Source organism: Amblyomma maculatum, chromosome 10, assembly GCF_055883805.1.
Source record: "Amblyomma maculatum isolate TAMU_Amacu chromosome 10, ASM5588380v1, whole genome shotgun sequence".
Taxonomy (NCBI): domain Eukaryota; kingdom Metazoa; phylum Arthropoda; class Arachnida; order Ixodida; family Ixodidae; genus Amblyomma; species Amblyomma maculatum.
In genome coordinates this window covers 166,714,813-166,786,901 of record NC_139353.1, presented here as the reverse complement: position 1 = coordinate 166,786,901, position 72,089 = coordinate 166,714,813, and the positions used below count along the sequence as shown (strand labels likewise).

Sequence of the window (72,089 nt, the reverse complement as noted above, 5' to 3'; positions counted from 1 at the left end):
CCTCAGTTCCGCCGTCTTATCGTAGAGGCGTATATCAGCCTGGATAAGCGCGAACGGGCAGAACGTGCTCTACAATCTCGAAAACAGATGCCAAACGAGTCCGTCATGATGTATGTTGAGGACATGACGAAACTATTTCGACGTGCGGATCCCAACATGTCTGAAGAGAGAAAGCTGCGCCACCTCATGCATGGGGTTAAAGAACAGCTTTTTGCTGGTCTTGTACGTAGCCCACCAACTACAGTTACCTCATTTTTAACAGAGGCGGTCACCATGGAAAAGATCCTACACCAGCGCCGCTCGGCGGTCTACGACAGCCCAATCCTCGCTACGACTGCTGCCGAGCCTCTTACAGCTGTTGTAAGAAATACTGAACAGCTCCGAGATCTTATTCGTGCGATTGTACGCGAGGAACTGCAGAAGGTTTGTGGCACGTTCCAACCCAGGGGTGATTCTCTCGCACATATGATCCGTGAAGAGATTCAGCAAGTCACGCAGCCATCTCTACATGTTGCTGAAGCTCAAAGTACCCCTGTTCCTGATTATTCTCGTCCGACTTACGCTGACATTCTCCGACGCCCAGTTCCCGTCCAAGCTCCGTTGTCTACGTTACCACCAACCCAGTGCATGCCCGTCCAGCAGCCAATGCAATACATTCCTGTACAGCAGCCTACGCGGTACGTGCGGCCACCGCGATCAAACTTTCGACGAACGGACGTCTGGCAGGCCCCTCGGAGCCGCCGCCTTTGCTACCACTGTGGGGAACCTGGTCACATTTTCCGGTGGTGCCCTTATCGGGAACTCGGACCGGATGGTTTTTACACCAACGCACCTAGACGCACGTTCGGACAACTACCTCGTGACATTGGAGACAACCTCGCACAAGAGAGCCTCCGGATGGCGCGCCGACAATCCAGGTCTCCATCCCCACGTCGGCAAACCGCTTCAACAACTGGTAACTTCCCGCGAGCACCGCCTGGTCGCTCGCCAAGCCCCCACCGGGAAAACTGAGTAGAGCGACCTCCGGGGGCGGGGCCGCTAAAGGTCAGCACAAAGAAGTCCCCCCAATGAGAACAGATATAGATTTTGGAGCAGAAACGACAGCATTTGGTTCACGAGACCGGCTATCGCTGGACATCCCTGTGTGCATCGATGGTCATAATGTCAGCGCTTTAGTGGATACCGGAGCAGACTTTTCGATTTTGAGTGGGAAACTGGCAGCGACCCTTAGGAAGGTTATGACACCATGGTGTAGCACGCAAATACGCACGGCTGGGGGGCATGTAATTACTCCTATTGGACAGTGCACGGCTAGAATCCAGATTCGTACGTCAACGTTTGTTGTCAGCTGCGTCGTTCTCCGGGAATGTTCTCGTGATTTGATTCTCGGTGTGGATTTCCTGCGGGAATATGGCGCCATCATCGATCTCCGACAGCGAACGGTCTCGTTCTCAACGGTGAAAGCGGCTGCCAGCCCCACCGATGGCCAACGTACGTGCGCCCTACGGGTTTCAGCCGAGTGTGTTTCAGTGCCTCCCCGCTCCAGCGTGTTTGTGAGTGTTGTGTGCGACGGGCTTCGTGACGGGCCGATAATAGCTGAAAGCAACCGTTCTCTTTTATTTTCTCATGGCATCTGTGCAGCTCGAAGCTTAATTATTCTCAATAATGGTCACTCTGAGCTTCTCGTCACGAACTTCACGAATGAATCTCGCCACCTCTATCGCTCTACTGCCATCGCTTTCGGCGAACTGTTAAAGGAAGTTTCTGAATGTTTTGCGTTTGACGTTATTGATACTCCCAGTGTTCTAGACCGCATCGATGTTAGCAGTGACCTTTCTTTCTGTCAACAACGCGCCCTGCGTGCCTTACTGCTGGAGTACGCCCCATGCTTTGCCCCATCATCGAAACTCCGGCAAACTTCTATCGCCAAGCATCGCATCATAACGTCTGACGATGCCCGACCTATTCGACAGCAGCCGTACCGTATTTCGGCCAAAGAACGTGAGGCAATTCGGACACAAGTCCAGGAAATGCTTAATGATGATGTTATTCAGCCGTCTAAAAGTCCGTGGTCGTCGCCCATCGTGTTGGTTAAGAAAAAGGATGGCACGCTGCGTTTTTGCGTTGATTACAGGAAACTGAATGACATCACAAAAAAAGATGTATATCCGTTGCCCCGTATCGACGATTCACTCGATCGACTTCGCAACGCCAAGTTCTTTTCCTCCATTGATTTAAAAAGTGGTTATTGGCAGATAGAAGTGGATGAGCGCGATCGGGAAAAGACTGCCTTTGTGACACCCGATGGCTTATATGAATTTAAAGTATTGCCTTTCGGTCTGTGTTCAGCGCCAGCGACGTTCCAGAGAATGATGGACACCGTACTTGCTGGTCTTAAATGGGAAACCTGTTTGGTTTATTTGGACGACGTCATCGTGTTTTCAGAAACGTTTGACCAACATCTTAAGCGGCTGCGAACGGTATTGGATGCTCTTCGCTCGGCCGATTTGACACTCAAACCGGAAAAATGTCACTTTGGATATCAGCAGCTAAAATTTCTCGGTCATGTGGTTAGCGCTGACGGTGTCCGGCCTGACCCTGAGAAAACAGCCGCTGTAGCCAATTTTCCCATCCCTACCACGAAGAAAGCAGTCCGACGTTTCTTGGGCCTGTGCGCGTACTATCGCCGTTTCATTGCCGATTTTGCCAAGATTGCAGAACCTTTGACGCGCCTGACACGTGATGACGTCCCGTATGTCTGGTCTTCCGAGCAGCAGGAGGCATTCACCGAGCTGCGCCAACGGCTGCACAACCCTCCCGTTCTTGCACACTTCGATGAGGACGCTGCCACCGAAATTCACACCGACGCCAGCAACGTCGGTCTGGGTGCTGTTCTGGTCCAGCACCAGCAAGGCGAGGAAAAAGTGATCGCTTATGCCAGCCGCACCCTTTCTCGGGCAGAATCAAACTATTCAACTTCTGAAAAGGAGTGTCTCGCCGTCGTTTGGGCCACAATGAAATTCCGACCTTACCTCTACGGCCGTAAATTTAAAGTTGTGACAGACCATCATGCTTTGTGTTGGCTAGCTAGTCTTCGAGATCCATCAGGACGTCTTGCACGGTGGAGCCTTCGTATGCAGGAGTTTGATTACTCTATCGTTTATAAATCCGGACGTAATGAAGATGCTGACACACTGTCTCGATCACCCGTGGAGTTGGCCCATGACAGTACGGATGAAGACGCCCATTTTCTTGGCATTATCAGTTCCTCTGATTTAAAGGCCCGGCAACGGGCTGACCCAGACCTCAAAACTGTGATCGATCATCTGGAGGGTTTCGATTCTACAGTATCTCGACTGTTTGCTAAGAACTTGTCATCCTTCTGTACGCGCGACGGAATCCTCAAGAAAAGCGCCGGCAACAGTGACCGAGCCTATCTTCTAGTCATCCCTGCAGATCTCCGCGATGAAATCCTTCATGCTTGCCATGATGAACCCACCGCTGGACACTTGGGCTTTGCACGCACTCTTACCAGAGTGCGCCAGGCCTACTACTGGCCCAAACTTGCCGCCACCGTTCATCGATATGTTAGAGGTTGCCGCGAGTGCCAGCGACGCAAGACACCGCCATGGAAGCCAGCGGGTTTCCTGCAGCCTATTCCCCCACCGCTAGTACCATTCGACCAAATTGGTATGGAGTTTCTCGGCCCTGTTCCTCTATCGTCAGCTGGAAATAAGTGGATTATTGTGGCTACAGATTATCTGACACGTTACGCGGAAACTATGGCGGTGCCACGTGCAACATCCTCCGAAGTGGCGCAATTTTTCATGACGCAGATTGCCTTCCACCATGGTGCCCCTTCATACGTCATTACTGATCGTGGCAAGGCATTTACAGCGCGTCTTCTTGAAGAAGTTTTCCAACTAAGCCAGACACATCACCGAAAGACTACTGCTTACCATCCTCAGTCTAATGGCCTTACTGAGCGACTAAACAAAACAATAGCGGACATGCTCGCCATGTATGTGGATGTCCGGCATAAAACATGGGACGAGATATTGCCTTATGTCACATTTGCATATAACACGGCCGTCCAAGAAACAACTCGATTCACTCCGTTTCGCCTAGTATACGGACGCGATGTACAGACCATGCTCGACGCTATGCTGCCATATGCGGCTGACGACCAGCTGCTTACCGCTGACGCAGAAGAATTCACCAACTACGCTGAGGAAGCTCGCCAACTCTCCCGTAATCACATTACAAAACAGCAAGCAACAGATGCACGCCGATATAACGACCGCCATCGCTATGTCGTGTTCCAGCCTGGTGACAAAGTGTGGGTGTGGACACCTGTCCGGCGCCCAGGCCTGTCAGAAAAACTTCTCAATCGTTACTTCGGACCCTACAGAGTGTTGCGTCGCCTCTCAGAAGTTACGTACGAAGTTATTCCAGACGGAACTGTACCGAGTTCTAGTCGTCAGTACTCGTCTGACCTGGTGCATGTGCTTCGCATGAAGCCGTATTTTACCCGCTGAAAGTCATATTTGCCATCCGGAGCAGTTTTTTTTTTTCTGTGAGCTCGCGGTTTTTTTTTTTCGAGGGGGGGGGGGGGGGGAATAATGCCACCTGACGGTTCGAGGTAGCGCTTGAACGACAAAGAAGTTGGAGACTCTCGCGCGCTTCGGCTAGTTAACCCCTGTGGACTCTTGAGCTTGTGTCTTCGTGCTACTGTTGCCGGTACCCATAAATCCCTGTCTTCGTGACAATATTAAACTCGCGGGCTGTAGAAATAGTTGAGCAGTTTAAATGCCTCGGGGTTATATTTTCTGCTAGTATGTCATGGGATTATCATGTTAATTATATCTTGAAAAAAAAAAAAAATAGCTCAAATCATTGGTATTATAGGCCGTCTAAAATACATACTTCCCACAAAAACTAAGATGCTGGTATATAATTCATAATTCAACTCGCATTTAAACTATTGCCAGTTAGTGTGGGGCACTACAACATTCACTAACTTTGAACGTATTCATTTAATGCAAAAACGATATCTCCGAAATACATATAATTTACCGTTCCGACATCCAAGTGCCGCTCTCTTTTGTCATTCCAGAGTTATTAAAGCACATAATCTTTATAAATATCGCCTCAGTGTTACTTTTAAAACAGAAATCAGGAATACTGTAACAAATCTTAAGAATTTAGCAGAACTAAAGAAAAAAGAATCAGTCTATCCAACAGGACGTGGCGAAGAATGGACAGTGCCAACACCTCGACTAAATCTTGGTAGAGAATGCCTTCAGTACACTCTTCCATCTCTTTTAAATAGGTATATCCACATTAACCTCGATTTGTTTTCTTTTCCACGTCGTGCACTACATAATTTGTTTTTGAATAACATGTTTTAAGTTTCATTATGTATACATATTGCTGTTTCGTGTATTTTCTCGTGTTTCCTTGATGAGCTTGTTTTTAAAACTATATAAACTCTTGTGTTGCCTCCATGCCAATAATTAGGATTGTAGACTCGTCAAGCTGCCCAAGGGCAGCCTTTTTCTACGATTCCTCCATCTGTAGTTTTAGATGGGAAATAAACTTTGACTTTGATATTGTCACGTAGTGGTGACGAGGTCGACGACACAAATGTAGGGTCGATGATTGCACTAAAGAAACTCTTTATTTGGGCTGACTTGCGCCCAGAAAAGAACTAAGCAACTCGGCGGCGGCGATAGAAACAAACGTGCTCGTCGATCGTCGAACAAAGAATGCCCGTCACACTCGTCAACGCTCAATTTAAAGGCTGTACAGAACAATCTAGATAACGTCCAAACAGCTACCAGCACGGGCTGGAACATTGTGGAAAGACACCGAGTGGCCGGAATTTTCGAGACAGATCTCGGTGCATCTTGCGCTACAACAAAACTGATAAAGGTATGACTCGCGACATCGAGCATTAACAAAGATTACGGAACTGATACGCGGCCCAGAATCAGAGTGATAAGCCTGTATGCCGGCGGCTGTTAAAAAACAGCAAATACAGTTTTGAAGGTTTCGCGGCAATATCATAGGGCTTAGTGAGGTTAGGAGGCCGAATGAGGCATATACTGTACTGAAGGATGGGCATGTACTGTGTTATCGAGGTTTACCAGAGAGGCGACAACTAGGAGTGGGTTTCCTTGTCATTAAGTATATAGTGGGTAATATAGATGAATTCTATAGTATTAATGAGAGGGTGGCAGGCATCGTTATTAGGCTTAATAATCGATATAAACTGAATGTTGTACAGGCCTATGCACCTACATGTAGTTATGATGACCAGGCAGTTGAAAGCTTCTACGAAGATGTAGTATCGGCAATGCGAAAAGTAAAGATGCAGTATACTGTACTAGTGGGCGACTTCAATGCCAAGGTAGGGAAAAAGCAGGCAGGAGACCAGGCAGTAGGTGAATATGGCATTGGTTCTCGGAATAGCAGAGGGGAGTTAACTAGTTGAGTTTGCAGAGCGCAATAACTTAAGAATCATGAATACCTTCTTCAGCAAACGGAAGAACCGGAAATGGACATGGAAAAGTCCCAACGGGGAGAATAAAAGTGAAATTGACTTCATAATGTGTTCAACCCCCGCCATTATGCAAGTTGTAGAGGTAATCAGGAAAGTGCGATACAGTGACCACAGGATGGTGATGTCCCGAATTAGCCTAAATCTGAAGACGGAAGGCAACATATTAGTAGGAAAAAACCCATCAACGAATTAGCGGTGAGGGGGAGGGCAGAAGAGTTCAGGATCTCGCTACAGAATAGATTCAGCTCTGAACGAGAATGGCGAATTACCCTAGAAGCAATGAACAATAATTTCAGAGATATCATTACTGAATGTACGGTAGAAGTAGGCGGTATGATAGGTAGCGAGGATACCGGTAAGCTGTCTAAGGAGACGGAAGATTTGATTAAGAAACGCCAGAGTATGAAAGCTTCCAATCCAACAGACCAGATTGAATTGGCCGAGATATCAAAGCTAATCAATAAGCGCAAGGTGGCCGATATAAGGAAGTATAACATGGAGAAAATTGAGCATGCTGTAAAGAACGGGGGAAGCCTTAAAGCAGTAAAGAAGAAATTGGGCATAGGCAAAAACCAAATGTATGCAATAAGGGACAAGGAGGGCAACGTCATCACGAATATGGACAAGATAGTCAAAGTAGCCGAGGAGTTCTATACAGATCTCTACCGTGGCCAAAGTAGTCAGGACCGTAAGGACATAGACGGTAGCGAAAAAGAGTCAGAGGGTCCACCAGTTACGAAGGATGAGGTCAAGAAGGCATTAGAAACTATGAAAAGGGGGAAGTCAGCTGGAGAGGATCAGCTAACTACAGATTTGCTGAATGACGGGGGGGATGTTGTGTTAGAAAAGTTGGCCACCCTGTATACGCAGTGCCTGGTGTCATCGACGGTACCGGAATCATGGAAGAATGCAAACATTATCCTCATTCATAAGAAAGGGGACTCTAAGGACCTTAAAATTTACAGACCAATCAGCTTACTGTCTGTTACGTATAAGATATTTACTAAGGTAATCGCTAATAGAATCACGATAACCTTAGACTGCAATCAAGCAAAGGATCAAGCAGGTTTTCGGAAACTGTACTCTACTATCGATCATATCCATACCATCAATCAGGTGATAGAAAAATACTTGGAATATAACCAGCCTTTATACATAGCATTCATTGATTACGAAAAAGCATTTGACTCAGTTGAAACCTCAGCGGTGATGCAGGCATTGCGAAATCAGGGGGTAGACGAGCCGTACGTGAAAGTGCTGGAAGCTATATATAGTGGCTGCACAGCAACCATAGTTCTGCATAAAGAAAGTAACAAAATTCCCATAAAGAAAGGTGTTAGGCAAGGAGACACAATCTCCCCAGTACTATTTACAGCTTGCTTAGAGGAAGTATTCAGAGACTTGGAAAGGGAGCAGTTATGGATAAGGGTAGATGGATAATACCTCAGCAATCTGCGATTTGCTGATGACATTGCCTTGCTAAGTAACTCGGGGGATGAACTGCAAATAATAATTGCTGACCTAGACAGGAAAAGTAGAAAGGTAGGCTTCAAAATCAATATGCAGAAGACTAAGGTAACGTTCAACAGTCTCGGAAAGGAACAGCAGTTTACATTAGGTAGCGAAGTACTGGTAGTAGTAGGCGAATACATCTACTTAGGACAGGTAGTAACCGCAGATCCGGACCATGAAAAGGAAATAACAAGAAGAATAAGATTGGGATGGAGCGAATTTGGCAAGCACTCACAGATTATGACTAGCAGCTTGCCGGTATCGCTAAAGAGGAAAGAATATGACAGTTGCGTCTTACCTGTACTCACCTATGGGGCTGAAACGTGGAGGCTAACCAAGAGAGTTCTACTTAAGTTGAGGACAACCCAGTGGGCTATTGAACGAAAAATGGTAGGGATAACATTAAGAGATAGGAAGCGTGCAGAGTGGGTCAGAGAAATAACTCAGGTTACCGAGATTCTAGTGGAAATTAAATTAAGAAGAAGTGGGCATGGTCAGGACATGTAGTGCGAAGAGAGGATAACCGATGACCGCTTAGGGTAACAAACTGGATTCCAAGGGAAGGAAAGCGTCGCAGGCGGCGGCAGAAAGTTAGGTGGGCGCATGAGGTTAAGAAGTTCGCAGGGGTCAAGTGGATGCAGCTAGCACAGAACGGGGTTGAGTGGAGAAATATGGGAGAGGCCTTCGGCCTGCAGTGGGTATAGTCAGGCTGATGATGGTGATGATGATGACTGCTCAATTATTAGTGATAAATAAATCTTCAGCCTTTAGAATTCCTTGCCAGAACATGACAGCGCCCATGCGCAGCTTATGTTGTCTTCGAAGCGACTGATCCGTTGCTTGTACTGTAAAGTTACAGAAAATAATTGCTGATTATCGTAAATTTTTCAAGTGTGTAAAAGTTCTCTCCCACAGTGAAATTTATTGCCATTGCAAAGAATAACATATACACTAATAATCCCAGTTGAAAAAAACTACAGAACTGTGTCGAAAATACGACAAAATATCCTGTAGTTCTGTCGTAACCATCAGATGTTTCTGTAGTTCTGTAGTACTTTTCTGTAGTTCTGTAGTCTTTCTGTACTATATTTCTGTTGTCTATAGTTCTGTAGCACGTTCTGTTGTAACTACAGAAATTTCTGATATGTTACTAAAATGTTTTGTTGTCACAACTGGTTTCCCGTCTAAAACCGCAGATAAATTCTGTCGTAACATCAGAAAAGTTTCTGTAGTTTTTTCCGACTGGGATTTACCACTTATCAACATCACACACATCAGGAATCCCTTATACTTCCCTTGGTTTCAGGAAATCTTTTGGAGTCATTGGTGAATTCTATGATAGTGGCTGCAAGAAGCATGCGCGTCTTTGTGAGCTCGGCAAATTAAATCCACTCAGCACTGTACATGTGAACAGTCGGATTTCCTGTGCAGTGTCGACGTAATCTTATTTTTGGGGAATACTTTTGCGTGGTTGTCAAGCCAGAGTTGATGTCCACTCTGTCTACGGCAACCCGCAGGGCAGTACGCTGTCAGTGCCACATTTAACCAGCTTAATCCTCGAATCAAACACGATATAATGTTTCCTCGATTAATTCTAAAGTACTGCAGATCAGAGCACGAACCTTGTATCCACGTCAGCTTGACACTAAAGTTGCCCGTCTTACTCGTATAAGACATGCGCACACTGTTTAAAAGTCGACAAGAAAAACAAAGCTGTCATTAGGCAAGTATACGGCGTGTGTGTGCGGTGCAGCGCAAGAAGCGTGCGAAGGAAATCTAGGAGACTGGTGGTTGCGTGCCTTGTTTTCCTAAAATCCTCGCTTCTTTTGTTGCATTGGCGAAATCCATGAATTTCTTTCTGTAATATTGCAGAAACACTGCAGAAGGCACGTTTTCATCGCCAACAAACCCGCCGTAAACTCGGAAGCAGACCTACGCCGCGTGCGTTTCTGCGAGCGCCGCCGGCTGCCGATCCACACTACCGGAGCGACGTTGGCGCCACCTCTAGGTCGACCTTGAGAGGAATATCGCTCGCGAAGCGCTCGGCCACGCGCGCACTTTCGGGCGAATTTAGTCAGGCCCGCCTATTTGCCAATTACCGCTCTGTGCCTCACGTGCCGTATACATGAAGTGCATGTCATAGCCTTCGCAGAAATGTTGAAACCGAAGCGGAGCCTACCAAGATATAAAATTCTGTTATAAACTATTTAGCGCCCTAGGTGAATACCAAAATATTATTTGGGAGTAGAAAATACCAACTGAAATCAGATGTGAGTGGTCATTTAATAAAAAATATGCATAAATAGGCGGTTGAATAGTTACAGTAATGGTGTGTTGTGTCAGAATTCTTTACGGCCGTGACTTCAATAAATATTACTGATATTGCTCTGAGTTTTAAGCTCTAGCATTGGCAACCCTATCCAAAAAACTGACTAGCAGTGACAAGTTGTTTACAGCTGTTGATGAAAAGGCAGGCCATCATCATATCAATGCAGGAATATTTGCTTCTTTTTGTACCTCTGTTTCTTGCAAGCAAAACTTAATTTTGTTCCCTATTCCTAAAGACGTAGACCTCTTGCCACACCCCCTGTTCAGCCGCTTTCAGTCACGGTGCAAAAGGGGGAAATGTGCATGCATTTATAGGACAGCCTGTCTTTCCATTAACAGTAGCAAATAATATGCCGCTGCTGCTCGGTTCCTTGGATGTGGAATTGTCAATTGGGGTATCCGAGATGCCGAGCAATTGCCGTGATATTTATATCAACCACCGCATTTAAAAAAAAAAATAACGCTGCACTACTGTAAATGCTGCATGCAGCTCATAATCGGCCTTAATTTTATTGCCTATTTATATAGATGCTGAAACTCTTGCTACTGGTTTTGTTAAGCAACCGACTTTAATTGCTTCAATTCCTATCTCTCCACCACTTTCTTCTCGCTCTGAGTGTGATAATTTCATTTAATTATCCAAATATTCTTATTATCGCTGTGAATGGTTTGGTTTGGTTTGTGGGGTTTAACGTCCCAAAGCGACTGAGGCTATGAGAGACGCCGTACTGGAGGACTCCGGAAATTTCGACCACCTGGGGATCTTTAACGTGCGCTGACATCGCACAGCACACGGACGTCTCTTCGTTTCGCCTCCATCGAAACGCAGCCGCCGAGGTCGGGTTCGAACCCTCCTAAAAATACATGTGTTTTTTTTTCTTTTAGATGCACATCTGGAGTGGTTTTCACGTATAAATGGATAGATTGAGTGCGGTGGCTGCAGGCTGTTTATACCTGCCTCCGAATTCCAAAAATGCTTTTCCCGATTGTTGTGATTATATGCTAAAGCACAGGTTTCATGACTGTAAATTGATCCTTGTTGGTGATTTCAATACACCTTGTATTGACTGGAATACATTATCTCCAAACAGTCGTGGCAGGCCCGTTTGTGACGGCCATATTGACATGGCCTTGTCTCTAGATTTGACCTAGGTTGTTAGCAGCGCTACCCGTGAGAACTCAATTCTCGACCTCATTTTTGATCATCAAAAGTTTTTTGCAAAATGGTTACAACTGTTACAAATGGAGGGCCTGTTCGATCACAAGGGTGTCCTGCTGAAGTTTGGTTTCATTTGTAATAAATTTTGCTCGCGCTGATGACAGTTATATTTTTAATGTTTTAGCGTCCTTCTATGATGCGTTTAAAAGATATCAATTGCGGTGTTGATGGATTGTTTGACAACTTTTGCAACATTATTGAAGAATGCATCACACAATTTCTTCCCCAAAAGTGTATAAAGCGCTACCTAAAGCGCCTGTGGTACAACAGGGATAAGGCGCATAAAAAGACTCCGAAAACGCAGAATCATAAGCCAGAGTAGCCGCTGCTCTTTAGTGCACATTTTCAACGTGAACTAAAAAATAAATGCGCGAAGCCAGAAACTTTTATTTCAATAGACCCTTATCAACATTCATGACAGAAAACCCACCAAAGTTCTGGAAAAAGGTACTTCTTGCTGCTCATGAAACTTATTTCATTATTAACTTACCCTGAAATTATTTCAGAAGCCTTCAATAGCTATTTCCAGTTTGTATTTTGTCTGGATGGCGGTAATAACCCCTTCGATTATGTTAGTGCCATCATGACAGAACTTCCTTCCCTTGTTATAACGCGCTGGAGTTCAAAACCTATCTTTATCAACTGATACGACTTAAGTTTCTGGAGCAGACAGAGTGCGAAGCATATTTGTAAAGCCCATTACTTGACAATAATATTCAATAAGTCCCCCGATACGTCGACCATTGCGCAATTTTGGAAACATGCTAACGTCATTCCTGTCTTCAAATCTGGCGGCAAACATCTAATCACTAACGACAAATCTATATCACTGTTGTCCACTTGTTGCAAACTTCTCTAGCACGTCATTTTAAGCCCATAATTCAGTATTTATCGTCTAATAACTTTTTGTCACCGCAATAGGGTGAGTTTCGAGAAAGATTTTCTACAATACCGCAATTAATAGAATTCTCGTATGATATAGCCTCAACACTAAACGACCATCGTCAGCTTGATGTCATCTTCACCGACTAATCAAAAGCACTCGACACGCTCAGCAATAAAAAATTATTCCTAAAACTGGCAAAATTTTCACAGTAATAAAATAATTGACTGGATATCCGATTACCCGCTATTAAGATTTCAATCCGTCGCTTTTAACCGTAAAACATCTACAGCTCATGTAATGTCGGTGGTGCCGCAAGGCTCCGAGCTAGGGCTGCCCCTAATATATATATATATGACGTCATTCAAGTAACCAGAGACGCACCAATGAAAATGCGCCTATATGCAGATGACTGTGTTCTTTACTCTAACATTTGTACTTGACGTGATCGAGAAATGCTCAATAACGTCTTTTAATCGTTTTCAGCAACGGCAGGTCGTCTTCTTTCGCCCGGCTTCCAGAGCCTATTCCAGGCCCTGTTGCGATGTTCTGGGCACCTCCTGAGCTACGTTCTTCGGTCAAGGTCATCCTCACGACCACCGCGGGGTCCGGACCCGGTTTTTACCCGTTTTATTTTCCACCGCCGATCTTTGTTCGCGGCCAACACCTGCGACCATTGCCTGCTTCCGTCGCCACCGGGCCGGGCTCTCGGATCCGACCTCCCAAACGCAGGTAAGCGTTACTCCTGCGGACTCCCGGAAGGGTTTCTGCCGCCTGCTGCCGGTTTTTCGCCGGATTTGGGAGCTGCGGAATCTAGGAACCGCGGGGCGCGGCGGCCTTGCCTACGTCTTTCGAGTCATGATGAGGGTTTGAGCTGAATGGTTTGAGGTGCGACCTGAGGCCGGTGAACACCTCCGGCAACGACACTCCCTCAGCAGAACAGGAGTTGGCCACCCTGGTGCAGTAAATGGCCACAACTTTACATCATTAGTCCTATAAAACCCCGGCCCTCAGTCATCAACGGCGTACAGACCTGTGACGCAGCGGGAGGGGCTAAGAATTCCTGGCTCCGATGGACAAGTCGCCATTGGAAACTGACCCTGGCAACATTTAACGCTAGAACCCTAGCTAGTGAAGTTAGTTTAGCAGTACTGTTAGAGGAACTAGAGGGTATGAAATGGGATGTCATAGGGCTTAGTGAGGTCAGGAGGCCGAATGAGGCATATACTGTACTGAAGAATGGGCATGTACTCTGTTATCGAGGCTTACCAGAGAGGCGACAACTAGGAGTAGGTTTCCTTGTCAATAAGTATATAGCGGGTAATATAGATGAATTCTATAGTAATTATGAGCGGGTGGCAGGCATCGTATTTAGGCTTAATAAGCGGTATAAACAGAAGTTGTACAGGCCTATGCATGTAGTTATGATAACCAGGCACTTGAAAGCTTCTACGATGATTTAGAATCGGCAATACGAAAAGTAAAGACACAGTATACTGCACTAATAGGTGACTTCAATGCCAAGGTAGGGGAACAGCAGGCAGGAGACCAGGCAGTAGGTGACTATGGCGTTGGCGCTAGGAATAGCAGGGGGGGGGGGGGGTTACTAGTCGAGTTTGCAGAGCGAAATAACTTAAGAATCATAAATACCTTCTTCAGCAAACGGAAGAACCGGAAATGGACATAAATGAAATTGACTTCATACTGTGCTCAACCCCCGCCATTATGCAAGATGTAGAGGTAATCGGGAAAGTGCGATGCAGTGACCACAGGATGGTGAGGCCCCAAATTAGTCTAAATCTGAAGAAGGAACGCAACAGATTAGTAAAAAAGGAAGTCCATCAACGAATTAAGGGTGAGGGCCGGGCAGGGCAGAAGAGTTCCGAATTTCGCTAAAGAATAGATATTCAGCTCTAACTGAGGATGGCGACATTACCATAGAAGCAATAAACAATAATTTCAGAGATATCGTTACTGAGTGCGCTGTAGAAGTAGGCGGTTGGATAGTTAGAGAGAAGACCGGTAAGCTTTCTAAGAAGCCGAAACACTTGGTTAAGAAACGCCAGAGTATGAAAGCTTCCAATTCAACAGACCAGATAGAATTGGCAGAGATATCAAAGGTAATCAATAAGCGCAAGGTGGCCGATATAAGGAAGTATAACACTGAGAAAATTAAGTATGCTGTAAAGAGCGAGGGAAGCCTTAAAGCGATGAAGAAGAAATTGGACATAGGCTAATTTCAGATGTATGCGCTAACGTACAAAGCGGGCAATGTCATCACGAGTATGGACAAGATAGTCAAAGAAGCCGAGGAGTTTTATACTGATCTTTACAGCAGCCAACGAAGTCACGACAGTAATGAGATTGGCGGTAGGGAAATGCCGTCAGTCGTTCGGCTAGTGACGAAGGACGAAGTTAAGAAAGAGCATTAGAAACTATAAAAAGGGGGAAATCATCAGGAGGGGATCAGGTAACTATAGATTAGCTGAAGGACAGGGAGAGGGGGGGGGGGGTATCGTGCTGGAAAAAGTGGCCAACTTGTACACGCAATGTCTGGTGTCATCGACGTCTGGTGTCTGGGGACGCTAAGGACTTGACAAATTACAGACCAATTAGCTTATTGTCTGGTGTATATAAGGTATTTTCCAAAGTAATCTCTAATAGAATCAGGGCAACATTAGACTGCAACCAAGCAATAGACCAAGCAGGTTTTCGGAAAGCATACTGTACTATGGATCATATCCATACCATCAACCAGGTCATAGAAAAAACTCAGTGGCTTAGCTGTAGTTAAGCCTAGGAGATTGCGAAAGCAAGAGAGGCGAAGTGTCTCCAATGGAAGACGACATCACCTTTTAGGGTGCCTCAATGCGCGCGCCCTCGCGCAGGGGGCGCGCGCATCGAGGCACCGTATACCATGGACGGATGAATGGAATATAGGAGCGTCCCCTTTGTAACGGGGTGGTAGCTGTTACTATCATGCTCATTTTTTTCCTATATCTTAATTATTGATTTAGATTTGTTAACTTGCCATCGTTCTATTTATTGAATTTTTATTTCTACATTGCTAACATTATGTCACTTTTCTGATTTTAAGCCACCAATCTTCCAGTCGTTTTTTCCTAGCTTCCACCGCCGGTTTATTCACCCGGTAACTGGTATCTCTAAATCCCAGAGCTTCAGGAAGAGTGACTGCGCCTGCATCAACTTCCGGATGAATACCATTACATTCGAGTATAATATGGTCAATTGTTTCACTGGAGTTACCACATACAGCACATGCGTCATCTTCATTGTTAAATTTATTTTTGTGCCTGCGTGTTCTAAGGCACCCTGATCTAGCTTCAAAAAGTAGGACACTGCCTCTGGAGTTATCAAAGTAAGCTTCCTTCCTGATCTGCATTTTCCAATTTCGGTATAATTCCACACTCTGTTTCATCTCCATCGAATTTATCCAATTTTTACCTTCTGTGTTTTTCACCTGTTGCCTAATGCTCTTTATGTCTCCGTCGTTGTAACTAGTATACTTACTAGTTAGTTTCCTAGTTCTTTTCCTCCATTGTGAGTCAACGCTTTTAAGTACAGGTATTTAAATACTTTAGCTGTACATCTGTTAATGTCCAATTTCTTCAGGCGTTACTCATATAATATTTTACTCTGAGCTTCCCGTACTTCGAAAGATGCCCAGTCCATATCTCCCTGTACCGCCTCATTTGTGGTTTCGCCGTGGGCACCTAGTGCTAATCGTCCAACGGCCCACTGATTTATTTCTAATGTCGACTTTACCTCTGATTTTAGGCACAAAACCGCATTTCCGAAAGTAAGTCCGGGCACCATAATTCCTTTCCAAATGCAAACCTCATACCTGTTGTATCCCCACAATGCCATATGCTTTATTATCCCGGCATTCCTTCGCCCTTTGGCCTTAAGTGATTGTTTATGCTTTCCAATGTATGTCAATCCTTCGTTTACCCATACCCCCAGATATTTTTATTCTGCTATTCTGGGTATTTCATGGCCGTGTATTTTAAGACCCTGATCAGTTGAGCAGTTGAAAATCATCAGACCCGACGTAACTGCGCTAAAACGGAAGCCTAGAGCGTCCCCTTCGTCTCCGCAATACTTAACTAGAGTTTGCAATTCTTCCAGACTCTCAGCTAGCAGCACAATATCGTCTGCATACATCAAACCGTTGAAGCGCTGCTCTACCGCCTTTCCGCCTCATCTAATTGACAGGCTAAAACCTAGGTTACTGTCTTGTATCCTCCGTTGCAGGTTTATCATATAAAGCATGAACAGCAGCGGTGATAGAGGACAGCCTTGTCTTAATCCTTTGCATACTTTGACATTATCCGTACTTCTTATCCCTTCACACGTAATTTCTACTTTGTTATCCCGGTATATTTCCTGTAGGAACTCTATTATCTCATAACCGATACCTTTTTCTTTTAATATCTTCCACAGGAGTTCCCTGCTTACGTTGTCGTACGCCCCGTTTATGTCCAGGAAGGCCGAATACAAAGGTCTATTTCCCCTCTAGATATTTCGATGCATTGGGTAAGCGCGAACAGGCGATCATCTAAGCGCCTACCATTTCTAAAGCCGTTCTGAAGTTCCCCGAGTATCTTGTTACTTTCTACCCATGATTGCACCTTTAATTTCACCGCCTGCATGGGTAACCTGTACATAACAGATGTTATGGTAATCGGCCTGTAGGATTTTATGTGCATCCTGTCTCCTTTCCCTTTATAAATCAAATTAATTTTACTCTGCCGCCAGCTGTCTGGACTTTGCTTATTCGTTATGACTATTTCCAGAGCTTTTAACAACGTTTTCTTACTTTTTGGACCGAGGTCATTAATCAGCTTGATCGGAATTCCATCTATTCCTGTAGATGTGTTCTTAGGTATACTTTTTTCTGCCTTTTTCCAGTTTAGGTTGGTCAGTTCTAAGCTGCTTTGTATTCTGCTACCTTGTGTTGCTTCCTGATTTGCGGAGATTACCCTATCGTCGCTCTCAAATGACTCGGCTATAACTGATCCCAGTCGAAAAAAACTACAGAACTGTGTCAAAACTACGACAAAATATCCTGTAGTTCTATCGTAACCATCAGACTTTTCTGTAGTTCTGTTGTGTTTCCGTAGTATATTTATGTTGTCTGTAGTTCTGTAGCACTTTTCTGTTGTAACTACAGAAATTTCTGATGTTACGACAGAATGTTCTGTGGTCACAACAGGTTTCCCGTCAAAAACCGCCCAGAAATTCTGTCGTAACATCAGAAAATTTTCTGTAGTTTTTTCCGACTGGGATGTAATGTAGTTCACTGCGTTGTCTCCCTTTAAACAATTTCCCTCGTTACCTTGAAACCGATCCTGCGTTCTTTGATCCTTCTTCCCTAGCCAGCTTATATGGTTCCAGAATTTTCTTGCTCAACCTCGTGAGACATCGTGTATGTCAGCCATCCAGCGATCAGTAGACTGCCTTATTTTATTTTGGACGAGGGCCTGCACCTGAAGTTTCTTCCCAGTCGAAAAAAACTACAGAACTGTGTCAAAAATACGACAAAATATCCTCTAGTTCTGTCGTAACCATCAGATTTTTCTTTAGTTTTGTAGTACTTTTCTGTAGTTCTGTAGTTTTTCTGTAGTATATTTCTGTTATCTGTAGTTCTGTAGCACTTTTCTGTTGTAACTACAGAAATTTCTGATGTTATTACAGAATGTTCTGTTGTCACAACAGGTTTCCCGTCAAAAACCGCACAGAAACTCTGTCGTACCATCAGAAAAGTTTCTGTAGTTTTTTCCGACTGGGTTTTGTCGATATGATTCTCTTTTTTGGTCGATTTCCTCCTGAGATACCTGTGCCTTCTTTGCAATTCGGTGTTCCCTTGAAGCAGCCCGTCGTTGTTCAATAGCTACCCTGATTTCCTTATTCCACCAGTTCCCTGGCTTCCTCTTTCCATTCCAGCGGTTTGCTAGTTTAACCTCCTGAATTTTCCTCCTTATGAGTAGGAAAATTCAGTAGGAAACCTGTTCATAATCCCAGTCTTCCATGGGGCGTTTCTGTATTGCTTCCTCTATGTCTGCTGCTACCTGCGCTATTTGATCGTCGTTTAATTTTGCGTTTACGTTTTGTCGAAGTTCCATTTCGCTTTCCATCAAGGGCCCCATCTGCAGACTAATACGTTTATGATCACTTCCCAGACTACACTCCCCGTCTTCGTCTACTTCCATTTTTGTGACCTTGCTATACATTTCTTGCGACATTAGACAATAGTCAATGGTCGTCTGCCTGTTGCGGAATTCCCACGTGATTTAGCCTTCACATTTTGTTTCTCTATTTACTATAACTAGATCGTGTCGCTCGCAGAAATCTAGCATTAGCTTCCCGTTACAATCCGTGTATCCATCCAGATCGTCGATGTGGCCGTTCATGTCCCCCAGCAGAATAATATTGGCCCCGCTTCCAAACTGGCTGATATAGTCACTGAGACATTCGACAAGATCCCTCTTTTCTTGCCTGCATTGATGTCTTGTTCCTAAATAAACTACCCCTAGCCATGTCCTTATGCCGGCAATGGTTCCTGAAAGCCAGATATGTTCTTTACAAAATGATTTATTTCTTTGCCAATCTGTTCCCTGGTGTATCAACATACCTACCCCTCCACCCTTTCTTTCCGTTCTCGTTCTGTTGCACCCTTCCCAGACGTAGCCTTCTATAAACGGCGGATCTTCTAGATCCCTGAGATGAGTTTCGCAAAGAGCGTACACACCAATTTTATCATCCTTCAACTGCTGTTCTATCTCTAGCCATTTCGCTCTTTTTCTACCTCCTTGCATGTTTATGTAGCTGATCCTAGTGTTAAATTTCTTTTTTGTACTTTTCTTTCTCGACCTACTTTATGCCATTTTTGGGGGCTCAGCCTCCATTATTACACTTTCTTCTGCTTCACTTCTAACTACCTCTGTGCACGGAGTCCTCGCGGACTCCCTAAAAAAGCTACAGCCCTGCCTGCCAAGCGCCAGCCGATCTCTGCTCCGACCCTTCTGTTAAAATGAATGCCATCTCGCTGAAAAGCCCTACCAAAACCTGCTTTATGTACCTCCCTGTTTACCTCAACCACTTCGAAACGCTTCTCCGGGCTTAACTTTCTTATGTCCTGATTAACTGTCACCACGTCCTTTTCCATATTTCCGTTATATCCTAGCACCTCTGGTACTGTGCATACAACTATCTGCGTCTGCTGTGCTATCTCCCTGATCTCGTCAACTCCCTTAGCTAAACTTTCCACCACTGCTGCAGCGTCACCATTTACGACATCGTTTAGACCCGCGGCTACTATTACCATACTGCGTTCTGCGGAATCCTTCAACAGCCTATTTTTACTCTCTTTTAGTACAGCCCTCATTGTTCTCCCTGGGAAGGCGCCATCCAACACTCTCTTATCACCCTTTACACGTTCCAAAATATCTCGCTTGCACCTATTCATGTTAGAATCTCCGGCGATAAGCACCTGGGCCTTCTCTCTCCCTCTCCCAACTGTTGGCTCCTGTTTTCGGTTATCTGTGTCCTTATCTCTGGGATTTTCATTCTTCCTTACTTCTTCCTTTTTTTCCGGCGTCTTAGCTGCTTCTAAATAACTCTGACGGTTCGGATCCGCCTGACCTACTCTGCTTATGCCTTCCATGCCAGTGCTGGCCCCAGCCACGTGGCCCGCGTTGGAATGTTCGTCCTTGTTGGTTCCAAGGACAAAGTCGGCCCCTTTCTTTTCAATCTGAGTAAGCTGTCCAAGCAGTTTCTGATTTTCCGTCCTTAGCAAACGTACTTCATTTTCTAAATCCTCCACACGAGACACTACACTGCCCCTTTCTTGATCAAATCTATCTAGACGTGCATTCAGTACGCAACATCGACACAAAAAGTCGCTGCCTTCCGCTTCACCTACAGAATCAAAACGCGTTTCTCTGAGATTAACCAGCGCCTCACACTAAGTACACTTTACCTTCTTTTCATTGCACATCTTAAGCGCTCATCGACTGAACTATAACAGTTACGATTTCTTAGAATATACAAATTACCAAAAGACGACACAAGAAACGACTAGCAAACACGCGTTAAAAACCAAATTTTGCAAATGCCAATAGCCTAGAAAGAAAAATATTTATCTAAATAAGATAGCTAAACAATGAACGCCAAGAAAACCTAGCTGCCGGCACGAAAAATCAGGCCGCTAGGACCAAGAGCTAAAATCTATTCTTTAGGCTGCACCTATCCTAACTAGCTGAAAAGAAATAAAGTTAACAAAAGAAAGAACTTATCTATTTGACGCTTCGGAAGCTCCCGCTGTCGCCAGTCCGTCCGTTTTCGGTAGCCACGTGCAATCGGAGGAGCGATGGAACACGCGTCCGCACTACACCAATGTCAACTGTCACCCTCCCGACAAGCAGCGCCCTCTGCCGCTAACGATTGGCTTTCATTGCAAATAGCGCCATCCTCGCCCATAGGGAAGCGCGGGCGCTCGTCACACTAGCCAGTATATTCTAGGCACTGTAGCTGAAGAGTCGACTAGGTAGCCTAGCTCTCGCGCTGGTATGACGTCAGTAGTCACGTGATGTAAAGCGTAACTACCGGACAACGCTACGCTGAAGAGTCGACTTGGCAGCCCAGCTATCGCACTGGTATGACGTCAGTAGTCCCGTGATGTAAAGCGTAACTACCGGACCATGCTACGCTGAAGGCTTGAAACCTGGATTAGTATTGCTTTCGCAATAAAATGCTCGGTATATAACAAGCCAGCCCTTATACATAGCATTCATTAATTACGGAGAAGCATTTGACTCAGTAGAAACCTCGGCGGTCACACAGGCATTGCGAAATCAGGGTGTAGAGGAGCCGTACGTGAAAGTGCTGGAAGATATATATAGTGGCTGCACAGCAACCGTAGTTCTGCATAAAGAAAGTATCAAATTCATATAAAGAAAGGTGTTAGGCAAGGAGACACTATCTGTCCAGTACTATCCGCGGCTTGCTTAGAAGAATTATTCAGAGACTTAGAATGGGAGCAGTTAGAGATAAGAGTAGATGGAGAATACCTCAGTAATCTGCGATTTGCTGATGACATTGCCTTGCTAAGCAACTCGGGGGATGAACTGCAAATAATGATTGATGACCTAGACAGGAAAACTAGAAAGGTAGGCTTGAAAATCAATATGCAGAAGACTAAGGTAATGTTCAATAGCCTAGGTAAGGAACAGCAGTTTACGTTAGGTAGCGAAGCACTGGCAGTCGTAGGCGAATATATCTATTTAGGACAGGTATTAATCGCAGATCCGCACATTAAAAGGGAAATGACAAGGAGAATAAGACCGGGATGGAGCGCATTTGGCAAGCACTCCCATATGATCGCTCAAGAGGAAAGTATACAGCAGTTGCATCTTACCTGTACTTACCTATGGGGCTGAAACGTGGAAGCTAACAAAGAGGGTTCTTTTTAAGTTGGCGACAGCGCAGAGGGCTATGGAAAGAAAAATGGTAGGGATAACGTTAAAGATAGGAAACGTGCAGAGTGGGCCAGAGAAATAACTCGTCACTCACATTCTAATGGAAATAAAGAAGAAATGGGCATGGGTAGGACACGCAGCGGGAAGAAAGGATAACCGATGGTCGCTGAGGGCAACAAATTGGATTCCAAGGGACGAAAAGCTTAGCAGGGGGCGGCAGAAAATTAGGTGGGCGGATGAGGTTAAAAAGTTCGCAGGGGTAAACTGGATGCAGCTCGCACATCACTGGGTAACTTGAGGAATATGGGAGTGGCCTTCGCCCTGCAGTGGATATTGTCTGGCTGAGACTGATGATGATGATAATGATAGTTTTTAGTCTGAAGTAACACATGAAAGACGAACATCAATTTCAATAAAACTGTGGCAATGACCTTTACTCAGAGACTCCCGTATAGCGGCTAAGGGTACAGTTTAAGCCATGTTAACAAATTCAAATACATAGGCGTTACTTTCACGACTAACTTCAGCTGGCATAATCATATCGATATAATCTGCTGCGAGGCGTTGCGAAGACTTGTATACCTAAAAAGCAGTCTACAACACGGCACTAAACAATGCAAGTTGACCGCTTACAAAACACTAACTAGGCCTATTGTCGAATCTGCACCCCCAGTGTGGTCACCTCATTTCATAAACGACATGTGTAATATAGAATCTGTTCAAAGAAAGGCCATCAGATTAATTTGCAGCCGCTACGACCGCATGTTTTCACCGTCATCTCAAGCGCGCACATTATCACTGGAGCCACTGTCGCACCGAAGCACGTGTGACTGTAGTAGTTGCGCGCCTGCTTGTCTTGTGCGCCACGCCCCTCAGTGATAACGGCTATATATGCCGCAGCGCCGCGTGCTGCTGGCCACTTCGCCCTGGCTTATCACGGACAGCGCCCAGCTCTGCTGGCGCTGGCCAGTAACTTGTTTCCGGGAATAAAGAAATTCCCACCGCGTGCTTCACGGCTGCTGTCTTCGTTTCCTGCCTGCACGGAAAAACACCACAGTGACTGCCTAATCATGCTGCATAAATTTGTACATGGATTAACCAACTTTAAGCGCCTATCGCACTGATCGCACCCACAGCACGAGTTACCTGACGGGCTCACCAATAATTCCTTTCACTCCATTTTTAGATTGCTTTAAAGTTTTTCCCACAGACGATTGGATTATGGAATAACTTATATGGTTCTGTGTGTTTTCTGTCAACTAACCAATTTCAGAAAAAACCGCCAAATCGTATTACCTGATATTGTACTGAAATGCTGATGACCCCACTCCTGCATGTATCTAACAATAGAGGCAACAGCATTGGTAAATAAATAAATAAATATGCAAAAATGAGACCACTGAAGCCGACGTGCACCATTTGCTGTGGGACTGCCCTGCACTGAAACCAACAAGAATCAGGCACCTAACGGCAGCGGGTCTTTCAACTCGGAATCATGCTGCATATATTGCCTAGACGCAGGGACCACATCGGTCACTTGTGGTCTTCATAAAATCAGCAATCCTCTTTCCATTAATTTGATCATTTCATCATCATTCATTGCATAACTATCTGATGCCCTGAATCAATAAATATACCCACATATAAAAAATTAGGTCTCTTAGATGTATCTAAAGAGAACGGCGAAAGCCTACCATTCCTCTCCTATAACTGGCTGCTCATCGTTTGCCTCTTACAGTCATGATGAGCCATGTCTAGTTATAGTAGCCATTACCACTCATAGCTAAGCATGTTTACTCATTTCCACTCAGTTACGGTCGTGTCAAGTCGTCGTTTCACATAGTGGTGTTCCGTAGTAGTGCTGAGTCATGCCTAGTCATTGTAGTTATGACTACTCATAGCTGAGCTTGTTTGCTCATTTCCGCTCGGTTGCGACTATAACAAGTCGTCGTTTGACACACTTGTCTTTCCGCAGTCATGCCTAGCTATTGTAGTCGTTACCACTCATAGCTAACCATATTTACTCATTTCCAGTCAGTTCAGTCGTTTGATATATTGGTCGTTCCGTAGTCATACTGAGTCATGCCTAATCATTGTATACATTGCCACTCATAGCCAGGCATATTTACTAATTTCCAGTCAGTTGCGGCTATTACAAGTCTTCGTTTGACATATTGGTCGTTCCGTAGTTATGCTGTCATGTAGTCATACCTAGCCATTGTAGTTATTACCACCCATAGCTAAGCATGTTTACACATTTCCAGTCAGTTACGGTTATTAGCGTGTTTAGCCATTTTGAGTCAGTTGTGGCCATCACAAGTGATCGTCTGACATAATGATAATTCCGTAGTCATGCTGAGGCTTGCCTAGTCATTGTAGTCATTACCGCTCATAGGTAAACAATTTTACTCACTTCCAGTCGCGGTCGTTTTGTAATCATGCTGAGCCATGCCTAGTCATTACCGCTCATAGCTAGGCATCTTTTTCATTTGCGGTCATTACAGGTCGCTTGACATATTGGTCGTTCCGTAGTCATTCTTAGTCATTTTATGATGACTTTATTAGCATTTATCATTATGAATTAACTCTATCGATATCGCATAACTTATATTCATTGCCATCAATCGTTTTCATTCCTAATTTCTCTCCCAACACATCCGTTTTAGCAAGTGACACATCATGCGCACAGATCCGACGCACAGATTCCGCGCCGACCACAACGTAGCGCACAGCTCTTGCGCAGAACTTTCGCAAACGGGAGCTCGTTCCATGAGCGGCTTTCACCTTCAAAAGATTAGGATGCAGCGCATTTAGCAAGTATACTTGCAGATTATGACTACCAGTATACGGCTATTGCTCCAGAGGAAAGTATACAACGGTTGCAGCTTGCCTGTATCTACGTATACGGGGGTGACGTGAAGGCTAGCGAAAAGGGTTCTACTTCAGCTGAAGACAATACAGCGTCTAGAGTGATAGCTTGAGAGCTATGGAACGGAAAATGGTAGGTGTAACGTTAAGAGATAGAAAGCGTGCAGAGTGGGCCAGGGAAATAACTTCAGTTAATGACAGTCCACTGGAAATCAACAGGAAGAAATAGGCATGGGCAGTGGTGTAGTGCGAAGAGAGGATAACCGATGGTCGCTTAGAGTAACAAATTGGATTCCAAGGGAAGGAAAGCGTAGGAGGAGTGGCAGAAAGTTAGGTGGGTCGATTAGATAAAGAAGTTCGCAGGGATCAAGTGGATGCAACTAGTACAGGAGTGGGTTAGTTGGAGTAATATGGGAGAGGACTTCGCCCTCTAGCAGGCATAATCGGGCTGATGATGATGATTATGATCACGAGTAGGCGTGCGATGACGTCCGCTGAACACTTGGTATTAACAACGCAAAAAAAAAGAACAGCGATATCTAATCAACCTTTGCAGTAATACGGAAAGTCGAGCTAGTTGGTACATGATTGCAAATTACGAGCGCTGCGACGGAGAACAACAACGAGAGAGTAAAGCGCCTGTCCTTGTCTTTACTCTCTCGTTGTTGTTCTCCGTCGCAGCGCCCGTAATTTGCAATCAACCATTGTTTCATCACGTTCAAGTAATTGCTAATGTTTTCTCGAAAGCAGGAAAGGTACAAGAACCCATCGTCAACATAAGGCCGAAATTTATTTTTGTTAAGTACGGAGACTGTACACAACACGATGAGTTCGCCCACACGATTACACCCAACGCAATCGCAAATAACAGTAAACGATCTGGCGAAGAACGAACCGGAAAGAGGTTCACTTGAAAGAGGCAGGTCTTGGAGGCAGTGTCCACACGTTCCGCTTTTGTGAGAAGTAAAAACACCCGGACAGTGCATGCCAATGGCAAGTAAACTTGGAGTCGCGATTCAGTTTAGGCGAGGCGATATTTCTTTTTTCCATGCGCAGCTTATTCAGTCACTGCTTGAGCAGGCCGTTTTTTGTTGCTTGCAGTCATTTACTGGTCCTGTTCCTTCTCAAGGTTTCATTGCATGGGAGGCCTGGTAGTATTCCGTGCGAAAACAAAAGCCTAGATTAAAGCGTGAACTCAGTGCCTGGTGTATGTTGGGACTTTTTTCAGGAGGTAAAACAATCGGCAAAAGCGGCTGGTCTGATATTCCAGCCAGCAGAACTGTACAAGATATACGGTGGAGGAAAACAAGGCGTGACAAAGGTGAACAAAAATTTGTCTATTGTGGGACAGAGGTAGTTCAGTTGAGTCCGAAGTCGAGGAAGCTTGCGCACCAGGTTCGTGCCTCCCGCGTGTTGCTGCAACACATGCGGAACGCCTTGGGGTCCTTGGTGACCTTGGCGCACTGCTGGCAGAGGTCGCGCACGCTCGCGTGCGTCGGGCACAGGTCTCCCGAAGGCAGCGCCGCCAGCAGTGCTGCTTGCACCTCAGCTCCGGAGGCCGGTGATCGGCGCTGCACGGCGACCGGAAACTCGGAAGAAGACCACCACGGGGCACCAGCCACGCAGTGGGCTGCCAATGTCAGGAGCAGCACAAGGGACGACGACGTCTACGTTAGACGGATACAAAAAACAGGAGTTGAATACAATGAACTGCTGGCCAAATGCAGCAAGAATTGAAACATCCAAGTTAAGAATAATGAAGTTGATTGCTTAACGATACCCAGTCGAAAAAACTACACAACTGTGTCGAAACTACGACTAAATGTTCCTTAGTTATTTCATGAAGCCAGACTTTTCTATACTAGTTCTGCAGTGTTGTGTAGTATTTTTCTAGAGACTGTTGTTCTTTACTACTTTGCTGTAGTAACTGCGCACAGTTCTGATGTTAATAGAGATGTTTCTGCTGTCACAATAGGTTTTTTATTGAAAACCTCACAAAACATTTGGAATGGAAAACTTTCCGTAACTTTTTGGCTGCATAAGCATCTTCGCAGTGTTTCATTGTGCAAATCTAGTCGAATGCATCGAAGTATTTTCACGAGATTATCTTCGTGCATAACCATTGCGATCTGCCATAGCAATGAACTATTCTTCCACCTCAGCAGAAAAGTGCGAGATGGTCATTAATAAAGATGAAACTTCATGCAGGCTTGAGTTCTGTCCCGGATTAGTTGGTTCCCTCTTATGCCCAAACGAGCATTTCACACACTGAGAATGTTCAGTGTGTCAACTCCAATATATCAATATATTCGACAAAGATTCGCTTCAAAATAAGGTTCAACAGTCACCGTGCACATGACAAATCTGTGCCCAGTATCCCCATATGAAGACATGCTAGCATTTCCGGTCATGAATTCCATATCTTAACATCACCTGCCCTTTATCGTTTCCTAGCAATCTAAACAACACTTTTTGTACATGATCACATATTGAATTGTCTTGTACCTATTCTGCTCATTCCACCCCTTATGTAATACCCCGCGAGAGGTCTTTAAGGTAATAAAATGGAATGAAATGAAATAACTATCCTAGAACCCAACTTCTGCACCCACCACGAGAGAGAAATACGAGAATCATACTTTATCTACAAGTTCAAGACAGCTTGCTCTAGATTAAACAGAGTCCAGGAAAATTAACTTGCTTACCTAAGCAATAATCTGATATTAAATTATTGTTTAGCAGTATGCCTCCGCTTCATCGTGTGCTTAAGAGAATATGAAAAGTTTCTCAATTTTATATTGTGGGACAGCCCAGGCCAGAAAGCTCAGGCCAGAAGTAGCGGCTCTTGATACGGCCGTAAGTTTTAAAGTGGTCTAAATGTCCAGCAGTGGGGTCGTCGTGGTAAGCCTCCATAACTTTAAAACGAAGGGAGCGAGGGGCAACGGGTACCCGGCGTTGACCCGTAGGGTGATAAAGGTCCCGGTAAAGTGTTCCATGGTGAAATCGGAATCGACGAAGCTGACGGCGCAAGCGACTGTTTGGGACAACTGATTCTCCACGGAGGCGAGCGATGATTGTGCGGCAGTAAGGGTCAGTCAGCTGCAGGGACGAGAAATCAGCATTGTTCTCGAGTGGAGCTATAGCGATGGGTGAAACATTCAGGTGGCCAGAAGAAGGCTGACTCGGATGGCAGGAGGGAGTGGAGACCGTATGTGGGGCCGCGTCAGTAGGTATCAATGGGAAGCGAGAGAGGGCGTCAGCGTCGAGGTGTTTTCGCCCAGATTTATAAGTGATGGTGAAGGTGTATTCTTGAAGACGCAGCACCCAGCCACCCAGTCGACCAGATAAGTTCTTCAATGATGACAGCCAACAGAGTGCGTAATGGTCTGTGACAATGGTGAAGTGGCGGCCATACAAAAGAGGTCGAAAATTTTGAACCGACCAAACAACGCCGAGGCACTCTTGCTCGGTAATAGTATAGTTACGCTCAGCTGCAGTAAGTGTACGACTGGCGTATGCGATGGCTTGCTCTTAAGACACTGCGTTGCGTTGCAAGAGAACCGCGCCAATACCGTGGCCACTGGCGTCTGTGTGAAGTATGGTGGGCGCGTCAGCGTCAAAATGGCGAAGCACAGGAGTGGGAGTGCCTGCTTAAGAACTTTGAAGGCGTCTTCACATTCAGTGGGCCAGGTGTAAAACACTTTGAAAGACACGAGCTTGTGTAACGGGGCCGCAATGGTTGCAAAGTTTCGAATAAAACGGCGGAAGTAGGAGGCTAAGCTAAGGAAGCTGCAAAGATCTTTCTGACGTTGGGGCCGAGGAAATTTACTGACAGCCCCAATTTTTTCGGGATCAGGCTGGATTCCTGCCTTACTGATGACATGGCCGAGTACTTTGATGGTCTTAGTGGAAAAGTGGCATTTCTTGGTATTCAGCTGAAGCCCCGCCTGGGCAAGGGACGTGAGGACATCAGTGAGACGCTGTAAGTGCTGAGCGAAGTTTGACGAGAACACAATGATGTCGTCGAGATAACATAGGCATGTTTTCCATTTCATGCCGCAGAGCACGGTATCAATCATGCGCTCAAAGGTGGCCGGCCATTGCAGAGTCCGAAAGGCATCACGTTAAATTCGCAGAGACCGTCGGGGGTAGAAAAGGCAGTCTTGTCCTTGTCTGCATCGTGCATAGGAATTTGCCAGTATTCTGAGCGGAGGTCGAGACTGGAGAAATACTCATCGCCTTGGAGACAGTCTAATGCGTCATCAATACGAGGGAAAGGGTAAACATCCTTGCGTGTGATCTTGTTAAGTGCCCGGTAATCCACGCAGAAGCGGACTGAGCCATCTTTTTTTCGAACGAGAACCACAGGTGAGGACCAAGAGCTCGTGGATGGCCAGATGACATTTCGAGCAAGCATGTCAGCAACTTGCTCCTCAATGACTTTGCGTTCTGCTGCTGAAACGCGATACGGCCTTCTTCGAACAATAGCAGAGCCGTCCGTCTCTATGCGATGAGAGGTGATGGAGGTCTTCCCCAACGCTGAGGCGCACACATCAAAAGACTTTCGGTGCCGCAAGAGGACGTCTAGCAAAGCTGTGGACTGCTCGGGTCAGGGCTGATGGCGGCTGCGAGCTCAGAGGATGTCGGAAATGGAGGCTTGGCAGCAGGCGGTGGTGCGCTGGAAAGTGTGCTGAGGGGAACGAAATCGCAGTCAAAAATAAACACAACTGTAGCTCCTCTGGGCAGTAAGAACGGCTGGAGAGTTGTATTGAGGGCCGCAACCACCGCGCAACCACGGGTGAAGGAGGTGAGGCACGAGGCAAGAGCTAGGCCGTCGGAGGTCCACCGAGGAGCGGGCATAAGGAAGGATTTTAAAATGGAAAATTTACTTCAACAAAAGTAAACGAAAAGAAACTGCTCCCTACCCGCATCATCCACACACACACACACACACTAGATAGCAAAGGGCGTCGAGTTCATTTTCGTCGTTGGTTGACGTGATCGCTCCTAGAAGCACACAATCAGCCGTAAAGAAATTCGTTTTGTTATGTTTAACTCAAGTGTACGTTCCTCGACGGTTAAACTTCCGAGATACGGCATCGTCGTTAACGTTTCCAATACACCTTTGCCTGCTTCCTCCTGTTCACTTTTTTGGATGTGTAGACTGAACAAAATTTTCCGTGGGGGCCAGTAGTGCTTCCAGCTCTTCATCGATGTGGCTTAGCTCTTCATCCGGCGACAGCCGTATCCTTGACTGCGTCAGCAGAGAACGGGCACAAACACATAAAGGACGGAGCACTGTGCTGTCACTGTCAACACTTCTATTGACGGGAAGGACAACATGCAGATGTCGGCGATCCGAAAGTGTAGAGACAAGCTGGTGCGCAAAATTAAGGAGCCACTTACGGGAGACCATAGCGGACAAACATGCGTCAGCACACTTTCGGTCACTGTGATGACCAAAGAATTCTTGTAACTTGCTTAGACGAGAAGTTCCTCCTTTATCACTCACGTGTAAGGAGATAACACAAAGAAGTAAACGTCACGCTCGCCCCTATAATGTTTTTCTTCCCGTCGGCGAAGGTGTTTCATGTGTGCGTGTCTGTACTCCCGCTGACGCTACTGAAGCTATGCAACGACCACTTAAGATACAGCCAGCCTTACCAATTTTCTCTTGTTTTATTTTCTGAATTTGTTCTTACTGCTATGATAGCAAGTTTCTTTACGCTGATAACGAAATTTGATATGCGTTCTAGAAACGCGCCGATGCGTTGCGGCGGCAGCCGAGCGGTTTGTCTTCGACTAAAAAATAGCGTCAGAGATACCGGCGGTTTTTATTCGTTTCAGTATCACTGAAAACGGGGTTTTAGCTCGAACGCGGGGCAAAGCTCCGGAGACATGCACACATTCATTGGTATTTAAATAGCGATCCTTCGTCTTCACTACGACCAAGCAACCAATATGTGCACCGAAATGGCGGTTCCTTCCCCTTAGTTCTTTTTAACACGATAGCATTAAGGACTCCTGTGTACCTGCCGCGGTGGCTTAGGGGTTAATACTCTCGGCTATTGATGCGAAATAACCCGGTTCGAATGCAACCGCGCTTCGATGGACGCGAAATGCAAACACGTCCGTGTGCTCTGCGATGTTAGTGCACATTGAATATCCCCAGGCGGTCGGAAATATTCTGGAGAACTCCATTACGGCTCCGCTCTCTGTCCTCTTTAAGTCCCACCTTCCTCTCTTCAATTACAGCGTAGTTCAGATGTCCACGGTGATGTGTGTGAAAGATACCAACACAGAAGCAATAGAATCCAATAAAAGCACATAAACCAATTTACGCTTATTCTTATTTTCCCCCGTGTGATTGTAAAATAAACTCCTTTGGACGCACGTGACTTCGTATCAAAACTGTGACGCTACCGTTCTCTGTGGTATCGTGCCATGTAGCATTCGTCGGCTAATCAACTCGGAGGTTAGTTTGCACAGGCATTCGAACCAGCTGCTTATGTACCTCGAGTTGTAGACCGATAATAGTAGGCACAGTTGTCCCCCGAGAAATGAAACGGATACTGTGGCTTCCTTCCGCATAAACCAGTAGGTAACAAATACGTTTTAAAATTTGCGGAATGAAAAGATTCGAAGCTTGTGCTCCTCCTAATTCTCCTGGCACTTTCTGTCAACCACTCCACTACACTGATCGACCTCTTTCGGCCCTTCTGGTCATCGCTCAAAAGAAAACAACGCCGCTGTTGACGCAGCGCCCTGTTTACCCAGCGGCCATGTCGCTTCTCCACCCTAGTCGCTCGCTGTTCGGCCCCCGTAGTTCTCACCTTTTTGCTCATTCACAAACTTCCCACACGTGGGCACATCTCCCTTGTTGAGCGCGGAACCTTGAGCAGGGACGATGCCGATCGGTAAACTCGCCGGGTCCAAGCTGTCTTTGTTTTGTGTCATCGAAGGGGAAGCCAGTTATGCACGAATGCAGGCACGGGAGGCCGTTGGCGTGGAAGTGACTCGGAAAATGGCGCGACTGGCGCTTGTTATCTGGCTTAAGAAAAATCTGTGCAGCGCAAATTTCATTGCTCTTTAAGAGCCCATATTTGCTGCACCTGGTTGTGCAGAATGCACAATGCGTTCAATTTCAATCTTGTGTATTAAGCGTCCGGCTGGCTGGGCTGTATTCAGGCGAAAGCCTTTATTGCCTCATACTGTCGTTAGCAAATGCGCTCGTGTTTCGGATGCATGCCAATCACGACTGAATCGATACTTCATAGCAATCGGATTATATCGGAGCATGATTTAAGGCCTTTTCAAGATAATTTTATGGCAATTTACGACTAATAATAAAATAGTTGAGCACATGCCCTTATGAACCCATGCATCGGGAGGTCATCCTAACTATCACTAACCATCACTTACTAGTTAAGGGGTGTTTAACTATCACTAACCAGACATTAACTAGTACTCAGAAAGTGCAAGTCAACCAATAGTAACGGTTAGACGTTTCGAGACGTCTATAACCGTCACATGGTGACGTCATGATCGGAAGAGATAATGACGTCAAATCCGATCATGACTGGTGATGACGTCACCAGGAGAAGCTGACTCCGCCGGGCGTTCGATTCAGGCGTCCGTGCGGCACCTTTCATTTGGTGCTTCCTCGAACGCCGCACCACAGAGCATATACAGTACATCAGGCATCAGCGGCGTTTAAAATTGGTTGACAGCAAAGAAAAGGCACAGTATATCTGTGACGATTCTAGTCAATGACAAACGGTCTCGCAGTCAGCGCCTTAGCAGTGCGGCGGGGAAGGCTTCAGCACTTTAGTGAGCCCCAAGTGCCCCTGAATTTTTTAGAACGTTAGCCCTATCGCTCATCGCTCAAGGTCGCGTTATTTTTATACATCAGCGGCACTCATGTGTCGCAATACAAATTTATGTTTCTTTACGCTATTCGAGCATATATTCCGGTTTGTGAACAATTGCGGCAGGACCACGTAGCACCACCATTGAATAAAAATATGTGGATCATCTGTAAGACGCCTGATGTTCAAAGTGGTATCAAGCTATTGAGCATGTTACGGAGCACAAAATTAATAGTTGCGTCAAAGCCTAGTTTACGTTATTGATTCGCACCGACGACTTTCGTTATAACAATTGGCACTTACCATGAACTTTCAAACATTGCGGTTTGCCGTATGACGTTCTGGATGATGCCAACTGATTTTTCGTTTCGTGCTACACTCTGCATTCAAAATTTGGTTCGTAATATTGACAGGGCGCATTCCTCGTCGTCACTTTATACTTATCGCGAGCGCTTGGCTCCTCAAGACGAAGAAGCCGAAGTTCTGACGTTGTAGGTCGCTTCTGCCGAAACCTGGCTCCGTGACAATATAAAATGCGATCGGGAAGCAAGCGCGGAAGCCAAGATCGAAACGACCGATTACGGCTGCGGCCGATGACTAACGCTCGTGATACTTGATTAAAGGATAGTTGAACCACTACAATTTTTTCGTTGGCAGAGTGTTTAAGTTGTTGTAACAGAAGCTTGCAGAGATAGGTTAGTCGCCGCCACTATCCTTTACAAAAATTCCTTAGTCCATAAACTCTCGATAGACTAGCAATAGATTTATAGCCGTACACTATCCTTAGACGTTTTTGGATTGTCTGTATCCAAACTATTTAAGACCATCTATAGATATGTACAGATAATCTATAGAGTTGGTTGGTTTGTGGGGTTTAACGTCCCAAAGCAACTCAGGCTAAATCAGCAACTCAGCATTATCTATCGAGTAACGCAAAATAACGGTATTATAGACTTTGCAAATATTCTATAGTCGAAATGACCAGACTGCATTATATTGAGAGTCTATACACAAAAGTAATAGCTCCAGTGGAGGGGAATGGAGTCCGCAAAACATCTATAGAAAGTCTATAGAGCCGTTTATGAATGATAGGAGAGTGAGAGAGCAATGATGTGCATCGAGATTGCGCGCGCACGTGTTCTGTCTCACGGCATAGAGCAGGCTTCCATTTGTCTCGTTTCTATTATGGCAATTAGCACCCCACTTACAGTGTGCTTTCCGAAGAGTATGCAGCTTTTTGTTTCATGAGAGCTCGAGAAGGTGGCCGTGATTGTCAGCCGGCCTTGAGAATCGGCTCAGTGTCAACCAACGGAGACGTACGAACGACGGGTATCCCTTATTCTTGACTCCGTGACAAAGAAGCATATGCTTGCGGTATTAGAGACGCGTGTAGGCAGGGGAAAGTTCGTGACTAATTTTGCGGGTGCAATACGTGTCAAACTATATAAGAATTACGAACCATGCGCCTCCACTGTCGGAGGTCGGCACGCTGCAGAGAGAGCAAACTCCTCTTTCGAAGCTTGCGCATGCTGAGCTCGGATGTCCAGAATGGGTGTCTGTTGATCACTATGGCGATCTAATTAGTTTTGAGAAAAGAGGTAGGTAGAGTAACAAACGGCCACCGTCGCTTTGGTTCAGTGACTCTGTTCCTCGGGACTAGCCGTATATTCCTTCCCAGCTAGAACAGCCGCATTTCTTTTCACAACTGCGTCATCTTAGCGGTTAGGGCGCTCGATTGATGATCCCAATGACACAGGTTCGATCTCGGTGGTGAGGTCCGCTGTTCGATGGAGGCGAAAAGAAAGGCACTCGTCTATTGTGCGACATGAGCGGACGTTGAAGAATCCCCGGTTGGTCGACATTTTCGGCGCGCTGATAGCCTGAGTCGCTTCCGGCCGGTACACGTTATAAACCAAACTAACAAACATATGCCAGTGTCCCCACCATAGTGCTGTCTAGAAAAGAAATAGCCAGCCTGTATACAAAGCGGAGTGCCAATAAACATATGGAGTGTGCTCGTCCTTTGGTTTTATTTTTGAATTTTTGCCAGTTTTAACTTTTGCGAATTAAAAGTTAATAACACTTAGCGACGTTTCTTTCTTATATTGCGCTGCTCCTTTGTGCACTCAGCATAAAGCAACGAATGGGAGCGATAGCTCTTGTCTCCTATTTTTGCTCTACGAACGCTCATACGTGAGTCATCGTCTCAGTCTAGGGAGGTGAGTGCGTCTGTTTCGTGCCACGTTCAGGATGATGCCAACTGTTTTTTCGTCTTGTGCTACATACTCTGCATTCAAAATTCGGTTCGTTTTCGTGCCACCTTTCAACCACTGTTGCGAAAGCAGTTTCTTCCCCAGTAGAAAAAATCTAGAGAAAAGTTTCTGTTGTCGCAACAGAATTTAGGTGCGCTTTTCGAGAGTTAACTGTAGTGAAGACAGAAATTTCCGCAGGAGCATCATCATTTTATGTAGTTACAACACAGCCATACTACATAAGAACAAAAAAGCTTGACGATGCGCCAGAATTAGAGATTATATTGTGTTTTTCACATGGCCTTCTTAGTTTCTTTCCTCGACTCCGCATCCTGCTCTATTCCAGTGTGTAAGATGGAATGCTGAAAAAGGCAGCTATCAATCTTAGTAATCGCTCTATAGACGTTCCGATCCGCATGTCTCTGAACGGAAGCAAGCGGTTTAATTTTCCTCGCACGAGCACGAGTGGGGAGGAGTTTTCTGACTAATGTGCAGTCGAGCACATCGCTCCGCAAGTCCATTTTTACGTCCTGTCATAAATATGAAGTGTTCGGTTAAAAGCAGGCCTCATCTACTAGGCCCAAACACGTTTTGCTCACTGCCGATTCACCTGGTGGCACAACTGGCAATACCAGCGGACGTATTCTACTTATATGCGCTGCATTTGTTAGCACTGAAGAGGCACAGGGCGAGCCTCCCTGCTGATGCGTTGTCATGTTTGAAAGCTGCACGTGGTTAGAATTAGGCACAAATGATGCAAGGCAATGGATCCACAAAATTATCCTTGGGATGGCGCTTATATCGATTAAGACACGATAAAGCACTGTGGTTTTACTTGGCAGTGAGTATTGAGGACTGGCACAGATTTTGGAAAAGTATGCCTTGCCTGTCTCGCCTCCTGATGGATATCGCCTTTACAAGTAGCGGCATACATTTGAAGGCACATATGCAAAGTGCAACCAATCTGAGTAGAGAAATTTCCACAGTGCTCAAAGAGATGAGCACACAGACAGATAAGGACAGGACGGACGCTAAATCTGATGAACTATGCACCAATCGTGGGGGATTCTTGGGGGTAGGAATTCCAACCGACGACTTATATACCAAGTAATAGGAAGGTTCCATAGCGCTAAACACGACCAGCGCACAAGCAGCTATGGAGAGGACGGACGCATGCACAAGCCGTGCAAGGTTCATCCGAATCGGCGCCCTTTTTAGAACGACCTTTCAGCGCCGTGGAACATTGCTATTACTTGGTATATAAGTCGTCGTTTCGAATTAATACAGCCAATAATCCTCCAACTTTAGTAGAATATGGACGCTATAAAACGGGAAGCGAAATGGACACCATTGCCCAAAATCGGTTCAGTTACGATACGAAATCCCGCAGCGTGCATGTGTTCCTGCGGACCCACTCGTGAACCAAGGAAGGTTTGCACCTTAAAAATGACCGCTGCGAGTAGAAGAGCCTTTTGATGACACTCGGGTGTGCTCTCTTCTATTGCGCTTATTCAGCCAAACCACTGAGCAAAAATGAGATGCACAAATATGGCGGGGAAGAAGCAAATTCTCCAAGGAACCGTGCCACTCACCTGTGCCATGGCGGAGGGTGTTGCGGCGTGCTCGCGCTGGCGCTGTGTGCTACGGCCCCGGGAGTCTCCCTTTTTAAGCGGCGCGCCGAGCGGCCATCGATCCGCGCAGGTGTCGCCGTGAAGTGTACTTCCGGCTGCTTGCTGAAAGCCTCGTCGTCCAGTGGGTGCCCTATTTGCGGAGTGCACTCACCTGGAGCTCACACACCCTTAAAAGCTAAAGGCTGCCGCACTCGTGCAGCGGAAGCATCTTAACCAAGCGCCACAGCAAGTGTGCTGCGTGGGCAACCTGCTTGACTGGCTCAACAACATGCGCATGCGCGTTCACGCACACTTGGCTGCAGACGGGGTTTAGCACTGTGCACATGGGAATGCAGCGTACAGGTCATAAAAGATGTCTTCGGGTCAAGCGTGGCTGCATGCGGTTCACTGACATCGCACTGTACGCGAGGAATGAGTTACCCAAGCTGGGCTCATGCACTGCTGCCAGCAGTTAGCGAGAAACACCCGTGCAGACCGCCGAGAGGAACGGGCCAGCTCATAATACGAGATGAGCAAACCAAAAAATCTGGCCTTCTTTCAAAACAGACCGATATGTTCGACGGTGGCATGGCTGCTGTGAACTACATAAATGTCCCCAATAGCTACCACCGTAGATCATGCAGTATGCGGCGAAAACTACACGGCATATAAACATCGCGGGCGAAGGATCTATATCGGTGGTATGTGGTTGCTTTTAAGCTGTAGCGTAGGCAGATTTTTTCCGTCGAAGAGGGGTGGTTGTGCCCAGAATTGAGAAAAACGTTTAAAAAAAAATCCGCATCTAATTTCGCATTAACGTTGTGACGCAGCCACTCTTTGCGCAGCGTTCAGGGTGGTGTCGCATTTAACATCCATCTGCTAGACAAGTTGGAACCCAGTTTGCAAAAGGAATTCAAACCAATCAATTGTTTGCCGTTTGTTAATTGTAGATGTTGCTATCCATCGAGAAGTAAGTTACTGCTTCTTCCTGTAATCGAAAACCATATCAATTAAACATTTAGCCGAACTTTATGGTAGTTTCTCGATGTCAAAAATTGGCGCAATGAAAGTCGCTGCCACCACTTTTAATGCCGAACTTGGACGGCCTCCTATAATTCTTCTTCTATTTCGTGATGGATTTTTAAATTATAAAATAATTGCACAATTTATGTAGAATTGACAAGCACGGTCAATTTTGAAGATTAAAAAAAAACACAGTGCGAAGAAACAGGACACAGGAAGAAGACACATACAAGACGGGACTGGCGCTTCTTCCCGTGTCCCTGTTTCTTCGCGCTTTGTTTATTTTTTGAAAACTAGCCCAGACCAAGATCCTATTTAAGATTTAAAGTCACTGCAAAATGTAAAATGGCAAACATTCCCTCACACCTTCCTTGTTTTCGGTCTTTCTGGCTTCTTAACGTAAGACATAAGGAGCCCATCATTTTCATATCCTTGCCTGCTCAACAGCTTCACAAGGGTGGCACTTCTGGAATTCTTGATGCTGGTAACAGGATAGTGTTAAGGAGCAGCTGCCGACCTCGCCGTTTGATCCCGTTCCACGTGGCACTCGCGGTAAAAGGCTACCGCGAAAAGAGCATACTGATGAAAACGTCGTCATAACGACACCCTTAAATTTAACGAAAAAAAGGTGTCACCAGTAGAGTAACACCAAATCAGCAGCAAGCAATATTTTGGGTGTTTAATGGGCCGGTCCAGTTCCAGGGGATAGCTGGACTGCAGTAGGCACTGCTGATAAGCGTTCGTTCTTTGTAAAAGGCCATTGAGACCCGAGGGTGGTCGGCTACGCAGGGGTGGCCGCCATTTAGCGCGCACCACCAGCTCGCAGATCGACCCGTCTTTCAACCGCAGCGGGACAACAAGAGAAACAACGGGTTGATCATGAATGGACCAAGTTAGACGAGGGTTAGCTCGGTTTTATGCGGCTTTTGCGTGGGTTAGCGCCTGAGTTTGCGTTCCACTCGTCTAGCTCTTTTCAACGACATATAACGTAATGTTGTGGCATGAAGCTCATTTTAGTGGCAATCACAGCGGTAATAATTAGGATCTGTAATTAATTCGGGGCAAGCATACTTGACTTAATATATTTAATAATATATGACTTAACAATTGAGTATTCAAATATATTCAAATGCAAATAATTAACTATAATAATAAAGAGCTACAATTAGTCCTGGGCATTTATACCTCACATCAGCTATTCAACACTAGAACACTTGTGTCATATGGCTTGACTCGAATGTTTGACACTGAGATTAGGCCCACGGTGAGAGGGACAAACTTACATGCTCTCGACTTTCGCATCGAGTAGAGCTGTAGTTGATCAGACGCTCTATAAACCAGCCCCAGGCCTCTGCACAACGAGCGATGCAGCAGGTTCAGAATGGAGGCCGATCGGGCTTGCTGGTGCCTCACTTTCGGAAGCGCTTGATGAACGACTCGACTAGTACTGGAGGCGGCGCAAATAGTTTTTCATCTTACCTGGTGACGCGCTCCTTGCGCCTCGTATGAGAAACTGCGAATGTCATTGCGAACCACCCATATGTACATTTTTAATCTGCTTCCACATACGTTTGAACACATTACACTTATAATGACTAAGCGTATCCCGTAATCTAGTTCCACGTATGCATTATAGTTTTTTTTTATTAAGCAAGCTTGCCATAAAGCTTATTATAAGAACCCATGTAAATTATTCTCCGTAAGAAACCGGAGAAGGCTCCTGCTCTTATCGTTGTCGGCGATCCATTTAGAGACGTTCTCTTCCCTTGTTGCGGTTAGTCCCACTTCCTGCAAAATATGTGTCCTTGATGCCCTTGTCCCTGCACAAGTCCGCAGCAGGTGGCGAACATCCACTTCTGCAGCTGGTGTGGAACACTTCGGGCATGCGGTGGGTTCGATGTCTTCTTGAGGTTCTTATCGGCATGTTACCGACGGGGTAAGGGCCGCCTAGCTCTTATCCTTTTAAGGGAAACCTCCTCCAATCTTGTTAAGTTATGAGGGAGGGGGAAAGTACACGGGGGAATGAGGGCACGTGCACTTTTCCCTAAAGATGATTCTAAGATGGGAACAGCGGAGAGGGCATCAAAAGGGAGTCTGGTGGGGGTGCATTAGTGTTTGGAACTTCGTGTGTGAGGTTTTCAACTTTTCTCTCCTCAGCATTCTCAGCATCGTCTTGTGTCCAATGTATCTGAATGCGTATCTTTGTTTTTTTGTTGAGTGCGTGGATTTCCTGGGTTACACATAGTGCCTTTGTCACTTTATTCAGTTCTTTTATGGCGGCTGAGGAGTCTGTATAGATGTGGGCTTCTGTTATGGAATCTATTTTATTTATGGCCTCCATAGCATCGCTGATTGCATACAGTTCCATCACAAGCGCGTCCGGGTATTCTGATACATATTCATTATGTACCTTTAGTTCACTATGTGTTGGGCTAGTAGCGGCCGATCTACCGCCATTTTCTTTAATTATGCGTCCGTATAGGCAATACAGGTACATGGAAGCACACCCACCAGAGGTCTAGATGCCAGCTTTTCTTTAAGACGAAACCAAGCAGTCTTGTTTGTCGTAATATTTATGAATTCCCACAGAGGGGGGTCAGCCATTGTTGGTGTTTACACTGTCATTTCGTTACACAAGGATTTTATGGGTGTAACACACTTTCGCGTCATATTTCGTGTTGCCTCTCGTTGTTCAATCAATTCTGTTATTCAGCCGTGCACATTCTTGCAGAATAGGAATAGGGGTGCGCTTTGGTAAGACCATGATTATGCGCATTGCGCTTCTATTTATTGCTTCCAATTCCGACCACTGCCTCCTCGTGAGTCTGTGGAATTGGGCCTGGTAGAGAATCCTTCGCTCTAACATCGATTGTACAAGCCGTCTTGCCATGTCCGCTCGAGCTCCTCCTTCCCTGAAGTAGAACTTGTTGCTGGGCTAGTTGGTTCATGATCGTACGGGAAAGTAAGCGCAAAAAAAGACAAACACAAGAGAGGAGACAGGTCCTGTCTCCTCTCTTGTGTTTATTTTTTTTGCGCTTACTTTCCCGTACGATCCTCATTCCCTAGGCGAAATGCGGTTTATCAAGTTTAAGGAAGTCGCCGCTACTTTTTTCACCTTATGGAGCCATTGTGTACCTTTGCCAGATTTGTGCATTTCTAGACCAAGAACTTTAAACTCGTCCACCTCTTGCAGTGCCTGATTTCCAATCTTTAGGGTGACTCTTTGCGTTGCCAATTGTTTTCTTCCATTCTTGTTTGCAACATGAATGTAGGTAGACTTTTGAAGTGAAAATTCCAGACCTGCATCTTGGACGTATTCATCTATGGTATTTAAAGCCTCTTGCAGATACTGATTCTGTCTATCAAGTTGTTTATGAGCAGACCAAATTATGGCATGATCTGCGTTCATGATATATCATGAACCGCACTTCTGGTATTTCAGCTAATTTCCACGCTAATGGGATCAGTGCGATATTAAACAGCAAAGGTGCTAACGCTGACCCTTGTGCCACGCATCTGTGCGAGGTGTAATTGCCAATTCGTTTTCCTTTATCCGGATAGAAAACGTCTTGTCCTTAAGCAGATTATGTACTGCTTTTATGACCTGCAAGGGAATGCCCTTACTTTCCATGTTGCTAGGAATCTTGGCATATAACACGTTATTGTATGCTTTCGCCACGTCAGTAGCCACTACAGTGCACACAAGGTGGCTATAAGGCGACACGTGTATGGCCATTTCAGCCACGGCCGCTCAGTGGAGGCGCACTTGGGTGCGGCCCGTCGCGTCGCCCAGAAGAGCCGTATTGCGCCTAGTTCTCATCGCTACCGCTGCGGCGCCACCGCTCCGGGACGAGTATCTATCCGGAAGTTGGTGCAGGCGCAATCATTGTTCCTGAAGCTCTGGGCTTTAGAGATAACAGTGGCCGGGTGAATAAACCGGCGGTGGAAACTAGCAAAAAACGACTGGAAGATTGGTGGCTTAAAAGCAGAGAAGTGACATAATGTTAGTAATGTAGGAACAAAATTTAATAAATAGAATGGTGGTTTAGTTAACCATTCTAAATCAATAATTAAGATATAGGGAGAAAAATGAGCATGATAGCTACTGCTAGCACCCCGTTTCAAAGGGGACGCTCCTATATTCCATCCATCCATCCATCCATCCATCCGAATCCGGGCGGAGAGCTGCGCGCAGCGGCCGTGGCTGTGCTTTCGTTTCGGCGTCCGCGTGGTCGGCGCTTGCTCAATTTAGGATTATGAGCGGCGTTTCACACAGTATGTGATGCTATGTGCATGTTTGCTATTGATAAGGTGATAGCGGCAAGTCATCAGTCAGTCAGTTTAGTCGTTCAGTCGTGTCCGACTCTTCGTGACCCTATGGACCATGTCACGCCACGCTTTCCGGTCTCTCACTATCTTCCTAACATCACATAACTTCATCAAGTCATCATCACTAGGCTTTTCCAAGTCATTCGTGGTCTTCCGTTTACAACGAGAACGAGGCAGTCGTGTGCTTCGCTGACTGTGCACCCATTTAGTTGCGTTTCAACCACTGTAATAACGTATTATATATTGCAATCTTGAAATCGAGACATGGTTTGGGGCCATTTATTCAGCGTGCACTTTTCTGGAAACTTACAATTCAGGACGTAGCGTTCAACATTATTGTTCAGCCTGTTCCGTTTTCACTGAAAATAATACTCAAGTGGGTACCACCACTAAAACATACTAACTAACACAAACAATTAACTATTACTGTTGCGAATTACAGAGGTCAAAGCCCAATGTTCCACCAGACCGAAGGGCGATGTGACCAACGTCGCAATCATGGGGGAGGAGGATGGTTTTATTTCGTGATTTGGAGCTACACAGCGTAAAAAGGGTTGATACGCTTATGCGCTTCCGGCAGAGCCAGTTAGCGGATGTTGTGAGCGGAGCAGCTATTCATGCAGCATTCTTAGTCTCTGAAGGATACAAGGTGAGACCAAACTAGTGTCCAGAATTTTTATGTGGCGGTAATATTACCGTTAAGCGGCGTCTATGGGAGGCGTTGGAACCGCTTGGCGGTGCTTAAGGAAGATGGCGCGCTCATCGGCTTACACGTCTGAGGAGGGTGCAACAGAACGAGAACGGAAAAAAAGGGTGCACTGTAAAAACAAAAACACCTTATTAGGTGTTTTCGCATGTCTATAACTAACACCCATGCACCCTTGAAAAAAAGTGGCTTCAGAGTGCCAGTACACCTTCAAAGATGGTGCTTCGGTTGGTCATAACACCCTTCTATGGGGCCAATGCACTGGGGTGTTTTCATCACCTCTACACCCTATTGCAGGGTGGAAGCAGTGGCATTGCACCCTTACACCCCTCTATAAAAATCAGTGCGGATAACGTCCATATATTTCATTCCCTAACAAGGAATTACTTTTGCCACTACACGTTCCTTAATGCTTTTCCTATGTGCACATTTGCGATCAAGCTTAATGGTATTCCTTTTAACCACCTGTAATGCCAAATGAGCATGTAAAAAGATGCTGCATGCCATTATTTTGACATCCAGAATGGCCCATGCCAGTATGATTGTTTTTTCAAATTCACAGAGCATGTTACAAAAAAATGTCACAGAAGGAAACTGGAAGTCTTTTATTCGTCATAGAAGGGTCAGGGTTCGGGCTAGCGGGTGCTCGGGTGCTGGTGAAGGGGGGGGGGGGGGAGGGCAGGGGGGCACTTGTGTTCTGTTTCTTCATTGATGCGCGCTATGGAACCTCATTTATTTAACAATACTGCCACTCTCCACCGAGAGCCTAGCAGACGGGCAAAAACATACATGGTATGTATGTAAAATACCTAAAAAAAATGAAAGAAGCAAAACAGTTCCAACAAATGCAGACAACAAAGTATACAATTTTTTTCAAAAACAGACCCGAACAATGAACACAACAGCATGGTGACATTTCTGAAAAAACAACAACAAAACGTTTAGTCGTATGCAACAATAATCGCAGTACACAATATTAATCCTATGCTTTGTCAGTGTCAACGCGTGCGCTTGCATAAAATTCGGCCTTAAGCGATGAAATAAAGCGTCGTGCAGCGCATCTTGGCTTCGACACGCAGACGCCCAAAAAGAGGTGCTCTATAAAGCAGCAGAAATTGTCGGACCCCTTGCCATACGTCAGATTGAACAGCCAAAATCGACCCATTATTGGAACAATACCCTAAGTAGAGTCGATGACTCGAAGAAGCTTCCGCTGCTGAATGAAGGGGAAATGCTCTTCAGCTTCTTTGATGCTGCTCCCAGTATATCCGACGTACGGCGTGGCAGGCTTTCTTTCTGTTCCTTGATAAAATTGTGAAAGAAGTGCATAACAGAGCAGCTGTATAAATATGCACTGCACCTGGCAAAAAGCAAATTAAACATATTTTCTACTCTATATTTAGAATACGCCAATGCCCCTTTAGTGTACAGCAGTGTGCTGGAAAAAGGCCCTATCGGAAACCACTGGTGGTTATCTCACAATTAACAATGCAGAGTATACTGTTATGGTTGGTTCAGGAGGCACAAAGCCAGCAGTCTGATCAAGTCATAAATGAGAGCACATAAGGTCAACCCATTTTTATTCATGCAGCATGCTGTTGCATGGTAATTTTTGGATTATGCAAGCTATTTTATCAAACAAAAATGGCTACACTCATCAAAAGCACCTGGGTTAGAGAACTTCAATGCTGGCCCACGAACTTTTCATTTCACATGAACTGGAATGCTTATTATGATAGTTAAAAATGTAAATAAACAATAAACACCACTGGAGCACGGTGTTTACTACTAAAATATTAACAGCTGGCTCAACTGAAGGCTTCACACAAGGCCTACAGCATACCCTGCACTGGCCAAGTAGATACTGCAGAACCAAACAAAAAAAAAAACATGGAAAGAGCATACTTAGTAATGAGACACTACAAAAAAAAAACAAAGTGCATGTAATACATAACACATAACACATAATGCATTTCTGAACTTTTGCACGTCTTCTTGTGCTAAGTATGAACCAGCCAAGCCCTAGGTCATCGCAATGCTTCCTGAAGTGTTTACATTTAAGGTTTAGTAACAAGGAAAAAGTGTTCTCGCTGCTCTATGTGGCAGTTCTGAAACTTCATCACACATTATTCATTGAAAGTGTACACTGGAGCTTTGAGTTGAGCGACAATTACTAGTGCAACAGCAGAGCATTACCAAACAACCAAACTGCAGAAGCTCTAAAAAATGTCAACACTGAAGCATGGCATGTTAAAACATTTTCCACGCATAGCACATTGTATGCATAAACATCCAGAACATCAGTGGTGAGCCTCAAGAGGCGGCGGAAGCTCAAGTGTTCAAGAAGTTGTAATCGTTATAGCGGCAGGCAGTCTGAGCACTTTGAAATACTAAAGGTTCGAATACTAAAAATATGTTGACTAACTTGAAATGCAAAAATAACAATTTGGATTTATTGAGAATGTTTACTATAAATGAGAATGTCTATGACAGTGCCACATGGTTAATGCATGAAATGTTAGCATCTGTAGTTGAAGGCATTATATTTATACAGCATGAACCTTGAAACACAGCAGTATTTTCTCCCAACCAATGTGGTAAACCTAATCTCCGAAGAATTAAAATTATTACATCATTTCAAACTTGGCTAGCAAATTACAGCATTTTTTTAAAACAACTATTAAACTGCAATACCCACCTTCAGAAGCCTGTAGGATAAGACAATGTGGCAAATATTTCTTTTGAAGCAGTCTCAGATTATATATTCCAGACATTAGGAACATGTTAGGTACTATAATGCATGAGCAGGTTGAGAGACCCCTTTCCAGCAAATGCTAAACCCCACCAAGCTGCCTGCAACAGCCATCTGATAAAGCACTGCTGGTGCACTGCAGCAGAGTGCTTAGTCAAATGGTACACTGCACCAATCTTGACATTACCAGTGCTTCATCAGGTGACTCTTGTATGCAATACGACGTGGTAAGCATGTGATGGCAGGAGTATCTTAAAAGTGCTTTTGATTGTACTTACAGTGCAAATAATCCTTTCACAGCAAAGAATTCACAGTTGTGATGAAAACTGGTGTGGTATTTCTATTTGAATTATGAATCACTAATACATATTACAAGTTAGACTGTAAACCATTTTAGAAACAAAGAAAATTCGCTAATAATGTCAGTTTAAAGTAGGCTTCCTGAATATTCAAATGACAAAGAGAAAACTTACAAATGATACAAACAACATCCAGAGCTCCCGGCTGGTTCCCAATGTTTGCTTAGAGTTGCAGAATGCATACTGTCTGTACATCTACAATAGAAATAAGCAACACAACAATGGTGTACCTCCTTGCAGGTAAAAAGAGACAGCCGAGTTTTGAGGCGATAATTTATTGTCTAATTTAGGAAGGCGAATAAACAAAATTGAAAGCATGTAGAGGCACGCAAACTGAAAGCCAAACATCTGACAGCAAAAATTAGCAAAGCTTGTGAAGATTTGAATCAGGTATCACCTAATTCTCTGCTACTAGTTGAACAGATTCGAAAGGGCTGCACCATTACAATGAAGAAGAACAATAGGTAATTTAAATTTAGCTAATACGAAAATTGTTACATATGAAGAAATGCACAGGCTAGTTATGGTTTTATTATTCTTTCTGAAGCTCAGCCACGTTTTTAGTATATCTATAAGGCAATGCAAAATGGCAAAAATGTAGGCATTTAGCGAAAAACTGCCAATTAGATAGCACATGCAGCAAACAGAAGGAAACAGCTGAATACTTACGCTTCTTTCTCCTTTCACGCATTCCCTCAGAACATACTTCGAGCACCCGGGCAATGTCCTTTTTTCTTGCACGAATGGTGTCCTTCAAAACCAAGACAAGTGTCTTGTTAAGGCCGATTTCAACTGCCTCTTTGCCGTCCTTCTTGATCAGCATGTTGAAGTCATGTAAGAACTGCAAGATTGTGTGAATGGTAGCCATAAAGAATTCATTTTACTCAATGTTTCAAGTAACTGAATATTAAAAATCATTGTACAAAAACTAAGGCAATTGATGCCTTTGTACATATCTGAAAAAAAAAAAACTGGCATTAGCAAACATCAAATACAAATATTTACTAAGGTTAGAAAACAGCAAAAACCATCAGTATTTTGCCACTCATCGCCAAACTGCAAGCAATATTAAGGAAAGTCTAATATAAAAAATAACTAAGCAAAAATTATGATCCTCCTTCCCTCAACTTGGCACTCGGCTGAATGGCAATAAAATATGTAATATATCTCTAAACTTTAAATTCTCAGAGACAATCTACAGACATGCATCGTTAGCATATGAAAGTCAAATTGTTTTCTGGGCCCTTTAAATCAGTAAACTGCTTTCAACACATACATTACAATTTTTTTAATAACAGTAAGTCACAAATTTGCCTGCAATATGCGCACTGTGATGAGCAAAGAAGGTAAACATATGCGACTAAGGCTATGATAACCGCTTCATATGTACATTTAAGCAAAAGACAAAAAAAAGTAGAATCAAACTCTGTAATAGCAACATCCGGTACAATATTTGGCCACGGAATTCAAGCTGTCGACCTCTACTTGAATGCTGAGGCATCAGTATCGAATATCCATTTATTCTAGTCTAAAGACACTACAAAAATCAAGTAATGCGGTCAAACTGTTATGTTGAAATGTGACCACGAAAATAATGAAAACTGGATGGTTTGAACCACATCAGCTGACTTAGCACGTGTACAAGTGCCTTAATTGAAGTCTTGCTGAAAATAAAATACGTACCTAAATGATTCTTCGAGAGCGAAAGTAAACGCCATAAAAATGCAAATTCACACTCCATGCAACCGCAAAATATAGTCCCCGTAAAATGAAAAATGCTCCCATTGTGATTAAAAAAGGCAAATCCAGACGCGGGGAAGTTAACATAGGCTGATGATAGCGGCATATAGTTTACGCAGTTTGGAATAAACTATTATGCAACCAGGCCGGCCGACCAGCGCACTTCGATGCCGAGAGCACGAGCGCAGAGGCGTGCCGCGCTGAACGGCCGCCGAGAACGAACATAGCCTCCTCGAACAAAAAGTTTAAACAGAAGGGCTGCGGGAGGACGCTCCCCGAGCAGCAGGACGGTGCGCGCCTATGCTCCGAGTAAATAAAAAAAAGGGGGGGGGGGGGGGGTCGCAGCGCTCCGAGTGAAAGAAGACGACGAAGCATGAAAGAGGTTTCAGGAGAGCGAGCGCGAAGTGTAAGAGATAAGGGAGGAGGGGGGAGGGGGGAGTCGAGAGTGCTAGGAGAATTAAGGTAGTACGCCAACATGACCTTGCCGCACGAACGGAAACGGTAGAACAAAACCGAGTCGTTGCGAACTGAGCGCAAGTATCAAACTGTCAAGAAAGGAAAATCGTTTCGGGAACCTCCTGCGCGTACAAAATGCGAGGAAACGTAGCACATACATTATTTCTGTTCAAGAAAGTTGAGACTGATGTTCTTGCAGCGCAAATCTGCGTAACTCGCCGCGACATCTACCACATGTGCGATGTCATTTTGGCAGCCAGGTGAAAACAAGCGCGTGTCCCACGTTTTCATTTCAGCACATTCTGGAGCGTTCCGGAACAAAAAGACACAGAATGCAGCAATCCGGTAGGACACTGTTCCCACAAAGCGCAATATGCGTGAGAATAGGCTTACCTTTACAGACGATTGCGTCAGCCGCAAAGTACGCTGTCCGCCTTCGTATCACCGGCACCGAACCAACCAGTGCGATTTCAGTGCGAGTGCGATGTAGTCGGCGCATATACCTCTTAGTCACGCAGAAAAAAAAAATCGTCCATGCCTTCTTCTTTCAAACAACTCAAACAAAGCGGTGCAGCAGTCCTTCGGCCTGAGCAAAGCAAAAAGAAGCCCGGACACTTGCCGACACGATAAATGCCCGTTTGCGTTAAACACCACATGTAGAAGGCACTTCACAAGCGTACACACTTCTGTAACACATATGCAAGGGAAATGCAACACATTTCACGAGGGTACACAATCGAAGAAGCACATTCAGCATTCGCCGAAACGTGGTCGAAACGCACCCCACAATGCTAACGGCCATATTGTGAAATTTGAAAAGAGCGTTCGCAGCTACCGGCGGCCTCCTGGCGGTGAAATTTTGTTTCAGTTTCTGTTTCATTTTTAGAAAGCACTCGTGTGTAATTTTAATTTTAGCGTTACTTTTGGTGCTTTATTTAGGTGTTGGGTTATATTAGCAGCGCCGCTTGTGTATAAAAGGCTACGAAGTTACGCAGCCATATACCACCAGCATGTTAGGTGATATTGCTTACCCGTAACACCCTAAGGCATATTCTCCAACCAAAGCACCCCTTTGGCATGCAGGAGGTGATTTCCAATGGCGCGAACACCCTAGACTCAGGGTGTAAGGGTGTTTAGAATCAGACAAATGCCCAAAAAGGTGTTTTTGTTTTTACAGTGTGGAGGGGTAGGTATGTTGATACACCAGGGAACAAATTGGCAAAGGATTAAATCATCTTGTAAAGAACATATCTGGGTTTCAGGAACAATTGTCGGCATAAGGACATGGCTAGGGGTAGTCTATTTAGGAACAGGACATCAATGCAGGCAAGAAAACAAGGATCTTGTTGAATGTCTCAGTGACGATATAAGCCAGTTTGGAAACGGGGCCAATATAATTCTACTGGGACATGAACGGCCACATCGACGATCTGGATGGATACACGGATTGTAACGGGAAGCTAATGCTAGATTTCTGTGAGCGACACGATCTAGTTATAGTAAGTAGAGAAACAAAATGTGAAGTTCCAAATCACGTGGGAATTCCGCAACAGGCAGACGACCATTGACTATTGTCTAATGTCGCAGGAAATTTATAGCAAGGTCACAAAAATGGAAATAGACGAAGAAGGGGAGTGTAGTCTGGGAAGCTATCATAAACGTATTAGTCTGCAGATGGGGCCCTTGATGAAAAGAGAAATGGAACTTAAACAAAAAATAAACGCAAAATAACGACGATCAAATAGCGCAGATAGCAGCAGACATAGAAAAAGCAATAGAGAAAAGCCCCATGGAAGACTGGGATTATGAACAGGTAGAACTACTCATAAGGAGCAAAATTCACGAGGTTAAAGTAGCAAACCGCTGGAATGGAAAGAGGAAGCCAGGGATCTGGTGGAATAAGGAAATCAGGGAAGCTATTGAACAACGACGGGCTGCAGAGGAACACCGAGTGGCAAAGAAAGCACAGGTATCTCAGGAGGAAATCGACCAAAAATGGGAATCATATCGACAAAAGAAACTTGAGGTACAGACCCTCGTCCAAAGTAAAATAAAGCAGTCCACCGATCGCTGGATGGCTGACATACACGATGCCTCTAGAGGCGGAGCAAGAAAATTCTGGAACCATATAAGCTGGCTAGGGAAGAAGAATCAAAGAAAGCAGGATCGGACTCAAGATAACGAATGAATTTGTTTAAAGGGAGACAACGCAGTGAACTACATTACATCAGTTATAGCCGAGTCATTTAAGAGCGACGATAGGGCAATCTCCGCAAATAAGGAAGCAACACAAGGTAGCAGAATACAAAGCAGCTTAGAACTGACCAATCTAAATTGGAAAAAGGCAGAAAAAAATATTCCTAAAAACACATCTACAGGAATAGATGGAATTCCGATCAAGCTGATTAATGAACTCGGTCCAAAAAGCAAGGAAAGGTTGTTAAAAGCTCTGGAAACAGTCATAACGAATAAGCAAATTCCGGACAGCTGGCGGCAGAGTAAAATGAATTTGATTTATAAAGGGCAAGGAGAAAGGATGCACATAAAATCCTACAGGCCGATTACCATAACATCTGTAATGTACAGGTTAGCCATGCAGGCGGTGAAATTAAAGGTGCAAGCATGGGTAGAAAGTAACAAGATACTCGGAGAACTTCAGAACGGCTTTAGAAATGGTAGGCGCTTAGATGATAGCCTGTTCGTGCTTACCCAATGCATCGAAATATCTAGAGGGGAAAATAGACCTTTGTATTTGGCCTTCCTGGACATAAACGGGGCGTACGACAACGTAAGCAGGGAACTCCTGTGGAACATATTAAAAGAAGAAGATATCGGTTATGAGATAATAGAGTTCATACAGTAAATATACCGGGTAACAAAGTAGAAATTACGTGGCAAGACATAAGAAGTACGGAGGATGTCAAAGTACGGAAAGGATTAAGACAAGGCTATCCTCTATCACCGGTGCTGTTCATGCTTTATATGATAAACCTGGAACGGAGGATACAAGACAGTAACGTACGTTTTAACCTGTCATATAGATTAGGTGGGAAGGCGGTAGAGCAGCGCCTCCCCGGTTTGATGTATGCAGACGATATTGTGCTGCTAGCTTAGAGTCTGGAAGAATTGCAAACGCAATTTAGGTATTTCGGAGAGGAAGGGGACGTTCTAGGCTTCAGTTTCAGCGCAGTTAAGTCGGGTCTGATGATTTTCAACGGCTCAACTGATCAGGGTCTTAAAATACAAGGCCTTGAAATACCTAGAGTAGCAGAATATAAATATCTGGGGGTATGGGTAAACGAAGGTTTGGCATACATTGGAAAGCATGAGCAATCACTTAAGGCCAAAGGGTGAAGGAATGCCGGGATAATGAAACATAAGCCATTGTGGGGATACAATAGGTATGAGGTTTTGAGGGGTATTTGGAAAGGAAATATGGTGCCCGGACTTACTTTCGGAAATGCGGTTTTGTGCCTAAACTCAGAGGTACAGTCGACATTAGAAATAAATCAGAGATCCGTTGGACGATTAGCACTAGGTGCCCACGGCAAAACTATAAATGAGGCGGTACAGGGAGATATGGGCTGGGCATCTTTCGAAGTACGGGAAGCTCAGAGTAAAATATTAGATGATGAACGCCTGAGGAAATTGGACAGTAACAGATGGGCAGCTAAAGTATTTAAATACCTGTACTTAAAAAGCGTTGACTCACAATGGAGGAAAAGAACTAGGAAACTAACCAGTAAGTATGCTAGTCACAAGGACGGAGAAATAAAGAGCATTAAGCAACAGGTGAAAAACACAGAAAGTAAAAATTGGATAAATTCGATGGAAAAGAAACCGAGTGTGGAATTATACCGTAAGTGGAAAATGCAGATCAGGAAGGAAGATTTCTTTGATAACTCAAGAGGCAGTGCCCTACTTTTTGAAGCTAGATCAGGGTGCCTTAGAACACGCAGCTACAAAACGGAATTTAACAATGGAGATGACGGATGTGCTGTATGTGGAAACTTCGGTGAAACAATTGACCATATTATACTCGAATGCAATGGTATCCATCCGGAAGTTGATGCAGGCGCAGTCACTGTTCCTGAAGCTCTGGGGTTTAGAGATAACAATGGCCGGGTGAATAAACCGGCGGTGGAAACTAGCAAAGAACGACTGGAAGACTGGTGCCTTAAAAGCAGAGAAGTGACATAATGTTAGTAATGTAGGAACAAAAATTTAATAAATAGAATGATGGTTTAGTTAACCATTCTAAATCAATAATTAAGATATGTGGAGAAAAATGAGCATGATAGCTACTGCTACCACCCCGTTTCAAAGGGGACGCTCCTATATTCCATCCATCCATCCATCCATCCATCCATCCATCCATCCATCCATCCATCCATCCATCCATCCATCCATCCATCCATCCATCCATCCATCCATCCATCCATCCATCCATCCATCCATCCATCCATCCATCCATCCATCCATCCATCCATCCATCCATCCATCCATCCATCCATCCATCCATCCATCCATCCATCCATCCATCCATCCATCCATCCATCCATCCATCCATCCATCCATCCATCCATCCATCCATCCATCCATCCATCCATCCATCCATCCATCCATCCATCCATCCATCCATCCATCCATCCATCCATCCATCCATCCATCCATCCATCCATCCATCCATCCATCCATCCATCCATCCATCCATCCATCCATCCATCCATCCATCCATCCATCCATCCATCCATCCATCCATCCATCCATCCATCCATCCATCCATCCATCCATCCATCCATCCATCCATCCATCCATCCATCCATCCATCCATCCATCCATCCATCCATCCATCCATCCATCCATCCATCCATCCATCCATCCATCCATCCATCCATCCATCCATCCACGTGGGAACTCCTGCGGAACATTTTAAAAGAACATGGTTTTGGTCATGAGATAACAGATTTCCTTCAGAAAATATACCGGGATAAAAAAGTAGAAATTACATTCGAAGGGATAAGAAGAACAGAAACTGTCAAGGTATGCAAAGCATTAAGACAAGGCTGTCCTCTATCACCGCTGCTGTTCGTGCGTTATATGATAAATATGGAACGGAGGATACAAGAGAGTAACCTAGGTTTTAACCTGACATACAGATTCGGCGGAAAAGTGGTAAAGAAGCGTCTCCCCAGGTTAATGTATGCAAATTATATTGTGCTATTGTCAGATAGCCAGCGGTAGAATAGCGGTCAAACTACCGTCTCGCATGCAAGAGGACCGGGGTTTAAATCCCGGTACCGCGCAATTCTCCACCGGTTAAAATAAATACGCGTGTCGATGGAGTTGCATACACAGGTTTGGGGTGCCATCTGATGCCGGTGAACACCTCTGGCAATGCACTCCCTCACCAGAACAGGAGTTGGCCACCCTGGTGCAGTAATTGGCCGCAATCTCTCATGATTAGTTCCATAAAAACCCGGCCCTCAGTCATCAGCGGCTGCGGAACAACTGACCACGGCGGCGGTCGGACCTGTGATGCAGCAGAGGGTGCTAAAATTTCCTGGCTCCGCTGGACAGGCCGCCATTGGAAACTGACCGTGGAAACGTTTAACTCTAGAACCCTAGCTAGTGAAGCTAGTTTAGCAGTCCTGTTAGACGAACTGGAGGGTATGAAATGGGATGTCATAGGGCTTAGTGAGGTTAGGAGGCAGAATGAGGCATATACTGTACTGAAGGATGGGCATGTACTGTGTTATCGAGGTTTACCGGAGAGGCGAGAACTAGGAGTAGGTTGCCTTGTCAATAAGTATATAGCGGGTAATATAGATGAATTCTATAGTATTAATGAGCGGGCGTCAGGCATCGTATTTAGGCTTCATAAGCGGTATAAACTGAAGGTTGTACAGGCCTATGCACCTACATGCAGATATGATAACCAGACAATTGAAAGCTTCTACGAATATATAGAATCGGCAATGCGAAAAGTAAAGTCGCAGTATACTGCACTAATCGGCGACTTCAGTGCCAAGGTACGGAAAAAGCAGGCAGGAGACCAGACAGTAGGTGACTATAGCATTGGTTCTAGAAATAGCAGGGGGGAGTTACTAGTTTAGTTTGCAGAGCGAAATAACTTAATAATCATAAATACCATCTTCATCATACGGAAGAACCGGAAATGGACATGGAAAAGTCCTAACGAGGAGACTAAAACTGAAATTGACTTCATACTGTGTTACACCCCCGCCATTATACAGGATGTAGAGGTAATCGGGAAAGTGCGATGCAGTGACCACAGGATAGTGAGGCCCCAAATTAGCCTAAATCTGAAGAAGGAACGCAGCAGATTAGTAAAAGAGAAGTCCATCAACGAATTACGGGTGAGGGGCAGGGCAGAAGTGTTCATAATCTCGCTAAAGAATAGATATTCAGCTCTAACCGAGGATGGCGACATTACCCTAGACGCAATAAACAATAATTATAGAGATATCATTACTGAGTGCGCTGTAGAAGTAGGCGGTAGGATAGTTAGAGAGAAGACCGGTAAGCTTTCTAAGGAGACAAAACATTTGATTCCCAGAGTATGAAAACTTGCAATCCAACAGACCAGCTAGAATTGGCCGAGATATCAAAGCTAATCAATAAGCGCAAAGTGGACGATATAAGGAAGTACAACACTGAGAAAATTGAGCAAGCTGTAGAGAACGAGGGAAGCCTTAAAGCGACAAAGAAGAAATTGGGCATAGGCAAAAACCAGATGTATGCGATAAGGGACAAGGCAGGCAACGTCATCACGAATATGGACAAGATAGTCAAGGTAGCCGAGGAGTTCTATACTGATCTCTAAAGCCGCCAACGAAGTCACGACAATAATGAGATTAGCGGTAGGGAAATGCAGTCGGACGTTCCACTAGTGACGAAGGACGAAGTTAAGAAAGCATTAAAAACTATGAAAAAGAGGAAAGCCGCTGGAGGGGATCAGGTAACTATAGATTCGTTGAAGGACGGGGGGGATATCGTGCTGGAAAAACTGGCCACCTTCTACACGCAATGCCTGGTGTCATCGACGATACCGGAACCATGGAAGAACGCGAACAATATCTTAATTCATAAGAAAGGGGACGCTAAGGACTTGAAAAATTACGGACCAATTAGCTTACTGTCTGTTACGTATAAGGTATTTACCAAAGTAATCTCTAATAGAATCAGGGTAACTTTAGACTGCAACCAAGCAAAAGAACAAGCAGGTTTTCGGAAAGGGTACTCTGCTATGGATCACATCCATACCATCAACCAGGTGATAGAAACAACTCAGTGGCTTAGCTGTAGTTAAGCCCAGGAGATTGCGAAAGCAAGAGAGGTGACGTTTCTCCAATGGAAGACGACATCACCTTTTAGGGTGCCTCGATGCGCGCGCCCTCGCGCAGGGGGGCGCGCGCATCGAGGCACCGTATACCATGGATGGATGAATTGAATATAGGAGCGTCCCCTTTGAAACGGGGTGGTAGCAGTTGCTATCATGCTCATTTTTCTCCCTATATCTTAATTATTGATTTAGAATGGTTAACTATGCCATCGTTCTATTTATTGAATTTTTGTTTCTACATTGCTAACATTATGTCACTTTTCTGATTTTGAGCCACCAATCTTCCAGTCGTTTTTTGCTAGCTTCCAGCGCAGGTTTATTCACCCGGCCACTCGCATCTCTAAACCCCAGAGCTCCAGGAAGAGTGACTGCGCCTACATCGACTTCCGGATGGATACCATTACATTCGAGTATAGCATGGTCATTTTTTTCATTGGAGTTACCACATACAGCACATGCGCCATCTTCATTGTTAAAGTTTTGTGTAGCTGCATGATCTAAATCACCCTGATCTAGCTTCAAAAAGTAGGGCACTGCCTCTTGAGTTATCAAAGAAAGCTTCCTTCCTGATCTGCTTTTTCCACTTTCGGTATAATTCCACACTCTGTTTTTTTTTTTTCATTAAATTCGTCCTCTTTTTACCTGCTGTAAAAAGGTTTACCTTCTGTACCACTTGTTAGACCACTGCGCACCTAGCGGGAGAAGCGCGAAACGCCCGGCGTGGCTATGAGCCACGCTGCGCTGGAGAGTCGACTTGGCAGCCCAGCTCTCGCGCTGGTATGACGTCAGTAGTCACGTGATGTGAAGCATAACTTCCGGACCATGCTACGCTGAAGGCTTGAAACCTGGCGTAGTATTGCTTTCGCAATAAAATTCTCGGAATATAACCAGCCCTTATACATAGCATTCATTGATTACGGAGAAGCATTTGACTCAGTAGCAATCTCGGCGGTTATACAGGCATTGCGAAATCAGGATGTAGACGAGCCGTACGTGAAAGTGCTGGAAGATATATATAGAGGGTGCACAGCAACCATAGTTCTGCATAAAGAAAATAACAAAATTGATGTAAAGAAAGGTGTTAAGCAAGAAGACACGATCTCCCCGGTACTATTCACAGCTTGCTTAGAAGAAGTATTCAGAGACTGTGAATGGGAGCAGTTAGAGATAAGAGTAGAATACCTAAGCAATCTGCGATTTGCTGATGACATTGCCTTGCTAAGTAACTCAGGGGATGAACTGCAAAGAATGATTGATGACCTAGACAGGAAAAATAAAAAAGTAGGGTATGAACTTGAGGGTATGAAATGGGATGTCATAGGGCTTATAGGCTAGGAGGCCGAATGAGGCATATACTGTACTGAAGGGTGGGCATGAACTGTGTTATCAAGATTTACCGGAAAGGCGACAACTAGGAGTAGGTTTTATTGCAAATAAGTATAAAGCGGATAATATAGATGAATTCTATAGTATTATTGAGGGGGTGGCAGACATCGTAATTACGATTAATAAGCGGAATAAACTGAATGTTGTACAGGCTGATGCACCTACATGTAGCTATGATGACCAGGCAGTTGAAAGCTTCTACGAAGATGTAGAATCAGCAATGCGAAAAGTAAAAACGCAGTACACTGTACTAATGAGCAAATGCAAAATGATTGATGACCTAGACAGGACAAGTAGAAAGGAAGGCTTGAAAATAAATATTCAGAAGACTAAGGTAATGTTCAACAGCCCCGGGAAGGAACTGCAGTTTACATTAGGTTGCGAAGTAGGCGAATATATCTACTTAGGACAGGTAGTAACCGCAGATCCGGACCACGAAATAGAAATAACAAGAAGAATAAGATTGGAATGGAGCGCATTTGGCAAGCATTTGTAGTTTATGACTAGCAGCTTACCGGTATCGCTCAAGAGGAAAGTATACAACAGTTGCATCTTACCTGTACTCACCTATGGGGCTGAAACGTGGAGGCTAACCAAGAGGGTTCTGCTTATGTTGAGGACAGCCCAGAAGGCTATGGAACGAAAAATGGTAGGGGTAACATTAAGAGAGAGGAAGCGTGCAGAGTGGGTCAGAGAAATAACTCAAGTTTCCGTAATTCTAGTGGAAATTAAGAAGAAATGGACACGGGCAGGACATGTAGTGCGAAGAGAGGATAACCGATGGTCGCTTAGGGTAACAAACTGGATTCCAAGGGAAGGAAAGCGTAGCTGGGGGTGGCAGAAAGTTAGGTGGGCGGATGAGGTCAAGAAGTTCCAGAGGTCAAGTGGATGCAGCTAGCACAGAACCAGGCTAATTGGAGAAATATGGGAGAGGCCTTCGCCCTGCAGTTGGTATAGTCAGGCTGATGATGATGATGATGATGAAGTCGGATCTGATGATTTTCAATGGCTCAACTGATCAGGGTCTTAAATTGCTAGGCCATGAAATACACAGAGTGACAGAATATAAATATCTCGGGATATGGGTAAACGAAGCATTGGCATACATTGAAAAGCATGAGCAATCATTTAAGGCAAAACGGCGAAGAAATGCCAGGATAATGAAGCATAGGGCATTGTGGGGATACAACAGGTATCAGGTGTTGAGGGGTATTTGGAGAGGAATTATAGCGCCCAGGCTTACTTTTGAAAATGCGGTTTTGTGCTTAAAAGAAGAGATACCTTCGACATTAGAAATAAATCAGAGAGCCATCAGACGATTAGTACTGGGTGTCCACGGCAAAACCACACATGAGGCGGTGCAGGAAGATATGGGCTGGGCATCTTTCGAACTACCGGAAGCTCAGAGTAAAATACTATATGAGGAACGCCTGAGGAAATTGGACAGATGGGCAGCTAAAGTATTTAAATACCTGTACTTAAAAAGCGTTGATTCACAATGGAGGAAAAGAACTCGGAAACTAACTAGTAAGTATGCTAGTCACAAGGACGGAGAAATAAAGAGCATTAAGCAACAGGTGAAAAACACAGAAGGTAAAAATTGGATAAATTCGATAGAAAAGAAACAGAGTGTGGAACTACACCGAGAGTGGAAAAAGGAGATTTTCTTTGATAAGTCAAGAGGCAGTGCCCTACTTTTTGAAGCTAGATCAGGGTGCCTTAGAACATACAGCTACAAAAAGAAATTTAACCATGAAGATGACACCTACAGAAACAGCTATCTTATACTCGAATGTGATGGTATCCATCCGGAAGGCGATACTTCCGGATGGATACTCTTCATAAAGCTCTGGGGTTTAGAGATACCAGTTTCCGGGAGAATGGACCTGCGGTGGAAGCTAGCAAAAAACGATTTGGAAGATTGGTGGGCTAAAAGCAGACGAGTAACATAATGTTAGTAACGTAGTAACGAAAATTGAATAAACAGAATGATGGTAACTGATCTAAAGCAATAATTAAGATATATGAAAAAAAAATGAGAATGATAGCACGTTTCAAAGGGACTACCTATATTCCATCCCATTCATCAGCTTGCGGTGTGGAATGCGTGCACGGATCGCCAAGTTTATTCATTCATATTGCCTTCAGCCGCCGGCATGCGGCCTTACCACTTTGATTCTGGCACGCGTATCAATTCTGTATTTTTTGTTTTGGTAATGCTCGATGTCGCGAGACGCACCTTTATCAGTTCCTTTGTTGCGCAAGATGCGCCGAGATCTGTCTCGAAGATTCCGGCCACCCGCGTATGTTTCTACAATATTCCAGGTTATGCTAGTGACAGTTTGCGACGTTACCTAGATGGTTCTGAGCCGCCTTTAAATTGAGCGTTGATGAGTGCGACAGGCATTCTTAGTTCGACGACCGCCGAGCGCGTTTGTTCCTTCTGCTGTGGCTGTCGAGCTACCGCCTGCCCATCAGCCAGCCTGTGCCGTTCGCCGTCGGGTGCCGGGAGCGGCCAGCGATGGGCACTCGAACTGCAGCAGACCTGATCGGGTCTATGTTTCTGGCGAGGTTTTGACTGCAGTGGTCCAATGTCGGTACTAGACATACCAGCATATGCCGGTTACGTTTCATACCACCGCCCAGTTTCTGTGGCGCTTTACCTACCGGGTCGACCGAGAGAACGTAGCGAAAACTGGCGTCTTGATGCTACGGTTCTGCGAGGTCTGGAGGCTTCGCATGAGGTTAGAGACGCGATAACGGCGTCGCTGGCAAAACCTGGACTAGGACCGCGGGACTGGGAAACGCTCAAGGAGGAATGGCGTGACGCCTGCGTTGGGGCGGGGCGCCGTAAACGCGAACGCGAAGCGGTCGTTCTCAAGGACTATTTAAGGCGCATCCGCATGGTTAAGTTAGACTGTTCGAGGACTCCAGTGGCTCAGGCCTACGTGCCGTTCCAGAGTGATCGGTACTCGCGTCTGCTGTGCCTACATAGACGACCGCAGAGCGCATGGCAGCTCAAAAGCGACCCATCTCCGATCCTGAAGTATTGCGTCTAGTACGGGACGCGAACGAGACCGGAAAGTTGCCGACATACGATGCTAGCGTGTACGTAGAGAATGGCCAGGAAAGCACTCAACGACGTAACATTGAGCGCATGTTTTGGAATTACTTTTCTGATTTGTTCACTTCCGAGCTACATACTACAGGTCAGGAATACAACATGCGTGTCAACCAGTTTGGCTCCATCCTTCCGCGACCTAGTGATGAAGACTCGGCCTCTCTCATGCGTCCGACCACCATAGCTGAGGTGCTATCTGTTCTGCAGGGCATGAACACGGGTACATCTCCAGGCACTGATGGCATACCTATTGAATTTTACCGTACTTTCTGGGCAGAAATACACCCTATGCTAATCAAGACTCTTAACGGCGCACTTTCTCGGGTCTTCGTTCCGCGTTCATTCCGAAAGGGTCGGATCGCGTTGCTCCCTAAACCGGACAGGGACGGGCGACAGCCATCCACCTGGCATCCCATTATGCTGATAAATACTGATTACAAAATCCTGACAGCTATCCTTGTTAAGCGCATTAACCCTTTTTTTCCTCTGCTTATTAGCCCCAGCAGCCTTGCTCGGTTCCCGGACGTAGTATGTTGACATTATTAACACTAGTTCGGGACATCATTGAGTTTTATTCACGCGAAGCTAGCGGCATATAGTAGTTAGCCTGGATCAGGAAAAGGCGTTCGATCGTCAGGAGCCCTCGTACCTAAATGGGATCCTACGCTGTTACAATTTTCCAGAAGCCTTCACTGAACTCATTCAACTGCTATACAGCAGCATGACTTCTGATGTACTTTTGAATGGAGTTGCTACACCGCCCTTCGCTACAACCCGCGGCGTTAGGCAAGGTTGCCCGCTAGTGCCGGGGCTCTTCGTGCTCCCTGTAGACCCTGTTGCGAATTTGCAGGGTCGCAGCGGAGCAAGATGACCAGCGTGGCAGGCTTCTCATTCTGAACAGCCCGTGCCATGCTTGCGCTCCGAGCACGCGCTGTACATCTTTATTTAACACGGTCTGGTAACGCTTATCTCAGCGCCTCCGCTTTATAGCGTCGGCGGGCGCTATAGGGCCCCCCGCCTAGACGGAACGGCGAAATGTACGCGCCAACGGGGCGGAGATGGGGTGCCACGGCGGCAAGCAGGTCTGCAGATAAGCCGGGAACATCTGAGGGGAGCTCCTGGGGAGGTGTCGGTTTGAGGCCATCTAGAGAGACGACCTCTTCACGACCATCCAGCAGGATTGTCGCTGACTTTGTCGTCCTGTTCAGGACGCTGTACGGGCCGTCATATGACGGGGTAAGAGGCGCCTTTCCGTCGTCTCGCCTGAGAACCACATGCGTCGAGGAAGCAAGTTCTGGGTGCACAAAGACTTGATGGGCAGATGAGCGAGGCGGCACTGGGCGCAGAGGCTGAAGACAGTCTTGTAGGCGATGAAGGTACTGTAGGGGCTGGGACGAAGGATCCGAAGGTACGAACAGGTCTCCGGGAAGCCGCAGGGATGTACCGAAGACGAGTTCGGCCGCCGAACAGCCAAGGTCACGACGCAGGACGGCACGTAGGCCTAGGAGCACCATAGGGAGGTGGTCGACCCAGTGCTCGCGATCCAGGCGCGCAGTGAGGGCAGCGTTGAGCTGGCGATGGAGCCACTCGACCATGCCGTTGGCACAAGAATGGTATGATATGGTGCGGCAGTGTTTAGGGCCGAGTAGCCGTGTGAGCGAAGTGCACATTCGAACTGGCGGCCGCGATCCGTGGTAACGATGCCGGGGCAGCCGAAGCGGGAAACCAACGCTGAAACGAAAGCTCTGGCAACTGTTTCGGGCCAACGGGTGAAGCGGTCAACCATCGTCAGAATATACTTGTAGCCCTAAGAGGGCGGAAGCGGTCCAACCAGGTCAAGATGAATATGGTGAAAGCGCGATATACGTGGCAGGAAAGACTGAGGGGGAGTCTTGGTATGGCGTGTCACTTTGGCGGACTGGCAAGCAAGGCACGAGCGGGCCCACTGGCGAGCGTCGGTCTTAATGTTCGGCCAGACGTACAGCCGAACATTAACAGCTGAAACGTGGAGGCTAACCAAGAGAGTTCTAGTTAAGTTGAGGACAACCCAGAGGGCTATGGAGCGAAAAATGGTAGGGGTAACATTAAGAGATAGAAAGCGTGCAGAGTGGGTCAGAGAAATAACTCACGTTACCGACATTCTAGTGGAAATTAAGAAGAAGAAATGGACATGGGCAGGACAGGTAGAGCGAAGAGAGGATAACCGATGGTCGCTGAGGGTTAAAAAACTGGATTCCAAGGGAAGGAAAGCGTAGCAGGGGGCGGCAGAAAGTTAGGTGGGCGGATGAGATTAAGAAGTTCGCAGGGGTCAAGTGGATGCAGCTAGCACAGAACCGGGTTAAGTGGAGAAATATGGGAGAGGCCTTCGCCCTGCAGTGTTTATAATCAGGCTGATGATGATGATGATGATGAGACGTACAGCTGGGTAATGAGGCGCTAAGTGGCTCGAATGCTAGGATGGCAGATGTCGTGGAGGAAATGGAAAATGGCACGACGAGAGGCCTCCGGGATGAACGGTCGTGGTAGAGCCGATGATATGTCGCACCAGAGCGATCCGGGTACAAACGGATGAGGCACGAGCTGCAGACGGAGGGCTAGGGGGTGGGCACGCAGGGCTTGCAGCTCAGGGTCTTCAAGCTGTGCCTGGGCCAGAGATTGCCAGTCCACAGCAGGTGAAGACACGCCGATGGTGGTAATGCGTGAAAGTGCGTCAGCTGCCTCGTTTTCGGTGCCTTTGATATGTCGAATATCGGTTGTGAACTCCGATATGTAGGTCAGCTGACGAAGTTCACGGGCGACGTACTTCGAAGAGTTCGTATGGAACACATACACCAGAGGCTTACTGTCCGTGAGAGCGTAAAATGACTGGCCCTCCAAGAAGTGGCGATAGTGCTGGATGGTGGAGTAGATGACAAGCAGCTTACGGCCCAATACGCTGTAGTGAGTCTCGGCAGGCTGGAGCTTCCGAGAGAAGAAACCCAGTGGGTGCTACTCGGAGTCGATCTGCTGCTGGAGAACCGCACCAATGGCCACGCTAGAAGCATCCACCATGATGCGAGTGGGCGCGGAAGTCCTAGGGTGGATGAGGACGACTGAATCGGCGAGAGCTTGTTTTGCAGCCGTGAAAGCAGCCTGAGCTTAGGGAGACCAGGAAATCGCGGAGGAGAAGGTCTTGGTGGTGCGGAGAAGGTCAGTCAGGGGTTGAAGAAGCTCGGCGCAGTGCGGAATAAGCGCCGTGAAAACTTCACTAGGCCCAGAAACTCATGGAGCTTGCGTAGGGTAGTGGGTTCTGGAAAGTCCTTAACAGCGTGTACGTGAGAAGGCAATGAACGAATTCCCAGCGCCGATATGTGGTGGCCCAAGAAATCGAGCTCAGAAGAGCCGAAAACACATTTCCGGGCATTGACGACCAAAACAAACTCTTGGAGGCATTGAAAGAGTTCCCGGAGGTGACGCTCGTGATCCTGTGGAGAACGACTCGCGACGAGGATGTCGTCGATGTAGGGAAATACCGCCGGGAGTCCACGCGTCACTTCAGCAATGAACTGGAAAGTTTGAGCTGCTCTGCGTAGCCCAAATGGCATGCGCACGTACTCAAACAGTCCGAAGGGTGTAGTGATGGCCGTCTTTGGAATATCTGCCGGCTCAACAGGGATTTAGTGGTACGCCTTTACAAGGTCTACTTAACTAAAGATCTTGCAGCCAGTGAAGTCTTGGATGTGTGGAAGGGGATAGCTGTCGTGGACCGTGTGAGCGTTGAGAGCCCGGTAGTCACCGCACGGATGTCAGTCACCCGGTTCTTTCTTGGGCACCAGATGGAGTGGTGACGCCCAAGCGCTGGATGAAGGGCGAATAATACCCAGCTGGAGCATGTGGTCGAATTCCCGTTTTGAAATAGCCAGACGCTCACCCAAGAGGCGGCGCGGACGAGCTGCGACAGGTGGACCACGCGTGACAATGTGGTGGGTTTACCGTGCTTGGGTGGCTGATTGAGATTACAAGGCCTCGTGACATCGGGAAAGTCTGCGAGGACTTGGGCGTACGGCCATGACGGAATCAGAGTTCGGATGCCAGTGGAAGCGACAGCCGTAATAACGCCAGTGATGGAAAGGCGCGTTTTGCTGTCGATGAGTCGATGGCGACACATGCTGACGTCCAGATCAAAATGCGTCAGGAAGTCGGGTCCGAGGATGGGCTGATGTACATCAGCGACAATGAAGACCCATCGAAATGTGCGCCGCAGGCCAATTTCCAGAGTGAGGGATCGGAGACCATACGTCGCGATGGAGGTTGAGTTGGCAGCACGGAGAATAGGTCCATGTGACTTGGAAGCACGGTCGGCCTTGGAGGATGGCAATATGCTGACTTCGGAACCAGTGTCGATGAGGAAGCGCAGGCCAGAAAGGCGGTCCATGACGACGAAAAGGCGGCCAGGTTGAAGAGCGAGGTCACACGCCGCCGTCAGTGATCTCGCTCCGCGTTTCCCGACCAGTTGCATGGTGGAGTGCACTGGCGGGCGCGGTGCTGGAAAGTTCGGTGATACCAGCAGAGACGCGGACTGCGAGGATTGGACGAGTGCGGACTGCTCGGCGAAGACGAACGGCGGCGAGGTGTTGAGGAGAAACCGTGCTGGGCATGAGAGGACATCCGAAGGGCATCAATAGAAGCGGCCAGCTGATCGATCCGGGCCTCTAACCGTGAGATGACGGAGGTCTCCGGTGGAGAAGAGAGGGCAGCGTCGGAAGAAGTCACGTTGTGGACTCGATCAGCGAGCTGGGCGAGGCGGTCAAGGATCAAGTCCCCCGCAGCAGCCAAGATGAGGCGGGTGGACTGCGGCAAGTGTTGAAGGAAGAGCAGCTGCCTCAACTGTGCGCGATTCGAGTCGGCGTTGCTTTCGCCCAGGAGCTGCCGCATGCTAGTGAGTAGCTGGGAGGGTCGGCAGTTTCCAAGCTCGTCGTAGGTGAGCAGCTGCTGGAGGCGCGCACTCTCGGACGCCGTGGTGCGGTCCAGAAGGCCCTGCTTTAGTCGCTGGTGCGGAGTATCGCCCAAGGGTCCAGCGATAATGTCCGTCACCTCTTGAGCCACTTCAGGAGGCAGGTTGGAAAGTAAATGACGAAACCGAGAGGCTTCCGAGGTGATGTGGCGCAGATGGAAGATGGCTTCCACTTGGGCGAACCAGATCTGCGCACACTTGACCAGAATGTTGGTAGGCGGAGCTGGAGAGCTGCGACGTCCCGTTGGCGCAAGGTAGCGTAGCGGTAGGTTGCTGGGGTAGTTAGGTAGGGGTAGGTAGGTGCTGGGGTAAATAGGTAGCGGTAGGTTGCTGGGGTCTGTCATTGTTTAGGCCGGAGTCACCACTGTTGCGCATTTTCAGGGTCGCAGCGGAGCAAGATGACCAGCGTGGCAGGCTTCTCATTCTGAACAGCCCGTGCCGTTCTTGCGCTCCGAGCACGCGCTGTACATTTTTAGTTTCCTCTAACACGGGCTGGTAACGCTGATCTCAGCGCCTATGCTTTATAGCGTCGGCGGGCGCTATGACCCTTTGTTGCAACGTGTGGATGGTTCGGTTTCGGTGCGTGGCCTGGCCCTGCCTGGCGTCTCGCGGGTGCCAGATATGGCATACACGGACGACGTAACCTTGCTCTTGCATGACTCAGACAGCCTGGGGGCTGAGTAGGCCTCTTTCTCTGGCGGCAAGTTGAATGAAAGTAAAAGCCAGGTGCTATGTCTGAGGCGCTCTGCTGATACTCTTCCGGACATGCTAACACGCTCCGAGCATGTCATAATTTTAGGAGTCACATTTTGTGCTAGCGGCGTCTCTCCACGTACGTGCAGAATGTCGCAGCAATCCTGAAGAAGTGATTGCCGTCGCCGTTTCCCCCTTGCCCATAAGATAAAGGGCATATTTTTTGAAAAACGTGTTGTGCAGCAAGCTCTGGTTTGTTGCACGCATCGCGTTTGCTCCTTCTTCCTTAGTGCGCCAACTACACACTTTGTTGTTTGGCTGGTTCTGGGAGGGCAAAACCGAACTAGTCTCGCGAGTCCAGCTTCGTCTTGCGCGTGACTGCGGAGGGTGGAGCATGCCATGCTTGGTAACGTTCCGCAGGGCAATATGCGCAAAATGTATGAAGAGTCTCGTTGGCGAGGCCAATTATGTAGGTAGGCCTTTGCTCCTGTACTGGCTTGGGAGCTATCGCCGTTCCTTGGTGCCCCGCGCCCTCGGAAACAGTACGCCATCAGCAGCCACACCTTCGCCATACTACGCAGTGGCATCGTGCATGTGCACACACCTTGAAGAAGCGTTTGTCGGTGAGGACTGGACGGAAATGACCACCTCGCGATTGTGTGAGACGTGTCTTGCAGGGCTGCCACCGGGTACTGCACCAAGCACAATGCACGACCCTAAATAGAAAAACGCTCACTGCTCCGACCTACGCGATACCGTAAGAGATTTCCGCTGGCGAGTCGAATGGGGAGTCTTGCCGACGAAAGAACGGCTTCTCCGGTTTGGAATTTCGCAGGTCGACAAGTGTGTCAATTGCGGTCACATAGAAACACAGCAACATGCATTAAACCACTGTGTAGTGGTGTGCACATTTCGCCAGTTAGCGACTCAGGCATTTTCTATCCCAGTCTCGCGCGCAACAAGACCACGCGCAGATTTTGAGCGACTAGTTGTGAAGTCGATTGGCTTCATATTATGGAAAAAACAAAATGCAGCCACCTACTATAGGCGACCGTATATACAAATATACCCCATCTTTGCACGATTGACAGTGTTGCTGCAGAACTTTTTAGATTCTGAGCTTTTCCCGCTGGGTGAGCAAGCTTACCTGCGGAAATGGTTCTCTCGCCACGTACGTATATTCAACGGGAGGGTGGTATTTGAAGTTGTATTCTCATAACAGCATGCGCCCAGAAGCACATTTAGACCTTTTCTTGAGCCATTTCGGACCACCATCCCTCCCCCTCCTCCGTTTTTGTTTCCTTTTTTTTTCTCTTTCCTTCACGCAAGTGACTGAGGTCGTTCTTTTTATTGCACAAGTTCGCCCTTCGGTTGTTGTTCATACGGTGTAAAAGGCTAGCGAACCATCTCTCAGCAGGCTCTATTAATGTAGAATAGCTGGAGATCCCCGGGGCTCTAAATGGGTTAGCCGAAACTCCCTTTAAACCTTAGTATGTGCATATAAGCGTAGCACTGAGCCCCACCTAATGTGTTTTGCACCATATTTTTATAAAGAGAAAAGTGTTCGAAGCAAACTTGACTTCTAAAACATTTGACATGAAGTTGAATTATTCCTTGCTTTTATTATGTGCTATAGAACATCCTTGTTTCTCAAGTATGCATTTGCACAGTATGCATTTAACAGACAAGCTTGTCTCAGTTAATATGTTGTTTGTGTACATTCAATTTTAAATAAATTTTTCTTTGGTTGCTATCGCCGCCGCTGAGTTGCTTAGTTCTTTGCGGGCGCATGTCAGCCCAATAAAGAGTTAATTTCAGTACCATCAAACCTGTGTCTTCTTTTGGTGTCTACGTCCTTGTCACCACTTCGTGACATCTGGTAGAGGTGCTGAATCCCGACACCGTGACGGACCCCGAAGATGGCACCCGTCGAGCAGAAAGCACTCTTGGTTTTCTTCCAATCACATGAGCCCCCGCTTTCAAGGACGACTTGACGAAGATGCAGAAGACTGGCTTGATATGTTCGAACGCGTGGCAACGCTCAACGCCTGGAAGGACGAAGCAAAGCTGAGGCAAGTATATTTTGCTCTTTAAGGATCTGCCCCTATATGGTTTGAAAATCACAAGTCAGCTTTGAAAGATTTGGAGATTTTCAAGACTGAATTTTTGACGGCCTTTGCATGCTTAATCAGCAAGGAACAGGCCCAGGCGCTACTTCATTCAAGGCTTCAACTCCCAAATGACCCTTTCCTGGTTTACATTGAGGGGATGAAGCGCCTCTTTCGCCGCACCCTCCCCAACATGACCGAAGGAGGGAGTGTCAAATTGTTAATGCAAGGCGTTAAATAGTAGTGTTTTGCAGGTCTTGTCCACAATCCGCCAAAAACCATGGCGGAATTTGAAACCGGAGCGTCTACCATCGAGAAGCCGTTCGACACTCGGATGCGCCGCTACGAATGACCACTCCAACCGGTTTACGCAAGCCCCTACAGCAGCGCTTCTGCGAGCGGACAGAACCTTCGGGACCCCATCCAGGGGATCATGAGAGAGGAGCTCCGCCGATTGCTGCCATCATCCCAACAACCCCAGGCGGCGACGCTCGCGAACGTCGTCCGTGAAGAGTCCAGCAGGCGCTGGGCGTTTTCCTCAAGCGACGGCTGCGGCGGTTCCCACACAAGAGGCAACAGCGATGAACTACGTTGCTGCCTTGGGTCGCCCTGCGCCCCGACGTGATTGCTTTCCAAGCCCTCGCCGGTACCGCCCTGTTCCTGAAAGCCGCCCCTTGGCCCCTGCCCGCCAAGCTGACCAACGACCTCCAAGGCCCAGGAAGTGCGGAGGACAGCGACCAACCGGCCATTGTGCTTCCACTGCGGTGAGGCTGGCCACATTCTGCGCCACTGCCCGTACCGACGCATCGGTCTCCGTGGATTTAAAGTCGATGCTCTACAACCCCTCCCAGGTGAACGACCACAAGAAATCGACACCTATCTGCGTAGCGGTGAGATTGCGCCACCCAGCCATCGATTGAGGTCCCCATCGCCATACAGGGCCCGCGTTTCGTTCCAAGGCCGTAACTACGATGACCGTGTGTGCGGAAGGTCCCCAAGCCCGCGCAGGGGAATATAAATAGAGCAACCATTGGTGGTGAGGTTGCTTCACGGCGAAAACACGAAGATCCTCCATCGCCGACAATGAGTGACGATGACGCAGCCATTAAATCGCCGATCGGCAAGACGACAACGTCGATGAGATTACGATCAGACTTCAAGTTTACATCGCCGCCCAGCGACTTGACGACGGCATGCCCCGGCCACGACCTCAGCACGAGAAGAAGCAGATATCTAACACCGAAGCCAACGTGCAATTCTACAGACAGATCTCGACCATATAACTAACTGGTGCTTTATGTGGCAAATGACGGTTAACACTGACAAGTGTAAATTAATTACTTTCAGCCGCAAACTATCAAATTCATTTTTCACCTACTTCCTCAACAGCAACCAAATCACTGCTGTGCCTTCATACAAATATCTCGGTATTTACCTAACTCCAAACCTTTCTTGGTCGACACACATTAATAAAATAACAGCTAAGGCTTCACGAACCTTCGGATACTTAAAAAGTAATCTTCATGATGCGCCATCTGACACTAGAAAACTAGCTTACCAGACGTTTGTCCGCCCACAGCTTGAATTTGCTTCGCCCATTTGGTCACCTCACCAAAAGCATCTAACACACAGTCTTGATCTATACAGAACCATGCTGCACGCTTCATCGCTCGTGATTATAACCGTCATTCCAGCGTCACTAACATCAAGTTATCGCTATCACTTGCGTCTTTAGAATCACGTCGTACAATAGCACTTTGCTTATTTCATAAAATGGTTTTCAGTCCTCAAAGCCACGCATTACCTTTATCACGGCCATCTCCTACATCACATCGTCGCCACAATCATAGCAGCTTTGCGCGTATTTTTGGTCGTACTAAAACGTTTAACATGTCTGCCCTTCCGCATGCCATAAATCATTGGAACAGCCTTCCTGAAAATGTTACTAACACCAGAAATCCTGCCACGTTTCGAGATATGATAACCACGATCCTCACCTAATGTCATGCTTTTATGCGCTTTTACGGAAAATCACTTTTACTACTGTCTAATATGAACAAAATTATGCTCTTTTAAACACAGTGCCGGATTGTGTTCCTTTCCCTATTGCCACATCTTAAACGTTGTATAGTTATTCTATATTGTATAATAATAAGCAATGTATAACTTGTGTTTTTATCTTAAAGGGAGGGACAAAAAGCGGGGAAAAATTTTAAGTGTATTCTTCTTGCTAACTATTGTATAACGCTTCTCTCAAATCGTTGTTTTTGCTCTGTTTATACCTTCATGCATGTACTGCCCCACTCACACAATGCTTCCATGTTGCCAGGGGCCTGTGAGTAACTAGAATAAATAAATGAATGGAACCACCTTCCCGCCTCTTCAGTCACCATTTGTGACAGCACTACAGTTGAATCCCGCTATAACGAAATTCACGGTGCACGAAAAAAAATTCGTTCTCGCGGAACTTCGTTATCGCAAAAATTTGACGTGAAACGCAGAAAGAATTGCCCAAGCAGCAGCAAAGGCGTTTAATGCCAAAAATCTGTAAGCTTGGTTTGCTTACGCTTCACGGCGAGCAACGCAGTCACGCGATTTTCGCACTCGGTCAGCAAACCCATTGCAACATCGTCGTCTCGGACAGCAACGAAATTCCTGATGACATCAAAAGCGTCCATCACCTGTACGGCGGTTGCCGCAGCCGGCGCTTCCTGTACGTCGTCGTCTTCTTCATCGGAAGAGTCCTTATCATTCCGGGCAGCTTTTATGATCTGCTCATCACTCACATCTTCGTGAACAACAACACAAGCGTCAGCGCCGATGTATTCGTCGAGCTCGAGATTAGGCGGCACGGTTCCTATTTCTCCCAGCGTTTTCCAGGCGGCCGCGATCCCCGGAGCCGGTGACGCCTCTTCGTCGTCGTCTGTAACGCCTGGTGTTAGGCCAGCAGAGTGTACGGGTCGACCTTCGGCAAATCCGGCGTGCCTGAAACAGTTCACAATTACTGAGCGCCCCAGTGTGCTCCAGGCAGCAGACATAATCTGCAGTGCCACGTACAAGTCCACCTTCGTGTCTCGGCCGGTTTCAGTGTTAAAAAGCAGCCACTGAATTAACCTCCCGCGGTAAGCGCGCTTCAGGCTAAGAATCACGCCCTGATCGAGAGGCTGTAAGACAGACGTGCAATTGGGAGGGAAAAACCTCAGCTCCGTGTTAGTGAGCTTGACTTCGTCGGAGTGATGCGCTGAACAATTGTCCAAAAGCAAGCAAACTTTACGGCCCTGCCGCTTCATGTCGCGGTCGAATGCCATCATCCACTCGGTGAAAATAGCGCGGGTCATCCATGACTTGTTGTTCGCCTTGTACTGCACAGGTAGGCTACGAGTTCCCTTAAAACAGCGCGGCTTGGCACTTTTGCCTATGACTAACGGCGGACGCTTGTCCGAGCCATCCATGTTTGTGCAAAGCAGCACTGTGATGCGTTTTTTGCTGTGTTTGCCGCCGTGACAGCGCTGCCCCTTGAAGTCGAGCGTCCTAGCCGGCAACATCTCGTAGAATAGCCCGGTCTCGTCGGCGTTGTAAATGTCTGCAGGCGCGAAGTTGCTTAAAATTCCGGCCATGTTACTCGCCTTCCAAGCAGCTGCTCCGTCCACGTCTGCTGACATTGACTCGCCGCACAACACTTTTCCAACGATGTTATGGCGGGCCTTGAAACGGTTTAGCCAGCCAATGCTGGCTTTAAAATCATCAATGCCAAGTAGGCATGCATAGTTCAAGGCTTTCTGCTGGGCGATGCTTCCGGACAGGGGGACGTTGCTGGCTCGTGCTTCCACAAACCACGCATGCACTGCTTTGTCCAACTCTTCATGGAGGGGCCGCGTCACCTTTTTGTGCTTCGAGGATGTGCCTGAAGCAAGTGCCATTCTCACGCTGTCCTTATTGCCTAGAATCGTTGACAGCGAACTTGCAGGAATTCCGAAGTCTTCAGCAATTGCCGCTTTCTTCCTTCCGCTTTCTGCTTGGGCGATTATTTGAGCTTTTTGCTCAAGGGAAAGAGTTTTGCGTTTTTTCACTTGCGTTGCCATCGTGTCCTGCGGATGAAAACTCGTCGTTGTCGAAGAGAAAGGCAGCGAGTGAACAGAGACTTTTAGTATAGCGTATGGACGCTTTCGTACGATAAACGCTAGAAAATTATGGGACGCTACTCCGTGTGTTGCATCGGCGCTTTTAGTTGGCCGTACGAAAGCGCGAACGCAAACTACAGTGGCGACATCTAGGTTTAGAATAAAAAAACACATTCGGGCTGTTTTTTCGCAAGCCAAACCTAGCCAAGTCGCACCGGAGCCAGTTTCTTTGCTGTGGCAGTTTTGTTGTACTCCCTACGCTTGTTGTTGTACTCCTCCTGCGCTGACGACTTTTACCTTGTATTGCCGTCATGGTGCATAACGGCCTCCG

General features: G+C 46.3%; 1 protein-coding gene and 1 long non-coding RNA gene across 2 annotated transcripts; both read right to left on the bottom strand.

Annotated features, from left to right (window-relative positions):
- Positions 1-25,662: 25,662 nt before the first annotated feature.
- On the bottom strand, positions 25,663-36,838 carry LOC146177869 (uncharacterized). The gene is made up of 2 exons (XM_084581706.1): positions 36,588-36,838; positions 25,663-26,542 (listed from the first exon to the last, which is right to left on the bottom strand). Exons 1-2 carry the CDS (start codon positions 36,594-36,596, stop codon positions 26,234-26,236), a joined length of 318 nt encoding a protein of 105 aa, XP_084437832.1. The 5' UTR covers positions 36,597-36,838; the 3' UTR covers positions 25,663-26,233.
- A 6,652-nt stretch (positions 36,839-43,490) lies between these two features.
- Positions 43,491-48,764, bottom strand: LOC146177868 (uncharacterized). The gene is made up of 4 exons (XR_014701099.1): positions 48,364-48,764; positions 46,444-46,615; positions 45,889-45,969; positions 43,491-43,965 (listed from the first exon to the last, which is right to left on the bottom strand). It is a non-coding gene; the product is annotated as an uncharacterized LOC146177868 (long non-coding RNA).
- Between the last annotated feature and the right edge of the window lie 23,325 nt (positions 48,765-72,089).